The 69,796-nt window shown below is 42.6% G+C and overlaps 2 protein-coding genes across 2 annotated transcripts in view; one reads left to right on the top strand and one right to left on the bottom strand.

The window, feature by feature from the left end:
• The first annotated feature begins 13,029 nt into the window (after nucleotides 1-13,029).
• Nucleotides 13,030-38,305, top strand: LOC144057904 (zinc finger protein GLI2-like). Its single transcript, XM_077575916.1, has 16 exons — nucleotides 13,030-13,106; nucleotides 13,250-13,347; nucleotides 14,958-15,010; nucleotides 19,178-19,373; nucleotides 23,880-23,982; nucleotides 25,896-26,113; nucleotides 26,465-26,653; nucleotides 27,614-27,800; nucleotides 27,934-28,105; nucleotides 29,265-29,360; nucleotides 30,677-30,844; nucleotides 32,175-32,324; nucleotides 32,449-32,613; nucleotides 32,817-33,086; nucleotides 36,893-37,140; nucleotides 37,281-38,305. Exons 1-16 carry the CDS (start codon nucleotides 13,030-13,032, stop codon nucleotides 37,285-37,287), a joined length of 2,397 nt encoding a protein of 798 aa, XP_077432042.1. The 3' UTR covers nucleotides 37,288-38,305.
• A 12,662-nt stretch (nucleotides 38,306-50,967) lies between these two features.
• The window catches only part of LOC144053212 (CLIP-associating protein 1-B-like), a 28,412-nt gene continuing 9,583 nt past the window's right edge, over nucleotides 50,968-69,796 (bottom strand). Inside the window, exons 12-39 of the mRNA XM_077567384.1 lie at nucleotides 69,018-69,163; nucleotides 68,773-68,908; nucleotides 68,624-68,694; nucleotides 68,393-68,452; nucleotides 67,003-67,080; nucleotides 66,756-66,923; nucleotides 66,625-66,671; nucleotides 64,815-65,012; nucleotides 64,660-64,686; nucleotides 64,246-64,341; nucleotides 64,001-64,180; nucleotides 62,167-62,264; nucleotides 62,046-62,069; nucleotides 61,528-61,760; nucleotides 60,166-60,229; nucleotides 60,032-60,034; nucleotides 59,767-59,930; nucleotides 59,462-59,684; nucleotides 57,421-57,564; nucleotides 57,234-57,340; nucleotides 56,031-56,178; nucleotides 55,768-55,951; nucleotides 55,430-55,483; nucleotides 55,159-55,367; nucleotides 53,719-53,847; nucleotides 53,443-53,649; nucleotides 53,247-53,363; nucleotides 50,968-52,356 (exon numbers count right to left, since the gene is read on the bottom strand). Coding sequence (XP_077423510.1) covers nucleotides 52,273-52,356; nucleotides 53,247-53,363; nucleotides 53,443-53,649; nucleotides 53,719-53,847; nucleotides 55,159-55,367; nucleotides 55,430-55,483; nucleotides 55,768-55,951; nucleotides 56,031-56,178; nucleotides 57,234-57,340; nucleotides 57,421-57,564; nucleotides 59,462-59,684; nucleotides 59,767-59,930; nucleotides 60,032-60,034; nucleotides 60,166-60,229; nucleotides 61,528-61,760; nucleotides 62,046-62,069; nucleotides 62,167-62,264; nucleotides 64,001-64,180; nucleotides 64,246-64,341; nucleotides 64,660-64,686; nucleotides 64,815-65,012; nucleotides 66,625-66,671; nucleotides 66,756-66,923; nucleotides 67,003-67,080; nucleotides 68,393-68,452; nucleotides 68,624-68,694; nucleotides 68,773-68,908; nucleotides 69,018-69,163 — 3,399 coding nt within the window. The 3' untranslated portion in view covers nucleotides 50,968-52,272. The remainder of the gene's footprint in view (nucleotides 52,357-53,246; nucleotides 53,364-53,442; nucleotides 53,650-53,718; nucleotides 53,848-55,158; nucleotides 55,368-55,429; nucleotides 55,484-55,767; nucleotides 55,952-56,030; nucleotides 56,179-57,233; nucleotides 57,341-57,420; nucleotides 57,565-59,461; nucleotides 59,685-59,766; nucleotides 59,931-60,031; nucleotides 60,035-60,165; nucleotides 60,230-61,527; nucleotides 61,761-62,045; nucleotides 62,070-62,166; nucleotides 62,265-64,000; nucleotides 64,181-64,245; nucleotides 64,342-64,659; nucleotides 64,687-64,814; nucleotides 65,013-66,624; nucleotides 66,672-66,755; nucleotides 66,924-67,002; nucleotides 67,081-68,392; nucleotides 68,453-68,623; nucleotides 68,695-68,772; nucleotides 68,909-69,017; nucleotides 69,164-69,796) is intronic.

Raw genomic sequence — 69,796 nt, 5'->3', positions numbered from 1 at the left:
ACGTCCTTAGACAGCTCTTTGGTCTTGCCCATTGTGGAGAGGTTGGAATCTGATGCATTGATTGATTCTGTGAACAGGTGTGTTTTTATACAGGTAACGGGAACTTAATTAGGAATACCAATTAAGTAAGAGGACTAATGTGTGTGCCTCCTGGTCACATGACCGGTCTGTGGGAGCCAGAATTCTTGCTGGTTGGTAGGGGGTGAAATACTTATTTTCCTCAATAAAAGACAAATAAATGTTTAGAATTAATATAATGTGATTTCCTGGGATTTTTTTTAATATTCTGTCACTCACTGTTAAGATGAACCTACCATGAAAATTATAGACCGTTCCTTTCTTTGTAAAGGGTCAAACTCACAAAATCACCAGGGGGTGAAATACTTATTTTCCTCACTGTACATATACACATATATATATACATATACACATATATATATACATATACACATATATATATATATATATATACACATATATACATATATGTATACACATATATACATATATATATATACATATATATATATATATATACACGTACAGTATATATATATATGTATATATATATATATATAATTATTTTTTATTTCTATTCATTTTTAATTAGAATTTTTATATCCGTTTTTAATTTCACTTTTACTTATTTATTCATTTATGTATTTTGAATTTTGGCAGTTTTGGTCCAAGTCAAGCAGCATAATGTTCGTATTTGGGTGAAGAAAATCTGGACGATAGAATTGCCATGTACTGTTTTGCAGTCAGAGTACACTTTAAGCAATTGTGAAATCAGCTATGAAATCCACATATCTTTGAATTTTGATTCAAGTTTGGAGGAATAAATCTACAATTGTTCAGCATTAAGCCTGTTTATTTTTTATTAACATTGACCGTGTACTTTCTGTCAGATCATCTGAAATGATATCAAATCTTAGGAGACACCCTGCATTATGCTTCCCTGAACTGTCATTAATGTGCCGTGGCTCACGCTTTTTCCGCCATGTCTTTTTTTCTACTTTGTGTTAAAAAAGAAGAAGTAACCAGCCTATTTTACAACCTAATGAGTACAGCTGTTTTCAAACATCTGGGTGAGGTAAAAGTAAAAAAGTGGTCTGAATAAATATCCCCCTTCAACCTGAAAACTTGACTCAAGTACAAGAAGGAAGTATTTGTGCCAGCACTGTTGACATGTGAGAGTGTCACGCGGCAGATGCAGCAGACCGTTGCTTGTCATCGAGTTGAACGTGAGCCCGCGTGATCAACATCCATCACTGCTCCAGTGCGGGAGAACGAGCGGAGGGGGGGGGGCTGAGAACAAAGGAAAACCTGCTGACCTTTTCCTCCGGCTCATTCAGACACACAGACCAACGCAGACGCTCACGGCCACAACGTGAACGTCCGGAATGTTCTCGCATCTCTCGGCGTGTGAGTACAGTCCGTTGTGTCTCATTTCCTCCATCTCATGTGGCCAACAAGTTCCCGTCTGCCCCGCAGCCACAGACGCACACACATCTCACACATGACATTGAAAGTGGCGTGGAGCAGCCCGGATAGAGGGGGCGGGTGGAGTGGGGGCGGTGTAAAGGAAAGGCCTGCTCTGAATTATGTGGCGTTGCACGCACGCATCTGGAGCCTGCAACGCGTTTCCTCTGCGGCCACGACGACCCCGTTCGGGTGACCGGACCCGTCTCCGCTTTCACAAACGTGTGCTCGCCGCACTTGGATTATCTATTAATCCTCCAAACGATGCCCAGAGCTGCCATTAATCTTTCGCCCACCACCTAAAATATCATGTGAAGTCAGCGGCCTCTTGACCTCGGCACGCCGCTCGCCATTCATCACCCATCGCGTCATCGGCGGAGATCCTCCGTGACAGACCGAGGGCCACTCCCGGCCTCCGAGGGCCACTCCCGATTCGCCGCCGTCACGCGGAGGGGCAAAAGACGATTCTCACGTTCCCCCAGAAGAGAAAGAGAGAAGCTGACTGATCTGAGAAGCCACCTGAACAAAAGGTGAACTTGAAACGCGGCACAATGGCAAGCAACGGCAAACGGCAGCCGGCGCCGAGCAGTCACAGCGCTGCGGGCAAAAGTGTCTGACGAGGCCTGTGGGAGGTGACGACGCTGCATGTTGAACCTCACAAACCTCAGGTCACATGATCCAGACAACTAAGGTAGAGGCACGCCCAAATCACGATGGGTATTCTAGAGAACTGGTCCCCAACCTTTTTTTCATAACTTTCACGGACCCGCAACCCAGTGAGTTGAAAAAAAAAAGGGGGGGGGGGGGGTTTGTTTGGCGACTGATTAATTAATACAAGGCTACAACAACAAACGCAAATCCACTATGTATTTTAATGTACCTGCACCAGCAGCACAAAGGGTCACAACAACGCTTTCATATGGTGAGGTCACGATGGTAATGCTTATGAATGATACCAGCAACACAAAAACTGGGCTATTTTGTACATATGACAATCAATGTGAAGCCATCATTTTAGAGATGGGACGTTTGACACTGAGACTCCGGAGCATGTGTCAGCCGAGTGAGACAGACTGCTCGAAACAATGTATCAAAAGCCCCGATCAAACCTCCGTGATCACGTGCTGATGACGTATCCGGCTTTATGCGCGCTAATGAGATGCCGCAAATTGCGTAACTGATTCAAACCTTTTGGCGCGGTGTCAGCTGTCAAAAGGAGACACCAAACAAACACAGAGCAAATATTGTTCTTGAATAAGAACTTGTGAAACAAAAAAATATAAAAAGTTGGGCACAAGCACAATTCCCTCATGTAGATATTTGCTTCACTTTATGTTCACCTGGAAAAGTTAGTTATTTGGTATGTTTCCAACAAAAGTACTCCCACAATGATGCAATTAAAGTTTCCAATTATGCATTATTTTTAAATCGTGTGCAGAAGATACAGGCTTGACCCAAGCATTTTCCACCGAGTTGCTATACGCGCTTCTCCAAGACCCTCAGTCACATCTCCCAAAGACTGATGTTGAAATACTTGTCATCTGGCTTCACAGCGCACTTGTGTCATATCCAAATCATGTTTATAAAAATCGAATGAGTAACAGGACATCACATTGAACCATAGTCCTGGTACAGTGTCAAAAATATTGCAACACTTCCATGTGTACCTGATGATCATTCGACAGACACAAATGTAAGACTGAATGTACTGGTGTTATGTTGGAATAGAAATCAATCAGGCGAATCACTTTGAAGATTAGAGCTGCTATGACTCCAGCTGACCACCAGATGTCACCGGTACGATCTATCTTATGGGGCTTTGAAACTTCGACTCTTTTTTCCAAATCAATCAGCCGAAAGCCTCAAAAGCTTCACAAGGCTTCATTGTCCCATCTCTACATCAATTTACGTAACTATATTTGGAGCGCCAAGTTTGCGCGTTTAAGAGATGGATAGATTTAAGGAGGGCATGAAATGTTGGCGCCGCACACATAACAAGGCACCGCAAAACAAATCTAAAGTAAGTAAAGTAACTCACTCACCATAACGCTAAATGAATGTCATGCGTGGGAATCACCTGTCGCTGTGAGTCCATGCATTTTTCATTTTCTTCTTGTGTTGTCGCATCACTGGGCCTTTTCTCCGTTGCAAAGAAACGTTCAAAATGTCTATTTTTTACTCATTTTGCTAACTTGTCGATTAGCATCAGCGCTATGCGACTGAGATAATTAGCATCTTGACATGGGTTAAGAGTCCGCCGTAAACAGAGAGAATCCCGTCACTTTTCAAAATAAAATAATTATATATATATATATATATATATATATAAAATCATTGTTAACTCGACCTTTAAGCCTATTTGTCAATGACCAACAACCCCCCCCCCCCCAAAAAAAAAAAAAAAACAAGAGCAAGAAAGGACAATATGTTTCTACACAGTACAATACTGTTCTCAATAAAAAAAATATTTTTTGTGGTTGTTGGGGGACTGCCTGGAACAGATTCATTGCACTTCCATTCATTTCAGTTTGGAAAGACGATTTGAGATCAAAAGGTGGTCACGGACTGGTTGAAGCTCGCATCCCAACAGGACAAACAGTCAAACACATAAATACAAAATGAAAACACTCACAAGGAGCATGAAGTCGACGCCAACTGAACAGGGGTGCTTTGCGGGAGGCTGGAACAAATTAATAGCATTTTAATTCATTTCAGTGGGGAAAATTGATTTGATATATAAGTTGGTCATAATCACTGTATCAAGTACCTTCTTGGGACTTGGTTCCAGATGGCTCCCACGTAACTCGAACCTTGATCACGGTGAATATCCACTTCCCCAAGTCACAATGGCTGAGTAACCTTCACGCTGGCAGGGGTCCGGTTTTGGCAGGTGCAAGCTTGGGTGTTGAGGGCCAACCTGCGGAGCGACGGCAAACGATTCCTGACTAAACGTGTGCACATGCTCGCTCGCAGGGTGCTTCGTCTTCATATCTTTGACACACTGTAATAAAGTGGAGAGTGAATTATCACCAAAACGTTGAAAGGCATACATCTTGTTTGGATCAGCCCAACCGGTGTCGTTGGAGCCTTTAAGGGGCGGAGCGTGCTCTGGATCCTGATGAATGGGTGTCAGCAGCGAGTGTGACAGCGCCGTTGTGGGAGTCAGCATCCTGCCGCTCGCTGTTTGATGGTGCTGACAGATCTCCGTTGGCTGGCGGCCCAAAGGCCAAACATTCACAAACGCTGACAGGCGCGCGGCACCCTGCCTGCCCCGTATGGGAAACTCCCAGATGATGGCGCTTTCAGTTATCATGTCACAATCTCGCCTTGCCGCTCGCAATCATCCAACATGCTCAGGGAATCCATTCAGTTACTCTGAAAAGAAATTGTTATTATTTTTAACCGGCTATGTATACATCACCAGACACAAAAAGGTTTCCTAAAGGTTTGCGCATGCAGAAACAGGTGCGAACTGATCCACAAAGCGGGCAGACCCAGGATTGCGTCAAACGGGCAAAATTGCAATACATATCCTTTATGGATAAATATTAGGGGTGTCAGGCAATTAGATTTTGTAATCGTAATTAGTCGCATGACTTCAATAGTTAACTCATGATCAATCACACACTGCACATTTTATATCTGTTCTAAATATACCAGTACAATAAAGGTTTCGTACTCTTAACATAAAAGTGTAAAACTAATGTTTAACTAATAGAAATATGGCTGCATCTTTTAGTCATTGATACAGTAATTTCATAATAATTCATAAAATATAGTTAAAATTAAAAAGGTGTACTGTACTTTAGGGAAAAAAAGAGTTTAATATTGATTTGTGTTGCTGTTGGTGACAGCTCAGTGCATTTTTCTTTTCATATTAAGAGCTATCTAATATTTAACATGAAGTAACTGGTGAAATTGTGCACATTTTTAAAATACAACTTGACCCCAGTCTCCACCAATATATGCATTATTTTTACATTTATTGCTGCAAAATGTTTATGTGTCTACCGCGTTGCGGCTGGAATTCCCATTTTAAATCCATCAATGTTGCTAGCCTCATTTTAGCTAGATTTGATCAATCAATTGGAAAATCCATGTGATCAATATTTGTTCAAAACTAAAAATCAATGAAAATATGAAAGTCTTCCCCAGTTTTGCAACAGTTGTCAATTGTGCTGCAATCGAAGAAGATCACGCCAAACTACAGAGAATCTGTTCAAGTAAACACAATGTCTCAGTCATTGTTTAAGGATCTTCGTAAATCAGGCTCAACAGCCCAAACACACAAAAGGAACAGGATGACAAGCGCCCTCCAGTGGTTGGTGACAGAACAACACCAAGCTGAGGCTGAAGAACGGACCCAATTCGTGAGCCACACGAGATGGGGAGCAGGCGCGGCCGCAGTCAAAGCAAACACCGACGAGACTCAATCCACTGAGGAAAATACCAGCACGCGGGGTTAAATGTCCCTGAATCCGACATATCTGATTTAATACGCATTGCAGCAGAAGAGGTGGGAGCGAGGGGGGCGTCGACCAAATAAACTTTGCGGATATTAAAGGTCAAAGGGTTGTCGAACATATGTTTTCTGACGACCAAAACAGACCACATGAGATGGAGGAGGCACATGTGTTAAAGGTAGAATAGTCAGCCACAATGTGGAACTAACATGAATGAGCCAAGATCATGTGACATTCACAGTGGGTAGAAAAAGTCCACACACCCTTGGTCAAAAAAAAGAGACATTTTTCAAACTTTGTCCACTATTAATGTGGCCTATAACTTTTATAACCAAGTCAATTAAAAAATAAACCTTTTGGAGAGGTTAAGTAAACATAAACAAATAAGAAAATGTTTTACAATTCATAATTCCCTCCACCTTGACATTTGTTCAACCACATAATCCCACTCGTGTATTTTTACTTCCACCTCAAAAAGCCCCCGTTAATGAATTAAATAAATAAATAATACCTGCTTAGATTATAGACCACATTGATGGTGGAAAAAGTTGTGAAATTATTGATCTTGGTCTCATTTTTTTCTACATCAGAAAAACATTTGAAAAGGGGTGTGTAGACTTTTGATAGCCACTGTAGCTAACATGGGCCTAGAACATGACCTCGTAACATAACATAACCAACATTCATTCAGAACATGTAACCAACATTTGCCCCGAACATGCATCTAACCATGACCCCCCAGAACACATAACATGTGACCAACATTGGCCCACAATCCAAAACTATCATGTGACCGACATGTATCCAAGCATGAACCCAGGACATGTGACTAACATCATGAAAAGTCTAGAAAGCGCATTCAGCAACATGAACGGACCTAGAAAATGGACTCGTGTCGTATAAGGCGCTCCATATTGTGAGTTCACATAAAGCTTGTCTGGTGGCCGTCGTGTCTCTGGAGAAGTCATCAGTCTCAGATGGTGCTTGTGGGAATTAAAAAAAAAAAAAAAGGAAAAAAATTGCCTGCTATTACTGCCTGAAAGTCAAATTATTTCCACATGAGCTTCTTTTTTTTTTTTTATTATGATTGCGTCTAATTTTCATTTCATTTGACTGCTGGTTTCATCATCATGAACTTTGAGTTTGCCAGCTGCAGATCGCGTCATTGCCAAGCACCTTGTGCACAAAGTAGCATAAAATTCAAACACTTGCTCGATTTATGTTCATTCTTTTACTAAATAGGATTCATAAATTCACACTGTTGTAAATGTATTGCAGAGAGCAACGGGGGGACTGTAAACTTTATATGTATAAAATAAATAAACTAGGGGTAAATAGGAAAAGCTTCCACTGGACAACTGTTAGGTTGAATAAACTAATTGTGGTTGTGTGGTACTATAAATTTTCCACTAGAGGTCAGCGTTTCTGTGAACAAGCAGCTTTATTTATTATTTATTGTTCGTGGGTTGCAGTACACACTTTCAGCCGCTGAGCGTCAGTGTTTTATTAAGATGAACGCCATCCAACCTGAAGCCAATTCGACTTAATATTTGAACTCTCGCGTCCATAACCAGCAAAATATAGAAACAACGATTGACTGGGGGGAAATAATAATACAAAGACTCGACAGCTGATTCTCTATGACTGTATATTATCAATTCACAACTGATGCATTTCTAAACTGACGCTTTTTTTTTTTTTTTACATTTTCAATTAGTTAACTTAAATGAGTTCTTGTAGTTGCAGAATTGATTCAATTTAAAACACATTTTATGCACGTGATAATGATAATAATCGAAGCAACTAGCAATATGAACTAAAACATTACACTTTGGTCCTGTGAATCGACTTCAGTTCCTCTAAAACATTTTTGCTCATGCTTGAAAAACGTTGAATCAACATTTCCTTTTTCTCAAGAGCAGAAATTGTAATCGTTAATACAAAGATGAATGGTTGACTTAACTTAAAGAAAAGCAAACTTGAGAGTTTTTCTGCCACATCTCCTCCTTATGACGTCTGCACGGTGATTGGTTATTGATGACATCCAAACAGGAGGGACTGGGGGGGCTTGGAGGTTTTGGGGCGGGGGGCTGATGGGGTTTTCGTTTAGAAGCAGCGCGCAATTGAGTCTCGAGCTCGCCGCTTCACCACCCCAAAAAAAAAAAAAAAGTTTCGCGGATCTACTTGGAGTAGTTGCGTGCTCCGCAGCCCAAAAGTCCGATCCCGTTTGTACCGAAGTGCACCGAACTTCTGGATCCACTCGGAAGACTCCGTACGCTCGCCGTGAGCTTTTCTACTTGCGCTGAGCGGCAAAGTTTGACTTATACGCGGTTCGAACCGGAGATTTCATTGCGGGGGAGAAGAAAACCGGGAGGTGAGTCGTGTGCCTGCATGTCGAACTGACAACGCAAATTCAGCAGAAATGTAAGACAATTTTGTCATTGTTGAATCAATAATAATAATAATACATTTGCTATCATTTTGTATATGTGCATGTTTACTTTGCCATCTAATTAACATCAAACTGTTACTGGTTTGAGCTCAAATATACACTTGATGAATTGTTTAACGAACACGTTATTTGATTGTGAGGTGTGAATTGATTTTTAAATAAATACAGTATAATAAATAAAGTACAATTCAAAATTAGGGGATCTATGAGTTAGTGGTGAGCAATTAATTCTGCTTCACAGTTGAGAGGTTGGAGGTTCAAATTCTGAATCCCCGTGTGGTCTTTTTGCATGTTCCAAAAACAAACATGCTAGGTTAATTGAAGACTCTAAATTGTCTGTTTGTTCAGTGTGTAGCCTGACTCTCACCTGAAGACAGCCGGGATGGACTCCGGCACACCTAATGTAGATAAGCGCTGTAGGAAATGGGTGGATGGTTCGAAATGTTGTCTTAATGAAGATGTGGCTTGGGGTGCGAGAGCTGCAAACGAGATGCCGCCGACGAGTCCATTAAATTGAAAACATTCTTTGACCTTCCACAGGGGGTCAAAAGATGTGAACAAATGAAGAGGGCCGTCCACATGAGTTGAGAGTGACGTGTGGGGGACGAGGCGGGTGTTCCCAAATGTGTGATGGCCACCCCCGGGCGCCTTCACTTGCTTGTCGCACGCTTACATCCCGTGAGCCGTCACGCCAAACAATCTCATGTGATCCAAAGACGCATTTTAAACCTCCACATGCACTGATGTCAGGAGCAAAAGATTTGCCCGGGACTTCTGAAGACCTCCTGGGAAGTTTGTCTTTTTCTCCCGTTCTGCTCCTGCTGCCCTCTTAGAGGAGCTTTGATGCATTTGCCATATGAAGACAAAACATGCTGCACGTGTGCATATGCGTACCTGCAATTAGTTCAGGATATGGAAGGGAGAATCCGAAGAATGGTCCGCATCTCCATGTGGTCCAACTTCTGATTGCTGGTGAACATGCGCCAGAGAAATGGTGTCTGCGCTGTAAAAAAACAAACATGGAATCTAGTAAAGTGGTGGCAAAAGTACTCACAGTCTGTACTTGCACACAAGCACAGACTTTTAAAAGTAGAAGTACCAATTTAACTCCTTTAGTCAAGTTAAAAAATTAAATAAAAAAAGAAGTACAGACTGAGATTTACCTAAATACAAAAATGATTTTTTTATCGTCAATTGTACTTAATACTGTACCTGGTTCGACAAACTGGCCCAATTATTAACTGTATGCAAATTTTCTTATTTATTTATTTTTATCATGTTGCATAGTGCTGGTACTGTGCTGGAGAAGGGGGGGGGGTTGGGCTACCAAGGCAATATGTTATGAAATGATTACCCAAAAATTTAAATTGCAAAATAATCTAATAATAACAACGGAAACAATATAGAATATGTTTATCCTAAGAGAGAGTGCGGGTGTATATGTGCGCGTGTCTTTTAGATGATAGTATACTGAGAATTTTTGAACACCAGAAGCTGGCATTGTTAACACTTTCTGGTTTTCATTTTCCATGTCGCTGATGTCCCTGTTTTTTGTTGCTGTATTTATCTTATAAGACCTCCGAATCTTTATCAATCAGGATCCTAATTAATCAGTAAATCACGGAAAATCTGAAGCCCATTTTGGCAAAGTAAAAAAGTGCAGATAAATTGTGTTCTGTTTCTAGCATTAAAGTAGCTAGCACGCAAGCTAACATACTGCGGCTAACAATAGCGTATTAGTCTCCAATTCACACGTTTGTTTTCCCACAAGTGAAGTAAAAAAGCAGTAGCAACTTCACTGATGACACTTTTTACTTTATGACATGTAAAGTGTATTAAAACGCTCCTAACTTTTAATCTGAAAGAGTTGCTGGGTGGTAATAATAATAATGACAGATGCACTCCACATCACTTCTCAAACTTTCAACAATAAAATAAATATTTAGCTCTCCAAGCACTAGCGCAATGAGTAGGCCCAAGTGTTTTTATTGTTTTTATACATAAAAAGTATAGTTAATATTGTAAGCCACTGTGACATTATGAACAGTTTGAACATGAACAATGCCCTTAAAAATACAGCAAAATTGTACTCAAAAGTTAAATACAACTGAACCGTACTTTGATTTAAAAACGTTCGATTGTATTTATTGTTTTAAATGTTGCACATTTTATTTCTATTTAAAGGTGCAAAAAGGTCATATTAAAGCTATTTTATTTTTATTTTTTTACCTCATGCATGTTCCACCAATGCCCAGATGAGTACGAAGAGCCCTGACTGTTTTACTCTGACTGCATCTGTCAACTTTGATCTTCCCTTTATAGTTGAGTGTGCACACTCCACAGTTTCTTTTGGGGAGGGGGAGGAGATTTTCTTACCCCATTAGAAGTCATGTCTTCATTTGTCTACTGTGGTTGTCGCTTTAAGATCATGCACGTACTCGTACGCGTAACCTGAACGAGCCTGACACAGATGTAGCATTTACGCTTTGGGCCAGAGGTGGCAGTCACGAGCAAAAAAAGTGACAAACTGATACTTTCATTTAGTGATTTTTTTGTGCACCACTAGAGGGACCCTGCGTACCACTACTGGTACTCGTACCACACTGTGAGAATCGCTGTCATAATTAACGTTTAGATTACCAAATGAATTTGTCAAAAAGGAGCTACATAATCGACGTGTAACAGTTTTATGTAAAAAAACACGGATTGTTTGGAAAAATCCGTGCAAGGTTTTCTGCTTCCTGCTGGCTGTTCAGCTTTTTTCAGCATACGTCCGTCTCTCATCTGCATGTCTTAAGAGTCTTCCAAACATGTATTTATTGGGAATTGGGATGAGACCGGATCACCAAAGCATTTACCAAAATATTACAAATGGCTCGTTGCTAAACGGGCCAAGTAGCCATGTGGTTCTTAGCCTTTCTTTTTTTGGGGGGGCTCTGCCATTGATGCTCAACCTTTTCTAAAACACTAAACACTCAAATATGTTTTATACGATTCCATTGGCACTGTCAAGCTGAGGATGGCAAATTGATTAAAACGTTTTTTTTTTTTTTTTTTAAAGTACATTAAATATGAAAATTGCCCAAGTGAGCAGAACCACAAGCAGGTCTGAACAGGACGTCAGATGATGTTTGATTGTTCCAATAAATTTCAACGTCATCTGCTTGCCTTTATTTGCACACCAGCCGCACACGCAATAAACCACTCGCATCCTTCCGAGCCGCAGTCTATTTTAGACTCGGGCTTCTTTTACGGGACCGCTATTATTCAAAGGAGAATAGGTGGCGGGCCCGACCATAAATTCCAGCAAGTGGCCCTTGTGGAGGGGGGTGTGCGCCGGCGAGGAATTGACAGAGATTTTACTCTACTGCGCTGTGACCTTTTGGGCTGAGACGCACGCTCGTTTGTTAGGGCGACAAGAGCGCTGTTCATAATTCAACGTTGCAATTCATTATTATTTCCCCGGCCCGATCGCATCTGATTTGTAATCCGGATCTGCAATTGCGCGCTGGCGGAATCGTTGTTAATGTGGGCATGCATATTTGTGTGTGCGCGTGTGTGCGTGCCACTCACAGCTGGCGTTTTTTTGCGGGCCTCCACAGTACACGGTTGTGCAGGAGGCAGCTTGCAGTCATCTGGAGCTACAATCAGAACAAAATTCAATTAATAACATGATAATATCGGACATATTGTGATTCTATGTTGAAAAGTAGAGTTATTAGAAGTTTGCATTGTAATCAGTGACAACAATGAAAGACAAACCAAATCTGATGAGCTCAGCACTATATTAGTTAGACCAGCATGAAGCGTGTCGATGACAGCATTATGGTGACATCATCAGAATGCCAGGTCTTACATTTTAGGAATCCATTTGTAAATTACTCAACATGCTTTTTTTTTTTTTAATTCATTAGTCATGGATGTATTATTTTCTTTTTTTATATGACCTAAAAAGGTCAATTAAAAAAAAAAAGAATTGCTAACAATAATGCTAAAATTGGTCCTGCGACTGTTCTGGTATTCAGTTCAAGGTGAATCCATGGTTCAAAATGGAGATCCAATCCTGGGACTTTTCTGATATAGCTCATCCAGCCCAGGGCGGAAAAAAAGAGGAAGATAGAAGAAGAAAGATAAAGAAAGAATGACTAAAGGAGTTTGATGAAAGAAAGAAAGAAAGAATAAGAAATAAGAAGAAAGGAGGAGAGAAGAAAAAGAAGGAGAAGAAGAACGAAAGAGAGGAGATTTTGATTTGATTTTGAAAAGTGACATTTATTTGCCGCACTTATTTACATTCGTTTCATAACACACAGCTCGGCAAGAGCAATTAAAATAATACAGATTAAAAAAAAAAAAAAAATGCTTTTACATCAGAACATCACTAAAACATAAAGAAGTAGAAGAAGAAAGAGTAGAAGAGAAGAAGAGAAGTAGTAGAAGAAGAAGATAAGCTGTGATTGGTCACTGATGTCATCTTGTCGACGACAAGTGGCAAAATGGCCGCCCACTGACATGGATCAAAATGGCTGGCTTTTGCTTCATAACTCATATTCCACAAATTGTAATATTCATGCACACACCCCAACAAGTGTATTTCTGCTTGCGCAATGTGAAGCACTGTGTGTTTCCACGAGAATGAAGGGAGCCGCTTCGATCAGCTGGGAGTCGGCCGTGTTCCGTCTCAAAATGTTGCAGAACGCCCTATTCTATCTGTGCTAGTCAAGCAAAATAGCAAAAGAAAGAAAACTCCACCCATGCACACACTTAGAATTCGACTGGGAACAAAAATTGGGCCCTTCATGTGCTAGCCGCTCGCTGACTGCTAAAACGGTCCTCTCGCGTTTGTGTCTTCCAGATGCTGGGCCATGGAGGCAACCGGAGCTGACGAGAAGAAAGACAAAATGGACGGCAGCGGTTTTGGAGACCTCCTAAAGAAGCCACTCGAGACGAGAGGTAGCTTTCAACTTTGAGGGGAGTGCCGTCAACGTTGGCTTTGAGCGGCTTTGGTGGGCGGGATGATGAAATAATCAAATATGCATATCAAAGATGAATGAAACGCTTGTGGCCTCGCAGTCGGGAGTGGTGAAGAAGCTCCACCGTGAAAAGTGCATGACTAATGACCAATGCTGGCCTTAAAAGCGTGTAAGCGCTGATCAATAGGCAACGTGGCGAGAGAAGGCAGGTGAGTGTTTGGGTTGGAGAACTCAAGGACCGATGAGCGATCCAGTCACGATTTAAAGATTCACAAACGCGCGCCATGAAAGCCAAGCAAAGTCGAACGCAAAAACTAAAGCGTACCCTTAACGAGATGGTGACTATGTGACGATAAAGATTAACTCCCATGATGCATCAGGGTGTCTTTCAGGACGGGCATGTATAAATATCTATTTTTTAGAGGGGGAGTAATATTCCGAGAAAAAAAACTTGTAAATTTTCAATTTTATAAAGTGACAAATTTGTGAGGAAAAGAACGTGTATATTTGCGACTTTATAAAGTGACAAATTAGCGACGAAAAAGTGGCAAATTTGCGAGAAAAAAACTCAGAAACTTGCAAGAAATACACTTAGCTTAGCTAGAGTCTGGACGAGGTACCGGCTTTTGTCCACCAGGAGCTAACGTAAGGATTTGTTGGTGGTTAATGGAACACTCTATAAAATGAAAAGGCAGGATGGAGATGGATTTCCTCTTAAAACTTTGCTCGTCATATACGCATGGCAGCTAGGGCGACAACACTTCCTGATCAGCTGACCAAACACTAACCAATGAGACGCTAGCACACTTAAGGTAAATGCAGATGAATGGCGGAGAGCAGCAGATTCGACACATTAACTTAGCTACTTGTGCACACACAAAATGTGTGAATGTGAAAATAATAATTCTGGAAACATAAATGTACAAGTAAATATAAATTTTAACAAATTAACTTAGCTCTTTGACTGCCAGACGTTTTCAGAAAAGGGATGCCGTGGGTGCCAGCCGATTTAAGCATTTTGACTGATCTTTTGACTGATCTTTCAAGGTCCACAGAAAATGATGTGTTTGGACTATGGAAACACACATACTACCAAATGAAAGATTGGACTCTCATCTTTCATCAGAAAAAAAATGTTTGTTTCTACCTTATTCCGTTTTTGAGTAATCAACAATAGAAAATGGTTAGTTTCAGCTCTGTTTTGAAACAAACGTTTTTTAACGTCTTTGGCACTCCTCCATAGGATTTTACTAAACGTTATTTAACGTTTTTGGCAGTCAAAGAGTTTTAAATGCTTGATCCTAAGGGTGTAGACCTTCGCAAAGCAAAGTGTCTTTGTCGCTGGTAGTGCCCAACACTTCAAAGTGCAAATGCTTAACAATATGGTAAATTTGTGCTAAAGCAATTACTATCTCCTGATTTGAAAAAAAAGTATCGGCACAAACATTCGAGTAGCATGCTAAGTGATAAAGCTGCAAATTTGAAAGTTGTTTTCTCTGAATATTCCTCCTCTCTAAAAAATCTATTTCTACGTGGTCCTAATATGACGTGGTACTTCCATGATAGCATGGTGGCGATTTGTTGTGTCAGGAGGCGAGCAACGGTGGCCTGCAACAACACCGCGACATTATGAACACCACGACGTAAACGGTCACGCCATATTTGACGTGGAAACGAGTGGTTCTGTTCTGCGAGGAACCAAGTGGCGCTTTTACAAGCCAAGATGGACACGACCTTGTTGAATATTTCAACGAGGCCAGCGCCGGGGGGCGGCCATGTTGCCTGTGGTTTTCTGAAGGTCATGTGACACCCACGCAGAGACCGTGCGTTCGCTGGAATGATGAAACGTTTGAGAGGCAGGTGTTTCCAAGTGTTTAACGCGTTCTCTGACCGAGGTTCTCAAATCTTTGGTGGCCAGGGAACACTTGGAAGGGAGGACACTTTCACAATTGTTGTGGGAAGATCAATTCAAATATTGACGATATCGATAACAACAATACTGAACGAAAGGGAAGCGACGCGTGGCTTTATTTTCAGGACAATACAATTCATTCATGAAAACGTTAAAGAAATCACGTTAGAAAACGAGCCATAAAGCCACAAACCATGATTTCAAACCGTCATTTGAAAGCTGACTTTGCAAACTTGTGACCCTTGTTTGAAACCCTACTTGCAAACACAAACACTAGAGTTTAAAACCCCAATTTGGAACTCTTTCCCTAATTTAAAACCCCAATTTGGAACTCTTTCCCTAATTTAAAACCCCAACCATAGTTTCAAACCCTAATCAGAAACCTTAATTTGAAAACCTAACCATAGCATAAAATCCTACTTTTCGAACCTTCAACCATAGTTTATAACCCTAATTTGAAACCCTACTTTTAAAACACAGGTCACACATTGTGACAGTAGAATTTTTTTAACCTATAATTCACAGTCAGTTATAAATTGTGACCCTTCTCTGAACCTAACCCTACTTTGAAACACTAACCCTAGTTTAAAACCCTACTTTTAAACCCTAACCCTAAATAAAAACCCTACTTTGAAAATTGAAGTCAGACATTTTATAGTTATTGTTATACATTGTGACCCTGCTTTGAAACTTTACTCCGACTCTGAAACTTGTCATTCCAAATGTCATTCTGAATCCGCAAAAAAATTATTAGATGTACTCACGTTTTAGTATAAAAGCTGATGTAAGCCCAAGTAAACCATGTTTGCCATCTTGTGGTGAATGGTGGTATTACAACTTAAAACTAGAGTCGACCACTGCGCATCGCTGCCCTGTGAAAAATATGTATGTCCGTTTATTTTTTTGGTTTTACATTTTTGGGCTACCTGCATTCAGTGTTATCCCATAAATGTAAAAATGAAAAAAAAAAATAATGAAATTTAAAAAAAAATGAGAAAAAAGGATATAAATGTTTTTGAATCATTATCTGTGTTTTTTTTTTTTTTTAAATAATATTTTGGGTTTGTAACAAAAAAAAAATAGAATATGTTTTTTTTTTCTTCTGAAAATGAATCAAGGGGCCACTCGGAGTGTGTCGCAATTCCTTCGAGCGGCAGTTGCCCATCCCTGCTTTATTTATTCATTTATTCATGTCTAATAAACAGTAGGCACTCGCAAGCTAATTTTAAAGTGGAAGTCAACCACAAAAAAACGTTTTTTGACAATCATATGTTCTATACAGCCCCACTAGTCCAAACACTGATTAATATTACATTTGTGGAATACGAGTTATGAAGCAAAACTGAGCCATTCTTATCCATCTCAGGGGGCAGCCATTTTGCCACTAGCTGTCGACTGAAGATGACCTCAATGTTGCTCAGATCTCAGGTAACAACCAATCACAACGCAGCTTCAGAAAACGGGTGAGCTGTGATTGGTCGTTGCCTGAAGCCCTGAGCAGCTGTGATGTCATCTTCAGGCGACAGCAAGTGGCAAAATGGATGTGATGGATAAAAATGGCTGGATTTAGTTTCATAACTACACTAATGTAATATTAATCAGAATGTCATGTTTAGACTAGTGAGGTCATATTTGACATATTATTGTTTAAGCTTAACCTCCACTTTAAACCGGATCATACTAAGCATACTAAAGGTGTCTTAATATAGTCACATGGTTAACATTTTTAGTCGATGAAAGAAGGACGAGTTGTCTCTCACAACAGACTTTTTGTATTGTTCACTTTTAAACAAGTGCTGCCTGGCAACTCTTTGCATAGCGGAGGTCCTCCAAAATGTTTTCTTGCCAGGGATGGCGCTCCAATTGAGCCAGTGGCTCAATGTCAGCTGAAGACTAATATATTTCTCCTCATCAATCAAAATCTCACACATCAACCCCACATCTGGAAGAAGAAGAAGTATTTCGCCCGACCCCCCGTTTTGAGTACAGCGTCTTACTTCTTTGCAATCTTATACTTGACCAAGCAAGCTTGAGAAGAAGCACTTCACAATAAAAGCCCTCCGCTGAACGTCCTCCTTCGGTGCTTTAATTTGAAGCCAGCGACATCGCAACACCGGCCGCAGCCAATCAGATAGCAGCTGACAGAGTAATTACTTACGGCATTTCTCTGCATTATTGTAGGTCTCGCCAGGCGGCGCCTGATAAGTGAACACGCAGCCAGACAGGCCGAGGTCCTTGAGGCCCAAACTAATATACGGCAGCCGCTTTTATGGAGGAGGGGCGCTACCTCAGTCTTGCCCACCTCCAAGCCTCCGTGTCGGCTGTTTTATATTCGCGGGCCGGGTTATTTATTTGGAACAATTTCCTTTCCATCGCACAAGGCGACTAATGCCCACTTTTTATACCTTATTTACACATGGAAACGTGTGTAAGAGGGGAGGAAAATGAATGGACCCCCGCTTGCCGCTCCGATCTGTTATATCACAGTTTAACAATCTGGATTGCTAATAGAACCATTTATCATGGAGCGCTCATTTATTCCACGGGAGCGGCCCAGGTCTCGGTCCCAGAGGCCTATGGAAATGGGGTGCGTGTAATGAAGCTCAAGCGAGAGTCACTTTGTTTAAAAAGTGGAGATGCGGCGCTCTGAGTCAATTAGAATGGACCCGGGTGCTCGCGTTCGCTACACCAACACGGGCCCGCACCGCCAGCCTCCTGATTCCGTTGCACTTTCACCAGGCAGGAAAGCTGGAGTGACCTAAGTTCGCTGTCGTTTACCCACAATCCCCAGCGTTTGCTTCAAAGTGAAGACAGTGGATATGGACCGGGCCGGGGAGTAAATAACAAAACCTACAAAAAGGTCAAAATAAACGAAGAAAATGTTAGCAAACACCATTAAAAAGAAAGTCAACCTTAAACGTTTCTTGTTACATGTGACCTCACGTTCTGATTAATATTTATAAAATTTGCGAAATATGAGTTATGAAGCAAAATCTAGCTGTTTTGATCCATCTCAGGAGGCGGCCATTTTGCCACTTGCTGTCGACTGAAGATGACATCACAGTTGCTCAGGGCTCAGGCAACAACCAATCGGAGCTCACCTATTTTCTGAAGCTGAGCTGTGATTGGTTGTTACCCTGAGACCTAATTTTAATTGTCATTTTCACTCGACGGCAAGTAGCAAAATGGCCGCCTTCTGATAATGATAAAAACTGCTGGATTTTACTGCTAGACTAGTTGGGCTGCATAGACTATATTATTGTCAAGAATTTTTAGGGGGTTGATTTCCCCTTTAAAGGGCCTCCATTAATTACTGTCATAATTATCATGGTCCGCAAAAATCAGCATATCTGCACTTTGCTTCATATTTACATTTCTGGCAACTGTAAACGTTTAGTCCACTACATTTTGTAATTCAATGTATATTTTTACTTCCCCCAAGCATTTTTGTTACTACCAAATACGTTCTGAATAAATTATTTGTTGATGTAATTCCTCCACTTTGGCGCACAAAGTGAAAGAATAAATTATATAATATAGGTAATATAGAACAAATATAAAATCTTTGTTTTCTATTTTTATTTATTTTTTATTATTATTTATTTATATATTTTTTTTTATTCTATTTTTTGGTTTTCTAAATTCTAAAAATACAGAAACTAAAAATTACAGTGTTTCAACATACTCTTGAAAAAAAACGGATGCATTTTGTTTATAATGGACCTGCTGCAGCTGCTCATTAATGTTGGCTTTACTTTTCGAGTGTGTGTTTAAGAATGAGTCAGACTGAGACATCCCGGTGACCCCTGGACAGGGGCCATTATTCTCCGTCTTCTGCCGTCCCCGCCCGGAAGATAAGTGGTCGTCTCTTTTGACCATGCCCATTTTTCTCTGCCAGAGGCCCGATCGCCCCTCCCTCACCCCGAGTGCTTCCGGCAGCACCGGCCTCCACTTGCAGCTTGCCATCATCAATAACTGGCCAAATCTTATCCTCCTTATCGCCAACACGCCTCTCGACGCAGCCTGGCCCCGCCTCCACTCACCTTGCACGTGCAAGATGCGCGACAACCACAAATCAATTCCGAGAAATCTCGGTGTGATCGACTTGCACTTGGATTTTAGAAGCCAACTAAAAGCTGTGACCAAGTTTACTCATTAACACCGAAAGAACAACTCCAGAATCAAACTTTTTTTTTTTTTTTTAAACAAGATGTAAAAAAGCTAGTTTGTTCATTATTATTTAGTAGATTAGACTATTATGATTACAAATGGGGGCTTAGACAAGATGGAAGGAACCGTTTGAAGTAGTGGTAAAAGCACAAAACATAGTAATGGTAAGGAAAAGTATGAAAGAAGATTAGGGCCAGTGAAGAGAAAAAAAAAAAAGGGGTGGCAGGATTTTCTCTTTATTCTAAGAAATCTGACTTTAAAGTTAGAATTCAGAATTTAAAGTGAGAATTCTGACTTTGTGACGTGAGCTACGAATTGTGGGCGGAAGTCAGAAAGTCAGAATTCTGAGAATCAAGTCAGAATCCTGCCAACCTTTTGTTTCCTCTTCACTGACCCTAATCCTCTTCCATAGAAAAGCCTACAAGAATAGTCCAAAAATGTATTACATAATTAATGAATTAATTAAAGGCAAGACACACACGGACAAACTCAGGTTTCCACAGCTCAGCCAGGACGGCTATAAACAGCAGAGAGAGAAAAAAAAAAGGGATGAGGGTGACGTAAATAGTTTCATAGACGGTGGCCGATTGTGAAAGTTGTTGCGTGCGCTTGCACCTGCGCAGGAAGCCATTAGCGCCTTCAGACTAATTGTTGTGCTGATGTGCTTTGTCTTGTGGCTGTTGGTGGCGTTAGCTGGAGCTAATTAGCCACCAAACCAGGCCAAGCGAGGAGTGAAATAAATAAGGTGGTAAATAAATAAATAATAAAGTGTTGCTCTCATTTCAGTCTCAAGGCCAATCGATTTTGTTTTTGTGCAAGTCATTGTGGGCGTCGCCATGTTGAGTTCTGGTTTTGAAAGTTAAAAATGTCCTATTCCTGAAATGAAATGAATAAAAAGCCTTCGTTCTGTACTTGGATCATGTTCGGCTTTGAGTCCGATTGACAGGAGGGAAATAGATTTATCATTCCAGGTCAAAGGTCATCTGTCAACATCAGTCACGAGAGCGCCATTTTGCGGCAACCGCTCACAAAGAACCTTCAGGTGTTATTCTTAGCGCCGCTCGCCTCCCCGAGCATAAGAACTGGGTCTTTGTTTAATTTCAAGATGGCACATTGGAGTCATTTTCCATAATCCCAGGCGCCCTCCCGGCGAGGGTGCCAGTGGGCTAATATGGATGTTAGCTGGGGAGCAGCATGACAGGCCCACAAGCGCCATTTAATTGATGCGATTTTAATTATCGCTCTCGTTCCCCAGCACGCAGGCGTCTCTTTATCACGCCGCGTACGGGATGATGAGGTAATTACTTAATCTAGACAAACCTGTGTGTTAAGCAGCGCTATTAAGGCCGCCGGTCATCAATCTGCCGCGCTGGAGGTGATTACGCCGCGCCGCAATCACTCTTTCAACATATGCACGCTTCTAAGTAGCTAAATTACACAAACAACAACACACAGCGGCAGAGGAAGACATCAGCTGTGTGGCCTTGCTACTTTCAGCCAAGTCATGAGGGGGTTATCAGTGGCACGGTTTTCATTTTATGACCCATTAGGACCCTTTTGAGAATTTGGAACCGAAAGGGACTAGTGTTAATTACAGCCGCCATTTTGAAATGTAGTCTCACGTTTCAATCATGCATGTTAGATTCTAACATAGTCAACCTCAACCCATTTTTTCTCTCCATTTTTAGTAAAAATATAGCATTTCAGTCCAAGAAAACAATTTGATTTGTCTACTTTTAGTCAACAAAAACTGTTAATCTAGTTTTAGTCAGGACAATCATTTTACCCGTTTTTTTTTTTTTTTTTGTCAGCAGATTATGTTGAACATTTCGGATCCAAAACTATTTCACATCAAATTGTCTCTCATCTTTTTGATGAAAAACAACTTGACACACAATTACAGTATGTCAACAAGTGGCTAGTATGGCTCCATGCAACGAGCTAGTAAGTTAGCTAGTAAGTTAGCTAGCATTAGTTAGCGGCCGGATAATATTATTGTTGGAACGGCCATTGGATTAATGTTACATTACAAGTATAATTGACTTTTTTATCTAACCTTTCACCGTGAATCCACCTCCTGTCTGTCCCATGTGTTTGTGCATGTTGCACTTGCTAGCTGCAGATTTGAAAGGGGGGGGTGTCGTGTGTCACATGACAACAGTGTCACAGTGACAATAATATAATATGATATAATATAAAATATAATTTTCATCTCGCTTTTGTTCACGAACTAAAATGTTCATAGATTTTAGTCCAGTTTTTATTAACTCAATGACTCACAGCCATTTTCACTGAAGCAACCCCCTTCACTCCGGGCTGTTTTACTGGATTTTGACTAACTTTGCAAGGCCCACAGAATATTGTGTTCTATTGTTATAAAAACATGGACTAGAGTCTCTTCTTTCATCAGGAAAAAAAAAGTATGTTTCCGTTTTGCAGCAATTAGCGTAAGAATATAGTTAAGTTTCATCATTATTCACAAATCTGTTTAAAACAGTGGGGGGAAAAAAGAGCTTTTGCAACATAGCCCTAGTTGATCTCTTATACTCTGCTGCCCCCTACTGGTCGTTTTTGTAATAACTACCATTGCTTGGCTGCATCAAAGCCTTATGTATGCTCTAGCTTTAAAAAAAAAAAAAAACAACACACATATAAATACGTCTTTGGGAGCACGGTAATATTTAAAATAGAACGTATTTATACGTTTTTGAGAGCAAATGAGTTAACAAGCTTTTCAGTCTAGTCTAGTCTAGTTTTAATCCAGTGAAAAATGTGTGTTGATGAAATTATTTGTGTTTACTTTGCGTTGATGATATTAACACTCGGTCGTACTTTACTTTTTTTACACGAATCCAAGAAGTGGAGCTAGAATGTGGGCTGTGAGGATGAAAAACAAACGCTATCAAGCCAAGATTAATAGGTGGAGCCTAAGCGGGCCGGGCGGCTGGGTTGGGAGGGGGTTGGCGCGGGGTTCCGGTGGGGGGTTCATGAAGTAAGCCAGCCTCTCCAGCTCTCACGAGTGCTCACATTTTGTCCCTCCTGCGGCGGCACAACAATGGAAACGTCTCGGTGATGGAAGGAGGAGACCACGCCGCTCGAATGGGTGGTCCTTGGAGGAAAAGCTAAGCTAAGGTTACAAGTGTTTACCTTACATACTCCCCCCTCAACTACTCGCGCTATAGTGCAGTAACTTTTCAATGTGTTAGGTGGAAAAGGATGGAAAGACCTTCTTGTGTTTCGTGACAGTCTAAGAAGAACACGTCCAGGATGCTCCACGCTGCAAAAAGTGCAGGCGTGATCAACCAACACAGATGCCTCGTCTTAGCAGGCGGAGTAAAGAGGCTATTTGTGTGGCCGTTTGGGGAGTGGTCAGTCTGTCAACTTGTCACTGGTGCAGAGTGAGAGGGATGGACCGCGAATGCTGACTTGCGAAGATCTGGAGGTCCGTAAACACTTACACCAGAACAGATAATGATCCATGACCATGACCTCCACGCTGCAAAGTCCCAAGTCACCCTTCTAGTATATGCCCAACTGTATATTTAGCTCTGGGAAAAAAATGAGGAAAGCACTGCAAAATGACCATTTTATGCCAACAAATGCCATGCCAGCAAATCTTTCAGATGCGGCGCGCTTCGTGTAAATTGGCTCATTGAAAGACAAGATGAAAATAAATACACGGGATTAGCGCTTAGTCGATTTTAAGCTTTAAACACAGATACAGAATAGGGGAAGTCCCCAAAAAAATTTGGGATAGTAATATGTTCTACTCTATTTTGGTTAATATTTTGTTGGTGGAATATGAGTTAAGCAGCAAAAAAAAGCAGTTTTTATCAATATGAGAAGGCAGCCATTTTGCCATTTGCTGTCGCCTGAAGATGACATCACAGTTGCTCAGGGCTCAGGCAACAACCAATCACAGAGCAGCTTCAGAAAACAGGTGAGCTGTGATTGGTCATTGCCTGAGTCCTGAGCAACTGTGATGTCATCTTCAGGCGACAGCAAATGGCAAAATGGCCGCCCCCTGAGATGGATAAAAACGGCTCCATTTAGTTGCCTAACTGCTTTTCCACTCGTGTAATATTAATCAGAATGTGAGGTCACTAATCGTTCCCGAAAGATCACAGGACACGGTTCTATTAATCCAAGTTGCCGTTTTCAGCAAACAGCTTGCAGGCTGAAAGCAGTTTAGCGCTGCAGACCAGACGAGGAAAGCAAATCTATACACAAGTGGTCTGTTGCTCCCAATCCATCATCAGTCGGTAAAAACAAGCCAATGTTTTGGTAAAAAGCAAAAAACTTCACACCAATCAGCCCATCAGTTGCGAATCAAAATTCTGCTTCTGTTAAATCTTGGCCCCACTTTGATCATTCATTCATGATTGTGCCAACTTTTTCATATATTTCTTTACATTTGACATCTTTTACAGTTGCCCCACATCTCTTCTCATCTTTCCACAAGCCCATCGCCATGGAAACGCGGCATCATGAAGGATGCCACTCGTACCACTACGAGCCGCACGCCGTCCACAGGTGAGTGAACGCTCAAGGTATAAAAGCCTCTCGCCCGAAGTCCGCCATGTTGGGCTCCGGCTCGCCCGCGACCCAAGTGAGGATAAGCGCTGTATGAAATGGATGGATGGAGCGCTCCTCCATTGCAATGCTTTTGCGCCTGGCAACGGCGGGAGCCATTTATCACACGGTCTAGTTTCGTGTGGGGTGGGGGAGATGCTTGGGGGGGTGGTTGGAGGTTTTTACGCCTGTCCTCAGACTCGGCCACCTTGATTAATGTGATTTGATGTTGACAGTGGAGCCCTCATTCATCAAGACCTTGATCTCGCTGTCCCGCCCATTGCCGGTGCCAAATTCACCTAATTACGGCAACGTTGAGCACGAAATGAATTGTTGTGTCATTTGTGGCCCGGCGTGGCACTTTGTTAGCAGTTGTTGGCACTTTGTTGGTGCCCGTGGCAGCGTCAGGGGTCTTCTGCTCCTTGATTGTCGAACATGACACCCGAGCGCCAGCACACTCATCACTGCGAGCCGACACTGGAAGCAAACTGCTCTCAAACCTCACTCATCTCATTAAACGTCCCTTGCTTTGTCCCTTTTTGGCTAGTACGTGTCATTCTATTACCTTCATCGTATGAGAGGCAGGCCAGGACATAATTCATGATTGCCTCTCATATCATCTCATTGAAACACTCTCACATGGACTACTGAAATGCTCACGCACTACTAAAACACTCTCACACACAATTGAAATGCTCTCACATAGCTATTGAAACACTCTCACACAACTGCAGCCCTCACACAGTCTACTTAACACACTTTCACACACTACTGAAACACTGTCACACACACTACTGAAATGCTCTTATGCCCATGTTTAAACGCTCTCACACTATTGAAAAAATCTCACATGCACTACTGAAATGCTCACACCTACTAAAACGCTCACACATACACAATTGAAGTGCTCTCATATGGCTATTGAAACACACACATAACGGCAACACTCACACACTACTTAACACACTCTCACACACTATATTATAGTATATATATTGATTATGCTTGTGTTTAAACACTCTCACACTTATTGAAACACTTAGACACACACTACTAAAACACTTTCACGAACACTAAGCGCTCGCACATTCTCTAATGAAGCACTCTCACAGTCTCTTCTGAAAGACTCGCATGTACAAATGAAAAACTCACACCCTTTTGAAACGCTCACGCATCCTTTACTCAAGCTCGCACTCTATTGGGTAGTGAAATGCTTTCACATGTACTACTGAAACTCTCACACACTACGGCAACGGTCTCACATGTACTACTGAAACTCACAGCCTACTGAAATACTTCCATGCACACTGTTAAAATGGTCTCACACACTCAAACACTCATGCACAATACTGAAACTCACACACAGTCTTGAAATACTCTGACACAAATAACTCAAAGACTCACTGAAACACTTTAACCACACAATTAAAATGCTCTCACACACACTACTAAAACGTTTTCACACACATCACTGAAACACTCTTATATGCATTACAGTATTGTAACACTCTCTCACACACTATTGAAACACTGTAACGCGCAAGGAAAATGCTCGAGCACACGCGTGAAGTGCTCTCAGGGGGACTGGACACTATTGAGATCCTTTCTCACAAACTACTGAAACATACCAATACACGATTGAAATAAAAATAAAAGCAGTTCAGTGCATCATGCATAATTACCAAGACGCTACTGAAACGCTCTCACACAAATGCATCCATTTGGTCACAAAAGGAAGCCTCTATTAAAAATGATGCACAAGAAGTCCCTGTGTCATTTCTAGTTCAGGGTGCGAGGTGACGATGCTCCACCGGAGCACTTGTGATAGAGAACGATCAATTGATATGATGCTGATCGAACCCTTTCCATCCCAGGCCCATAAGTTTGCCAGGCAGCCCCGTCATCCCTGATATCTCCCTGATCCGACTCTCTGCTGCGTCCATGGCGAGCGGCGACTCCCCCTTCAGCCCGCCACACGTGTACATCAACCCTCACATGGAGCACTACCTGCGCCCCGTGCACGGCGGCCCCGCGCACGGCGGCCCCGCGCTGTCAATGATATCAGCAGCCAGAGGCCTGAGCCCAACTCACTGTAAGTCGGACCAACTTGAACTTTGACCTAGCACGAGTGTGTTTCAGCGCAGTGTGAAACGGGCTCCACATAAAACCTGCTGCAATTTGTTCACGGCTGCCTGGAATTACAATACAAGATTGGAAGGCAGCAGTGGACATCAATCTTCTTCTGCATTCTGTCATAGTTAATGTTGGACACATTTAAAGTAAAAATAAAGGAGCTAAAACCAGATGGAAGCATGCTAGGCTAGTTGAGGGAAAACAAACAGGAAGCACGTTATGAAGGTCAGCTTGGAGTACAGAAGTCCTCTAGGAGGGACCGTGCGATGGAATGTGGCTCATTGACGTAAATTTGTCTTTTCCTCCTCAGTGGCGCACGACCATTTCAAAGATGGCGGCCTGTTTGGGCTCCCTTCACCTTCTCCGACTGGGGTGAGTCTGACCAGGGAGTATTACCAGTTGATGGCGAGCCACCACAGCTCCTATGGGGAGCTGCTCATGCAGGGGGCGGGGTTAGCCGCAGGGGCCCACCTGCCAGACTACGTGACCCCCATTGATGGTGAGACTTGACATTTATTTCAAAACTCAGGCTTAGCATGCTCGCTAGTAGATCAGGTGTTTTTTAGCCTTCAAAATCAACCTCATCGCTCTCATTTCCTTGGAGTTGGAATCAATTCTTAGTAAATTGGCCTCATTAAACATGGCGCTGCGAGCCTGTCCTGCCTTATCTTATCTGAGGTAATTTATGTGGAATTAGCAATTAGCTACGTCTGAATGCTAATGAGGATATCGTCGGACTTTTGTTGCAGCGGCAATGCAAAGTTAGATGACGAGGTCCAACAGCAAGACTTCACAAAATCTCATTAACTCATTGGCTCCCAGCCATTTTCAATGATGCAACCGCCTTCGCTCCCAGCTGGTTTACTGGATTTTGATTGATTTTGCAAGGCCAACAGAATATTGTGTTCTATTGTTATAAAAACATGCAAGCTACCGAAAGAAAGAGTAGAGTCTCTTCTTTCATTCAGGAATTTGTATTTGTATCTGTTTCCGTTTTGCAGCAATTAGCATTAGAATATAGCTAAGTTTCATCAATATTCACATGGTGAAAACACTGGGGAAAAGAGCTTGTTGCAACATGGCCCTGGGTGATCTCTTATACTCTGTTGCCACCTGCTGGCCGTTTTTGGAATAACTACCATTGCTTTAAGCGAGCTCTTCAGGTCAGAGGCTGCATCAAAGCCTTCTGTATGTTCTAGCATAAAAAATAAACATTTAAAAAAAACGTATAAATACGTTTTGGGGACCAGGCAATATTTGAAATAAAACGTTTTTATACGTTTTTGTGAGCAAATGAGTTTAGTGGTCGACGTGACATGCTTTGCTTACCCAACTGTCCAATACAGAGACCTGGCCACAAAGTTAGTATTTCCCGTGCATGGCCAGAAAAGATGCATGAGCCAATCTAGAGGAAAGCCACACAGGTTGATATCAATGCTCTTGACCTTTGTCTCCACAGTGTCGCGACTGACTCCCAGGCTGAGCAGGAAGAGGACGCTGTCCATCTCAGCGCTGTCCGACGCCAGCTTAGACCTTCCGTCGATGATCCGCACATCGCCGAGCTCGCTGGTGGCGTACATCAACAACTCCCGGTCCGGCTCACTTGCCGGAGGCTCGTACGGACACCTGTCGGTCGGAGGACTCGGGTACTGGAATCATGCTTGGATACCTTTCGATAGATGGAAATTTGTGATGTGTTAAACACATTTCAAACACAATTAAACTGAGCTCGAACTGCGGATGAAGCGCTATGTGACTATGTTCCGTTTGCAACCACAGCCCGTCCTTGGCCTTTCCTCATCCCATCGGCCCCGTGGCCTACCAGCAGCTGCTAGCTTTGGGCCACACTCCGCCACTCATCCAGCCGGCGGCCGCTTACCCCAGTTGTCAGCCGGGCCTTGGCTTCTCCTCGCTGCCGGCACCCGCCCACAGCACTGACCCGCCATCCCACGTAAACTCTTTAGGTTAACTACTGTTCGGATGTTTTGTTTCAGCCCTGCGAAAGGGCGCGGCACGTCGTTATAACGCGTGTTAGTCTTTGTTTGTTTATTGAAAAAAGGACCACAGGTTATAAACCTGGAACAAAACAGACAAAAAAAAAAAACAATATCACAATGATATAATTTTCTATTCTAATTATGAAAATAAACGCACTGTACAAATTGCAGTTCATTGCGTCTGAATACAATAAACTACACAACCCACAATGCACCACAAGACTGGCGCAAAAAACGCCCTCCTTGCCCGTTAGTAAGTCAAACAAACGCACGGTGATCCATTCCAGTCTCACACGGAACACTTGTCAATGCAAGCACCGCACGCAACAGTCACAGCCAAACAAAATCCACCGTTACAATAATTGACTATGTTTGGCCGCGATATGTTACAAAAATTGACTATGTTTGGCCGCGATCGATCGCGTGGCAAATGCATGCGTCCTCGTACTGGAGCGTCCACGACGTGCGCATGAATTAAACTCCGCCGTTAATATCCATTAAAGTTAACTAGCATATAAACACAACATTAAATGCTAACGCTACGAAAAGTGCATATGCAAAACAAAATAGCATGGCATCCGCGTTCATGAACAATTACATACCGGCGGGCTCCTGATTGACAGTTCGGGGATGATAATGACAGATGACGATCAGCTGTGCTAAGTCACCTTTGCGCATGCGCGTACCTTTCCACCCAGAAAATACAGTTGGAATTTGTAAACGCATGAAACATAGAAAAGCATCATTTCTATTTAGCTCTATTGAATTAATAAACAATAAAATGAGCAATTGTTGTGGGAATTAATTCATCCATTAATAAAAAGTCTTAACAACCAACTTAGGATGTATCATTTGGTTATGGAGGCGGGTTCCATCATGCATTACAATCAGCAGTAGTGTTTGGGTTGATCCAAAGTGCCTCCGCATGGGAATTGGACTACCAAATATATTCTATTAAAAAGTCTATTTAATTTTTTTTTAAATAATGTGTGTTTAAAAACTTGCCAACTTATTTCAACCTGATTGAGCGTTGACTTTGAAAGGTCTTTCGCACAGTGATTTTTGCACACACCGCGTCTTTGAAAGCATCCTAAATGCGGTTGTTCTCTTCAGAACCACTGCGGAGAATCAGCCATCCACCGCACAGTTCAGCCCGTCATCACCAAGAGGTCAAAGGTTAAGCCCGAACCCCAGGCACCAAGTTCACTGGTGAGTACATATCCAACACCAATGATGACCTCCTTGTGAAACACATTTCAGATTTGGAAAAAGTCCACATGCGCCATAAGAGCTTTGCGTCGCCCCGCACCCTCATTACACCCCTACAACAGCCCCGCTCTCCCGGGATGGTGTAAACTGTGCCAGTGTACTTTATTTCCATGAAATATTGGCCAGTGGCTTCGCCGTCATGTGAGGATTTTTTTTTTTCTGGTTCCGTGACAAATTCCCGCCTGCTCGTGGACGGCGAGGCAAGTTGGTGCGTGATGCATGAGCGCGGCGCCGCGCGCAGGCGTCTTGGGGCCGCCACAATTGATGAAGATCGGGCGCCCGTGCCAGACACAAACACGCTGCAGTCAGCATGTTCACATGCACGACCGCACGCGCATGTGCGGTGGCTCATCATTTCAATGAAGAGCCAGACTGACCAAAATGTTCAGGAGGTTTGACAAAACTTCAGATATTTGGAGAAAGGAGGACAATTTTTTTTCATCTATTTGAGGTACCATATTTTTCAGACGGTCGCATTTTTGGGGAAATTAATTTTACAAAAGACAAGACAAACCAAGACCACTCAAAATCAGCGTTCCCTAATTGTGGGTGCGTTCAGAAATACGCTCTGATCGCGCACGGCTTCACTCAGACCGTTCGAAAACTCTGATTTTTGTTGAAATGTGCCGTTGGGTTATTCAGAGTGCCCCAAAAAAGGAGTGTCGGAGCCCAGTATGTCCCGTCAAGAGGTACAGATGGAAACAGTTCAAGCATGAGCTGCTGATTGGTTTATAACAAAGGCTTCAATGATTGGGGGGGGGGGGGGGGCGGCGTGCTCTGCATCACCCAACACAGGACGTCACAACAAATTTCTCAACGTATCCCGTGTTGACGGCAGCAAATTTAGGTTGGACGAAACTTCTGCTTCTTACTACATAAAGGTTTTTCCTTTTACTTAGTTTAAAATAGCTTGCCTTAACTAGAATCCCGCATCACACTGTGGCCAAAGTTATTCCTGATCGTTTATGGTAAATCCTTTTTGTGGCATAAGAAAGCCTTAAAACTTACTACACAATGTTATAGTGCTGCTAAAGACATGTAAAATGAAGACAAAAGCGTTGGAAATAAATTCATACAATTGATTGTGAATTACAAACGTAGGCCTTGATAGTGTTTTGGCACAGAAGGCTTTGAGAACTTCAGTGACTGCTTCTCGGTCACCGTAAAGCAAAAAAAGCCGTCACATGCACGCATGCCGTCGCACGAAACACAACCAAATCTGCTCGGCATTCAATATCATCGTTGTTGGCCCACAGATGAACAAAATGAGCGCGCCGTCGCAGAATCATCAAAGCGGCGCATTGGAGCTTAAGGTAGACGTGGACCGTGACGAGTGCAAAGCAGAGCCGGAAGTGGCGGACGAGTCCAACTGCCGCTGGGAGGGCTGCAGCTCGGAGTACGACACGCAAGACCAACTTGTGCACGTAAGCGCTGCCGGTGGCGGCATCCGGCAGAGGGTTTGTTGTGCTCGTCAAAACTTAAGACTGAGGATTGGGCACCTTTCCGATTGCAGAGGCGACACTCTGTACTTAACCCCGGAGAACCCACTGGTTCAAATTTGGCCCCTATAAATTCTGCTACTCAAATAACAAAGAGCTATTTTTTTTCTCTCCAGCAGTGACTTTGTCCCTGTGTTCTTGTTTCCATTTGCCAAAGTGTGTTTGTACATTCAAAATCCAGTTCTAAAATGCAACAAATAAAACAAAAAATATATATTGTTCAATGTAGCTGTGTATTTGATTGATTATTTTCTTAAATTCTAAATAGTTTACTGGCAGTTTTTGTCATTCTGATTTTTCGAAATCATACCCCTAAATCCCAAAAGGGTCAAATTTCGCCCTAATCCTAAATTAGGGAATACAGGGTTAAAATTTAAAAAAACATATATTTTGGTGTTCAGTGAATTTATAGCAGTCATTTAATGTATAATTCATAATTTTCCAAAGAAGAAAAGGGTTCTTGGGTTCTCCAGGGTTAAAAGTACAGATACGAGAGTAAAAAAAAACGAACAAAAAATTGGCGAAATAAAATTACTGATTGAACAGTCTGTACTTATATCAAATATAACTACAAACTTAGAAATGCAAGTACAAAAGTTTTTAAAATTTGGGAGTACAAGTAAAAATTGGTCAGAAAAAATTCTCAAGTACAGATACTGTACCTGAAAAATCGAACTAAGTTTCTTTTTTCTTATTATATTATCTTTTACAGTATATTTTCCCCCAATGCATTTGTAATGGCAGTCGTCAATCATGTGTGGATTTTCGCTATTCGCGGGCCGGCCTGGTCGTCATCGCCCATGAATAGCAGGGCCGCACCGCATATGGGAGCATTTCAGTAGTAATGTGCACGAGTGTGTCTCAATAGTAAAGACGTAATCGCAATTATTTCTAGAACGGCCCCTCACAGTTGCTTCTCTTCTCCACACGTGACAATACAGGAAACACTTAGCTTGCGTTACCCATCAATCATTACTTCTCAAAAGTGAGACAATGCGAGGATAAATACGCACGCGCACAAAAAAACAACAGGATTCTAATTGCTGTGATTGATTGCGACCAGTCCAGGGACTAGTCAAAGTCCGCTGGGATAGGCTGCAGCACCCCCGTGACCACGTAAAGAATGCACTATATAGAAATGAGATCAATTGATGATTTTAATCTTCAAATTGCATGAGAAACTAAATTTCTACTGAGATGATAACGATGCGCTTCGTCCCGGTGGTAAAGCGTTGATTGTGTGTGCGTCCCACAGCACATCAATAACGACCACATCCACGGGGAGAAGAAAGAGTTTGTGTGCCGCTGGGACGAGTGTTCTCGGGCCCAGAAGCCCTTCAAGGCGCAGTACATGTTGGTGGTTCACATGCGCCGACACACGGGGGAGAAACCGCACAAGTGCACGGTGGGTAACAGATGGGCCGAGGAATGTGCCCGCGCCCCCCCCAGGGGAGGACGGACACACTAACGCCGCCTTTCCCAAGGCAGCACACCTGACATTTTGTTTCCGTCTCATCTGCCGGCCGCAGTTTGAGGGCTGCTCCAAGGCCTACTCTCGTCTGGAAAATCTCAAAACTCATCTGCGCTCTCACACCGGCGAGAAACCTTACGTGTGCGAGCACGAGGGATGCAACAAGGCTTTTTCCAACGCCTCGGACCGAGCCAAACACCAAAACCGCACGCACTCTAACGAGGTAAAAGTCGTTTAGGCCTTAATCCAATTACATGCGTTCACAGACACATGGACTGACATTTCTTCTTCTGCAATGCAATGATTTGGGAAACTCACTCCTCCTTCTTGCTCAGCAAAAGCTGTCTGGAAGATCTCAGGTTCTGATGACAACATGTCTTGTGTCTGATTTCTAAATTTGCGACACCGCCTGTCCTTCCTTGACAGAAGCCGTACGTGTGCAAGATCCCGGGCTGCACCAAGCGCTACACGGACCCCAGCTCGTTGAGGAAGCATGTGAAAACGGTCCACGGTCCAGAAGCCCACGTCACCAAGAGGCAGCGCAGCGATCTGCTGCCCAGGCTAGCACCCAGGGACAACAGCGAGAACCGGACTCTTAGCAGAGAGACGATCCATGAGAAAATTGCGGACGGCTGCTCTCCCACGGGTGTAGACGACTGCGTGCATGTCAAATCCATCAAGACAGAAAAATCTGTGGTAAGACGCTCATCCTTTCCCAGAGCATGATGGAACATAGAAAGAATATTTGCCAGGAAATATGAGACTGTTACGGGAGTAGTAGGACTAAAAGGTACCCGACTGTACAGCAGGACTGTAGTCAACACAAAGGTCCAGAGATGGGCACAATCTAAGTCTCTCAGGCCAAGTCAAGTCTCAAGTGTTTGACCCACAAGCCCAAGTCCATCCCAAATCTTTAGGTTCCATCCATCATTTTTCGTGACTGCTTATTCTTCACAAGGGTCACGGTGGGCACTGGAGCCCATCCCGGCTGGCTTCAGGCAGTAGGTGGAGTCCACCCTGAACTGGTTCATCCAAAGATGGACAACCATTCACACTCACAATAACAGCAGGGACAATTTAAGAGAGAGAAAGAGGGACAAGTTACGAGCCGGCACCAACGCCGCACGCACAAAACACCGACATTTGGAGTAAGGAGAGAAAATGACAGCAAACCAGTGCCACACCATCCATCCATCCATTTTCGGAACCATTTATCCTCGTTTGAGACTCGAAATGTTCACGAGTCCCAAAAGAAGAGTCCGAATCAAGTCTTGAGTCTTTAGTGGACGAGTCTAAGTCAAGTTGCAAGTCTAAAAAAATAGTGACTCGAGTCTCTCACGAGTCTGAGTCAGAGTTGCGAGTCCCCATCTCTGCAAAGGTTCCCAGTCGAAGTCAAGTCTGAGTCACAAAGGCCTTAGTCCAAGTCAAGTCCGAGTCCACAAGGTCCAAGTCCAAGTTAAAGTTAAAGAGAGAGATGAGATTAAGAGTAAACCTTAGGACAGAAGCATTCTATTGTCACGACCAAGTCAATTGTGAGTCCCCATCACAAATGTCCTAGTCAAAGTCACAAAAGCCCGACCAAGTCCAAATCAAGTCCGAGTCCAAAAAGTCCAAGTCAAGTCCGAGTCCACAAGGTCCAAGTCCAAGTTAAAGTTAAAGAGAGAGATGAGATTAAGAGTAAACCTTAGGACAGAAGCATTCTATTGTCACGACCAAGTCAATTGTGAGTCCCCATCACAAATGTCCTAGTCAAAGTCACAAAAGCCCGACCAAGTCCAAATCAAGTCCGAGTCCAAAAAGTCCAAGTCAAGTCCGAGTCCGCAAGGTCCAAGTCCAAGTTAAAGTTAAAGAGAGAGATGAGATTAAGAGTAAACCTTAGGACAGAAGCATTCTATTGTCACGACCAAGTCAATTGTGAGTCCCCATCACAAATGTCCTAGTCAAAGTCACAAAAGCCCGACCAAGTCCAAATCAAGTCCGAGTCCAAAAAGTCCAAGTCAAGTCTGATTCCACAAGGTCCAAGTCCAAGTTAAAGTTAAAGAGAGAGATGAGATTAAGAGTAAACCTTAGGACAGAAGCATTCTATTGTCACAACCAAGTCAATTGTGAGACCCCATCACAAATGTCCTAGTCAAAGTCACAAAAGCCCGACCAAGTCCAAATCAAGTCCGAGTCCAAAAAGTCCAAGTCAAGTCTGATTCCACAAGGTCCAAGTCCAAGTTAAAGTTAAAGAGAGAGATGAGATTAAGAGTAAACTTTAGGACAGAAGCATTCTATTGTCACAACCAAGTCAATTGTGAGTCCCCATCACAAATGTCCTAGTCAAAGTCACAAAAGCCCGACCAAGTCCAAATCAAGTCCGAGTCCAAAAAGTCCAAGTCAAGTCTGATTCCACAAGGTCCAAGTCCAAGTTAAAGTTAAAGAGAGAGATGAGATTAAGAGTAAACCTTAGGACAGAAGCATTCTATTGTCACAACCAAGTCAATTGTGAGTCCCCATCACAAATGTCCTAGTCAAAGTCACAAAAGCCCGACCAAGTCCAAATCAAGTCCGAGTCCAAAAAGTCCAAGTCAAGTCTGATTCCACAAGGTCCAAGTCCAAGTTAAAGTTAAAGAGAGAGATGAGATTAAGAGTAAACCTTAGGACAGAAGCATTCTATTGTCACAACCAAGTCAATTGTGAGTCCCCATCACAAATGTCCTAGTCAAAGTCACAAAAGCCCGACCAAGTCCAAATCAAGTCCGAGTCCAAAAAGTCCAAGTCAAGTCTGATTCCACAAGGTCCAAGTCCAAATTCAAGTTCAAGTTCAGATGAGATTAAGAGTAAACCTTACAACAGAAACATTCTATTTTCACTACCACAGAATTTTGGGAAATTACACGACGCTCAACACTCTTCTTGGATGTCAGGGATGGAAGACTTTGCTTTAGTCAGCGTGTGTGCAGAAAAAAAAAAATCAAAAACAATGTTGCTTTATTAATGATGGTCGACCTCAGGGAAGACACACGGAGGAGATTGTGCACCGGGGAGCCGCTAACGGCACCGAGCATGAGCGGCAACTACAACTCCAAAGCTCATGAACACGTTGCGGCGGCAACGGTTTGCAGTCCCTCGATAATCTGGAAAACTTTTATTTCAAATTTCTTTTGAAGGAGGATGTTCATTTCCAAGAATAAAAACATACGTGGACTCGGTTGAGTCGACAAAAACAACTTGCGAGTCCAATGGCCGAGTCAGAGACAATTGCAAGTTAAATGCTAAAGGAGTCCAAGTCGAGTCAGGGTCAGGTCCGAGACGACAAAAAAACCGTATCACGTACTCCAGCCCTGCTGTACAGCCGGTTATCATTTCTCACACGAACCATCTTTGTAAGTCGTGCATGATAATTTGTGTAATTTTTGCTTGGTTCTGCCACAGCTTGCTACCTTATTCTAACCTTCTCCATGCATCTCTCTTTCCTTACGGGCAGACTTTGTTAAGGTGAGCTGGCTTTTGGCTTTTACCATTTCAAACCATCATTTGCCATTTGACATCATCTTGTTGACTGCGCTGCTTTCATATTTTACCATCAAGCGAGATTTTAAAGTAGACCCCGCACAGTTTGCCGGCCTGCTTTAAATCCGTGTTGAAGGGAGACGAGCCTCTTTGTGGCTTGCCTCTAATTAATATTGAAGGAACATGTAATCATTAGCTGTATTAGAACACTACACATCCACGGCAGCCGGCATGTCAGGCTGCGGTTGAAACCTACAGTGGAGAAGCCGTCACACGGTCTGAACATGATAAAAGCCACTGTAGGATTAATATTCACACGCTGGGAATTGGTTTTGCTGCTCTCTGCAAACAGAGTCAACCATCAAGCTGTGATCAAGACAGCTTTTTAGCACTGAATATATTAGAGCCCGAGAGGCAACGGAGGGTTCACAGGGATGCCGGTCTTGGCCTCTGGAAACGCCAACAACACTGACGAGGTTTCATTCGAAAGGACAAACACTTCAATTGTAAGGTGAAGTATCAGAGGACCCTTTCAAGTCCATAAAATACATTTTGCATAACATATCCCAGCTGGCTGCCGTAACGTTCCTTAAGGTTGAATAGAAGCAGAGCTTAGATTGGGCAGAAGAAAACACGGTCGCCTCTTGTGATGATTGGCCCGTTGCGCTGGCTCGGGCTCAAGCCTCCTTTCATCCTGCCCATTTCCTATTCACAGACAGACTAAGATAGGCTGTAATCTGCGAAGCGCCCCCACCTCTTCAGCCCCTTCCTAAGAAAACACTCATTATTTACAATTAAGCTGGGCCAAGATAAAAGACGGGCCGCTTTTTGTGCCATCTTTTAGCCGCTGATGGCGCCTAGCGTCGGACCGGCTGATTGGCCTTCGCTGTAGCCTGTCATCATTGAGCATGACAATGACTCATCACCACCCCGGATCACTGTGACCTCCTCTGGGTTTGCAACTGGGACAAATGCTGATCAGCTCGTCTCAATTTGCTCATTTGCAGATGCAGCAGTCCAGCCTCGGCGGTCGGTCACTGCGTAGCAGCGAACCGTCATCACTTGGTGGGGCCACCAACGACGACGGTGGAGTAGAAACGGTAGGCTTGAGCGGCGGAAGCCTGGGGGAGCTCAGCACGCTGCGGAGTCTTTGGGTGATGATGGTTCCGATGGCGGAGAAGCGTCAGAAGCAGCTTGTTTCGGTATCCGGTTGCAGCTCGGCTCTCATCCGCATCTGGAGTATCTCAAGAAGAAGGTGAGGGACTTCTGTCAATAGACCGCCAACCCGGTATTTCCCGCTGCCACCCGTCAGCAGGCGGTGAGTGGACACAAGTTGACGCTAGCGCTCCTCCGGCAACTTACGACGTCTTCACCCGATGTGGTTGTCGTTTGCAGAGTGTAGGGCGGTGATCCTGGGTCTGCTGGGAAGTCTCTTCCAGAACTCACTTGACACCTTCAGCCTTCGCTCCTCAGACGACTCTTCTCCTTGCTACTCCAATCACACTTGAACCGCGACTCCCACAAGCCCATCTCGGATGATGTCACGCCGGCACACACTACTGCCTCTGAGCAACTATTATACAGCCCACTGAAGGGTTTACAACCTGCACTTCTGCGAAACATCGGGGAAATATGATCTTCAAGCTTCGGACGGGTGCTTGTGAATTCTCTTTACCTGCCACAATTGTACCTTTACAAAAGCTGCAATTTCTCAGTGGCGAGAACACGCTTCCAGAGGCAGAGTGGGAAAATTAGCCAGCAAGGCCGGATGCAATCAGGCGGCCTCCACCACACTCACAGCTTAAGGGACATTCCAACAAGTCCTCAGACACTATCGTGACAAGGGCAACGCAAGTCCACTGTTTCTTAGGCCGCACGTGAAGTCTCCGACAAAGACGCGACCGCCACCTCGACATGTGCAAGTTCAACTTGAAGGACGGAACTGGACAATCTCCTGACTTGAAACTTTGCAGAAACCAAAATAAGCCAGCACCACCAAAAGAAACCATCATTCGGCGGCCAGCATTCAAGCCTGCCAGGTTACGCAACCAATGAGTTTGAAACGATACACGATGAGCCACATCCTTTTTCCTGATGTCTTCGGTACTGCCAGGAAGACGAAAATGTCTCTTTTTGGAGTCCTTTCTATGCGACATTCCTGAAACTGATGTGGTTACAAAAGTGTTTCCTGGTGTCCAATAAAGTCACTAAGTGGCGCAAAGTAGCCGATGTTACTGTTGCAACCTGCTGTCCTCTTGTACAATGTTTTCTTTCTGACAAGCCATATTTGTAAGTAGCACGTAAACAACAGAACATTTTCAGCAGTCGTGCAAGTGCCTGCCTTATACGCAGGTGATAGCGTCATTTTATTTATTTTTTCCTGGTGATCACATGATTTATCACTTACACTCAAATGCACCTGAGCTTTCTCCAACCCTCACCATCATCCATGTTTATTTCCTGTGACAACATGAACACGAACAGTGATCCAACCTGCTTATATGCAAGTATCATTTTTAAATTTCTAAGAAATGCAGTTGGTAACAAACTCTTCCGGTGTCATCCTTTATGGAGGAGACGCTCTGACAACAGAATACAACATTTGAAACACAATTTGTAATCAATCTCCCTTGTCCTTCAATTCCCTTAAATCTTTCTTCGGAATTCTTTATGGGAAGCGTTTGCTTCTTTTACAGCCTACGCGGCCCCCGTGCATAAAGCAAGGTCCATAAACACATGATTGGATGAGTTTGCTGTGGAATAACTTGGGAGCCCTGACCGCAACACCATTGAACCCCTTTTGGATGAAATTGAAGTGAGATTGTGAGCCAACATCAGTGATCTCTGACGTTGCAAATGTTCTTAGGGATGAACGGACTAAAATCCCAAAGACGCACATGACATGTTTTAGAAAGGCAGCAAAAGAATACAAGGAGGGTGGAAGTTCAAGCTAGAGTTCCAACACGCGCGCCCCTAATGGCTAATGTTCGCGTTCCGAGTCCACTCCAGCGCTGAACATGCTTTGTTGAATCCACTGTCTTCAGTTTGCAACAGCAATGTGTGCTGCTGTCAGTCTTGTTTCAAATAAAATGTTTCTTCACTATGCACGACAGACAACATTTTTTATACTAGTTAAAGTATAGACGTTAATAACCACTAGATAGTCTCTAGTGTTTGAAATGCATGACACACGCCGCCTTCAATTTGAGTTGGTTTCTAATCCATACTGAAAATGATTACCAGTTCTTATTTGAATAAGTAGCAGTCAATTATTTTTGCTTTCCATCTATAAAAAAAACGACGCCCAAATTTCACCCCCAAAAAAGTGAAGAAGTAGCCTGGAAACCAGATTCCTCCGCCGGTCACTTACCAAAAACAGATCCAATCGGTGACGCGCGTACGTGTCGTCATAAAAGTGGGATGGATGTGTGGAAGAGCAGAAGGCATACGGACGTACACATAAAAAAATGGAATATTCACATGTTGTGTTTATTCAACTGTGAATAAACAAAGTCAATTCAACATGGATTCTCGAAGAGAGATCGTAGTGAAAGACTTACCGGTAAGTCGTCGTGATAGACTTCCAGTGCCGACGAAGAATACGTCAGAGCAAATAAACCAATTGGATTTGCCCGGCCATTTCCTGCCGGGCCGAGTCGCAGTCAACGGCAGCCTTTACAGACCCACTTCCTGTCTTTGAAGAAAGTGGGTGTGGCTTGCTAGGCCGGCAAAGAAGAAGAAGAATCAAAGTTTCAAGTCTACTGCAGTGACATAGTCTGGCAAGGTTGATTTTCAATCAATAAAAATGAGATCAGAGATTGTAATAGTGCCTTCATCTTTTAAACCAGTGCTTCTCAACCTTTTTTGAGCCACGGCATACTTTTTTCATTGACAAAATCTCGAGGCACACCACCCATAAAAAAAAAAAAAAAAAAAAACCTGACTAAACTAAAATGGCTATAGCGTTTCATTTTTTAACACTTATATTACATCTATTGTATATCATTGAGCAACAAGTTCACATAACTTGGAAAAGCGCAGATAAGATCTTAAAATCAAATATTCTTACAGGTGCATTATGCGCATTATAAAAGTGACTATATAAAAGATATTGCCAATGCTAAGAAATATGCAGTGCTTAATTCTATCATGGCCAACATTGCCATAACGACTACTCCATTTCCTCCTCAAAATCCTTAGCTTCCCCTTGATCTGTCTGAAAAAAAAAAGATTTGTGTACACTTTCAACAAAGAGAGTATGGCGATATATCTTGCCGCCCATCGGCTCGCACTTGGAACTCCCGACAGACCTCGACTCCATCTCCTCCGTCAGTGGGATTTGCCGAGACTGCGTATTTCTTTCGACTCTTTTCACGTGTTTAGCGCTCGTGAAAACAGAGAAATACAAATGTTGGCGGCGCGATTAACTCTTTGACTACCAAAAACGTCAAATAACGTTTCGTAAAATCCTATGGAGGAGTGCCAAAGACGTTAAAAGACGTTTGTTTCAAAACAGAGGTGAAACTAACCATTTTCTATTGTTGATTACTGAAAAACGGAATAAGGTAGAAACAAACTTTTTTTTTCTGATGAAAGATGAGAGTCCAATCCTTCATTTGGTAGTATGTGTGTTTCCATAGTCCAAACACATAATTTTCTGTGGACCTTGAAAGATCAGTCAAAAATGGTTAAATCGGCTGGCACCCACGGCATCCCTTTTCTGAAAACGTCTGGCAGTCAAAGAGTTAATTAGGCGTAGTAGGAGAGTGTGTCGCTAAGACTTACCGGCGGTATCTTTTCTTTATCGCTGTTATGGTGCTTGTGGAGTCACGATGTTAATGTTTCTTTGGTGGGACAGAATTGTCAACAAATCGCTCCTCATGGCGGCCGTTTTTCAGCAAATCGCTACTGTTACTTTGATTTCACGCTTGTCAAAGTTGAAGACGAGGGACGTGGGTGAACTCTTTGCTAAAAATGCTAAACAGAAACAATTTCCGCAGCATCTCCAAAATAAAAGTCACTACACGGTTCAGCTGTCAAGACACTTTTATTGTGACGAGGTCCGACATTTGACCGACATTTTTCAGAGCCAGTCACCGCGCACGTCTTGTAAGCTTACTTCGAGCTTTGAAACTAATAAATGAATCGCAACGCAACACATTTCACATACAATAACGGCGTTTCAAATATGAAGAGAATAATCAGATTAGTCCGTTTATGAAAAAAGAACGGAGCTAGTTTAACCGCCGTTATTCCCAAAACTGGTTGTCACCAATTAACCTTAACGTAAACCACGCCCACATGACCTAGTAAGCCAATCAAGACGCAAGAGGTCATGTCTGCGTCGGCACGTGCATTTTGCTGCGGACAAACAAAGCAATCAGGCTCCCGGTGGTGCATTAACCCGTGGGCAGTATTTTATTTTGAAATGGCTTGGTCAGAACCAACAAAAAGCCAAAAACGGGTCATAATAACGCCTAGGGGTTAAACGCTGTAGTCACGGCTTGTGTAGGAGTGTTAACCGTTATCCCGATCGACTGGAAGGAGGTGTCCGCCAGACATTGTCTGTTTTTTCCCTTCCCTAAACCCTCAAACAACTACGGAAAATGTCTGTGCTGGATCGAACTTTGTTGAAGAACACACGACCAGTTGAATCCCTCCAAAATTACGTCTGCTCTGCACTAAGGTAATGTTCTCTATTGTTGTTTTTAGCCAACGGTTAACGATAGCTCTGGGTAGCTAACCTTCCATGCTAACGTTTGATTACTTTATTATTTACTATTCATGCCAACAAAACTTTGAAACTATGAGGTAATATGAATTCATTCTCACCCTGCGTGACAGGAACAATTTCCCAAAACTTCGGTTTCGCTGACAATCGGTCGAAGTGAGTGAAGCGACGCCGTCGTTCTCGGACTTCTGTGGCAGCAGGCGGCGACGTGCATTTCCTTTGTTTTGAGGCAAAAGCGCATGATGAGGGAGTGAAGATACCCTTCACTAAAATTTGAATACTTCTTTGCTTTGCTTCGAAGAGAAATATCGACGTCCTGGAAACACCCGACCGAGAAATCACAAGGAACTTTGCCATTACTGTGGATGCACTTGACCGGTAAATGTCGGAGGGTCCTGCTCGTCGCATTTTGTGGGGCGTGCCACGGTAAGGTCAATTAGGTCGAATTGGACAATTTCCCACGGCGCACAGTGGTCGCCAAACAGTTTTGAACCATAAGTTTATGTTTACAAAATGCCGCTAAGCATGAAAAAGCCTTCATTCCCTCCAATGTCGTTTCTTTTTATAATGTCCCTCCAACACAATTGTGTTTTTACGCATATTTAAACTCATGAAGTCAGAGCCGTTTCCGAGGACCAAGTGGTGTGGAAAAGTCAATCACCCAAACCAGTCAGAACAAAGTCTAGCTGCGGTAAACTAAGTAGGCAGAGTAGCCTGGAAAAGGGGCAAAAACACAGGACTATCTCCGTGCCATGATCCGGAATGAGGAGGTTCTGCCGAGGGCCCCAAAATAACGTTGGCTCGCTTGCCGAGTGCGTTCCTTTGACCTCATCCTACCTCCCCAAAAAAAGAGGCGGACATGGTGTCAATTGTGGCTGGGAAAAGTGATGAAAAAGGACGCTAAGAGGGGGGGGGGAGCGGTTAGCCGGGCTGTACTCGAATATGAGCTGTGACAGCGCGGCCCAGAGGACGGCGTGCTCAAACGCACACAACAAAGCGGCTCGAGCGCTTGCGGGGGGGTGGGCGGCGCTCAGCGCTCGCAGCAGGAACAAATGATTGGAGTCTGTCAGGGAAGTCAGCCGCAAACACCTTTGATCTCAACTTCCTTCTTCTCTTGGAGATGGGAAGTGGGAGGGAAAATAGCCGCGGGCTCGAGTCCAAGCAGAGGTGGCGATGCAGTAAGATCTCACTAACGGCGCTCTCGTTTATTGATGACTGAACTCGTTAAGAACAACTCGTCACCGCCTGATATAAACGCTTCATCAACACTTTCCCGTCTCTGGGAACGTTCCGAAAATTCGAATTATTATTGTTGTAATATTCAACCTGCTCCTGGAGGCCCGTGCCGCGACTCATCCGACCCGAATAATTCATTAGCTGACAAAAGTGCGTTTTGACTTCATGGGTTGTATTAAAGGAATTTCAATCAGAATCTTTGGCAAGCGCAAACTCATGGTGGGCAGAGAGACGGCCTGCTGCAATTCTCTGCCGCCTCTCGGGACTCCGACGGGCCTTTTCGTGAACAGCACACACAAAAGGATTTCCACAAGATATTTCTTATTTGGTTGTTACTAACATAATTATGGGATTCACTTTTCAAAAATCTTTTCCAGTTGAATCCATTTTGTAGACACTTCATTTGGACGTACCCCTTGACTAAGTGGTGTGGAAAACGTGTAGTGACGTCGAATGGTGCCTGAGCAATGTGAAACGTCTATAAAAAAAAAAAAGCAAGGTAAGCCTCTGTAGCGTTCCTAAAGCGACGATCAAAACTCTTGTGGTGAATGACGAGAGCACGGCGTGGGCACTCGCCTGCTGTTTCTTTAGGAACGCTACGAGGCTTACCTTGCTTTCTTTATAGACGTTTGACATTCGATACGTCCAAATAAAGTTTCTACAAAACGTATTCAACTGGAAATCATTTTTGAAAAATCCATCTCATAATTATGTTAGTAACAACCAAATAAATAATAGAGAGCAAACTTGTCATTGCACTCGGAATTCAGTGGAAGTACAAGTAGGCTACACTGTTGCAATTTGTAAAGAGAATCGCGTTCTTAGGAAGAACGTTCTTGCGTACGTTGTTAGGAAGTTGACGAGATCGCACTCTGCGTTCGTCCTATTGCGAAACAGTTGCTGCCTTATGATGGAAATAATGAGCTCTAAAGTGCACAGGCAGCCTAGTGGGGGAGATGAAAATAGAAGTCATGCGCTAACTCTTATGTGTTCTAGTTAAGCGGCGAGCGACAACACCTTGAAACAAAGAGTAAACTGTGCAGATTTGAATGCAACCCCCCCCCCCCCCCACCTCTAAATGAGGATTGTTCATCTTTGGCAGGGTCTGTGCTCTACTGAGGTTCTTTCTAGAACAACCTAGAGGTGGCATCTTCAAGAATTTTGTCAAAGTTTTCCCATCTTCCATCGGTCTCACATTGGCAGCGCCGATCAAGTGGAGTCACTCGGAGATCTCTGACCACCTCAGGATAACGCCATCACGCATCACCCGGCTCGCCATCACGAGCGCATTACAAAACGTGTTGGGCTAACGAGTTCTGGATGGCGGCACCGCGCTCCAGCCGCCCGTGTCAGCGCGGATGATGGATCGTTCTCGGCACGCGCAGACGCCTCATTCATTTCTATTAGAGGAATATGGAAATGACCTCACGGGTTGGGTTACTGATCCATTTCACTTGCACAGTTGATGAGTGCATCAGAAAGCAGTTCTGGATCTTACGTGTCCGGCAGCGAAGTGTTGATCAGACAGCAAAATGTAAGGCAGATGGCTCGCATGCAGGTCAGTGTCTGATCAAATCGGAGCGAGCGGCTAAATGACGTCTGTCAGAGATTATCTAAATCACCTTGCACTCTTTGCATGGTGGCCCCTGAGGGACACATGCATTATTGAAGACGCTCTCATTGCACGAGGGCCGACCTCCCCATGTCAGCGCCTACTCAATATTAACGAAGGACCTCGGAATAATGTTCATCCTCGAAAACTGGGGGTCAGCGCCGATAAATCTGAAGGGAGAAAAACACCCGCTTGGCTCTTCAACCCAGAATTATTGGGGTTTTTTTTTTGACAATAATATGTTCTACACTCTAAAAACAGTTGGGTCAAAAGTAACCCAATTATGGATCAAAAATGGACCGATTCATTTTATGGGTTAATTTGACCCAACTTTGAGTCAAGAAATGGGTATTTAGTGTAAAACCGCCCCCTGAGATGGTAAAAACAGCTGGATTTTGCTTCATAACTCATATTCCACAAATTGTAATATTCATCAGAATGTCATGTTTAGACTAGTGAGGTCACATATAACACATCAATATTATTGTCAAGAAATGTTTTCGGTTGACTTCCACTTGAAGTGCCTGCAGCCTCTCTGGTGTTTGTAACATGTTTAACTTGGAGCATCACAACGTGACAACGAAGACATCTTAACAAACAGCCGCACTCCTGAACTCGGATGTGGAGGAAAAGAGCGCCGCATGGCGAGTGCTGGCACTTTGGTGTCATGCGCTAAGACCGCATGCATATTCATGATGTGTTGCTATGCAAAAGAACATCTGCTTTACAAAAGCGCGCCATATGTTTGGCCAACTTTGTCGTATTAGCGGCTCATCACAGAGAAAACAACACAACGGCGAAGGTTTCGACTCCTAAAGACACACAAATGCAAAAAAATTAAACCGGTGACTTTAACAGCCTTTTCCCAATCTGCTGTTTAACATGAGTACAAATGAGAATGCTAACAAGCTAAAGAAAGACGCTTGCTAAGAATCAACAGGCAAGATGTGAGGCTAAGGTCAAGCATGGTGGCACTGGGGTCGTCCACCAAATTGCGTCTGCATCCAAAATACGTCATCATGGATGGGCACCGAATTTGTGTCTCTCCACATTTTCAGTGCGGGTCAGATTGAGAGCCGCATGTTTTCTGGGGACAAGTTGTGTGAATTTCCGGCTGCAGCTGAGGGAGGTCAGCGTCGCCGCCCCCCCCCGCTTACCACCTTCCCGCTTACCACCTTCAGGTCTCGCCTCTCGGGGCTCAGAGGATGGAGGTCCTCATTAAAGCCTCCCACGGCGGTGAACTCTCATCCTTATCAGCCAGTCCACCTTCTGGAGGTTTCAAACCTGCAAAAGGTGCGCTGGGAGTGACGGCTGTTGTATTCTGATGAGAACGACTGCCAAACTACACTTTCACACAATTTAAGATGTTTGACGACTGCTAGAATGTGCATATCAGGGAAGGGGGGGTTCTCAACCTTTTTCAGTTCAGGACCAAGGTTATTTTAGTTAATGAAAAAAGAAAAAAATATATGTTTCATTAACAAAATAAAATAAAAAAGGAAAAGGCTTTTTTTTTCTTTTTTAACTAGCTAACAAACCACATTTTATGTTTACAAAACTAACTAAAAATTCTAGCGAAAATTTTCTTTAGTCTTTGGTACCATTATTAATTTAATGCATGAGCCTTTGGGGAAGATTTTAAATGTGATTTTAAGTACTGTAGATTTATTTAACCAGAATAAAGACCTTTGAAAGTGTGTCACACAAAAGTGATGTCATCTAGCAGTAGCCAATAGAAAAGCAATTTCAGACGACATCGCTCCTGCTTGACATTCGGTTCGCCTGCTTTTCCATTTAACTCAGCCGAAATAGTGTAACGATAAAAAAAATATATAATTATTAATAGATCTATTGAACATTCCACAAACAAGAAAGCAAGTACAACTTTATATTCGTGTGAGCTTTATAATATAGTTTTGTAGGAGTTTCTTTTCCTGTCATAATGTTTGTTGAATTAAAAAAAAAAAAAAAAGCGATAAGCGTACACATCCACGGCATCAAAAACATTGATGGCCAAAACGAAAAAGTGCTGCATATGCACAACAGAAACAAGGTGGCGCCACCCTGTGGCGTGGTGCCACACTGCAGATTGTTAAATTAGGTAAGAAATGCGTTACTTTTTTCATTTTACCATGTTGTTTATTCAATATTACGCACAATACACTAAAAAAAAGAAAAAAGAAAAAAGAAAACTATTACTAAAACTAACTAAAACTAAACTAAAATCAAGCACTTTTTAAATAACTTAACTAACAGAACCACCCTGAAAACTAATTAAGACCAACTTAATTTAAAACTAAAATGAAAATTCCCAAAACTATAATAACCCTGTTCAGGACCCAAACCTAATAAAATATATCAAGTACTGCTATAACATTAATATATACATTATTGATAAAACATAATGGGCTTGAATTGATTTACAACAAACCCATTGCCAAGACATGATGTGCTTGTTTGACGATCAATAAAATAGCGTACAGCATTTTACTCAATTGGCAACCCAATAAAAAGTGACCTGGCCCCATTCTGGGTACTGAAAGAGCAGACAAGCCCGGTTCACCACCAGGAAGTCCTAAAATTGTCTTGTTGAGCATCGTGACAAGAACAGCGAGATCACAGCAGCATCAAACATTCAGCACCTGATGCAAGGCTGATGTTTGTCCAAGTTGGAGGATTCTTCCTCCGCTTCAGCTTTCGCAGACATTCTGTTCTCTTGGTGGAGCAGAGTTTTTTCCCTGCAATTAGGAGAAGTGGGAATGTGGGTGGGAGAGGGGGCGCTTCAGACCCCTTCCAGGCTTCTTGTGTTTGGACTTAACAGTCAGTCAATGCCGCGTCGTCCTCTGATGTAAGACTTCAACCGACGTTTCTCTTGGCTGGTCCAACAAAGTGAGCAGAAGCATGCGAGGCGCCCCGGCTACACATTACAGAATATTTATGCTCAGCACAGCTCGGCCTGTCAGCGGCTAATCATGACAAGGATGATGGATGGTGTTTATTTTCTGATGATGGAACGCAACCCTCGCCTGATGAAAATTGGAAGAAAAAGGACAGATCACGCCGACTCGGTTATTAAATTATCAAACCATCATTTGCATCGATGGCAGCCGAGACATGGCTTGTGGGGGGGGGGGGGGGGGCTTGACAGGGGCCAGTCCACCTTGGACATCTCCCACTGTCCTTGGCCCCCCACAATCTCCTCGACAATCTGACCGACGGCTAAGGAGGGAGTAAGGTTTTGTAAATGTGAAGGCGTAGTGAGTAGAGGTTGCACAGATTAGTCCATTTTCTTACACCACAATGTTTAGAGCGTGTCGCTAATCATGTGTTTTTGTTTGAGGAGGGGGCGGAGCCACTTGCAGCATCAGATGAGCACCACGAATGAAGTTAGTCCGTCACCTCAACTGATAGAAATTGTCTGCCGTTTGTGAATGCGCAATAAAAAAAGTCGGTCAAGCAGGATTTTGCTAAAATGTTCGTACTGCCATGCTTTTATTTTGAAAGCCGAACTTTAACGGCTACTGGATGTTTACATTGATACTGTCAAAGTATTGCTGAGAGAGAGAGAAAAAAAATCTTCTGAAATGGAAAAGAATGTTCAAGATGAATTTGGGGTTGTTTACGTAAACAAGCAGGAGCGATGAAGTCAAGTCAGACAAGACGGATCCGAGGGGATGTTGGAACAGAACTTAACTCCGTGTGAAACAGCATCAGAATGATGAATAATGAAGACAGACGTCCTCCCAGGTGGACGCAGCGTGTCAAGCGGACAGGTGTCAGCGCAGCTCGGGGACGACAGTCAATGAAGTTGTCTCCATATTAAGCAGACAGTTGAGGCCTCTTAAACGGGCACGGCGCGAGAACCTGCGGGGTCTGCATCTCATCAGCCGGGTCCGGGGCCGAGGAAGCGTTTGGGCCTCTCCGCTTCACGCCTTCCGCTCCGCAAACTGCAAGTGACCCCCGCGCCTCTGCCAGCCTCGCCAGCACTTCTCCCATCATGCAGCGGGGCCGCGCGCCGCTCCCATGAGCCTTGCCGCGCTCCCTGCCATCTGCCGTGATTTATAGAAAAGGGCCGATGATTTATGGGCCAGTCATCTCACAATGAAGTTGTTCTCTTTCATTTGTGTGACCTGCCGACCTAGCCGCCACTCGCCGCCAGGTTGGGGAACGGCACGCTAATCATGCACTATGAGGGCTTTTAAACAAGCTGGGGAGGGAGGGGGGTTGCAAATAGACTCCTTAATGGAATTAATTTTCAACAGCGTGCTGATGAAAGACAGACAGAGGATGTTTCCAACACGCAAACCAAGAAAAGGCCTCGTTAGCCAGCAGCGATGCACCTGGATCACAACAACCGCCACGTCCTCTATAAGAAAATTGTCAGACACTCTCTCCTCTCCTAAGGAACATGAACAGAAACCACACACCTGACAATGAAACATCCCTTAAAAGTCTTGGTCATCTTTAACCAAATATGTCAGTATCAAAGCAGCAGAGCGTGCTCATGACCGCAGCCATTTTCGACTCAACTCATCCTCACTGGGATCGCAGGTGAGGGGAAACCAGGTGAACGTGGGCGAGAGACAGGGTACACACCTGAACGAAACACCAGCCACATATAGACAAACAAGTGTTCACGCTCAAATTCACATCTACGGCCAATTTGGAGTCATCAAAGGACATTTTTGGAATGTGAGAGGAAGCCGGTGCTCGTGTGCATAAAGAGAACGCAAACAAGTACGGGTAGAACATCCGAAGGAGGCCAAGACAAGATTTAAGCCCCGAACTTCAGAACTGTGAGGCAGGTGTGCTAACCACATGGGCCGTGCTGCTCCCATCAGCAAAGTATCACATTAACTCCCAAAAAACGTATAAATACGTTCTATTTTAAATGTTTTAAGTGTCCCGAAAACGCATTTGCACGTCTTTTTATGCTAGAGCATACAGAAGGTTCTGATGCAGCCGCTCAACTGCAAAGAACGGTTGAAGAAATGGTAGTTACACAAATAGCCAGTAGGTGGCAGCAAAGCATAGGAAATGAACCAGAGCCATGTTAAAAAAAAAACTCAGTTACTCAGAATTCTAAATACATTTGCGAATAATGATGAAACTTAGCTATATTCTAATGCTAATTGCTGCAAAGCAATATATAAATATACTTTTTTTTCCTGATGAAAGAAGAGACTTTACTTTCTTTTGGTAGGTTTCATGTTTTTATAGCAATACAACACAATATTCTGTGGGCCTTGCGAAATCAGTCAAAATCCAGCCAAACAGCCGGGAATGAAGGGGGTGGTTCTGTGAACATGGCTGCCAGTGAATGAGTTAATATCATTTGTGGCGTTGTGCCTATATAACTTATTTTGTCCACCCATGCTCTACATTAATCACGAGAAATACTTTATATAAATTAAATATTGCACTTATACCTGTTATTTAGTAACTGCATGACTTACCGGTTAAGTGAGCGTGTGAACTGAAACAATCGGCAGTGTGACACCGCGCCACGGGGTGGCGCCTCTTTGTTTTTGTGTGCATATGTAGCACTTTGTGCTTGGCGGTGAATGTTTTTTAGATGCCGTGGAAACTACGGTTATTGTAACGCGTGGTGGCGCCGAGCTTATAGTTTTTCTTTCTTCTTAATAAAGTGAATCCGTGGACTGGCAATCCTTTCGTTGCTCTCACATTTTTTATTTTCTGCTGTCCCGCTGCGCCATCCATGGCCGATCAGAGCGCGCGCGTTAACAGAACACCAACAGCCCGGCTGAGTAACAACCAGCTGCATTCTGGGACTTGTAGTAGTTTCGGGTGGTTATGGTGGCCTTTTTATTATAATTTTTTTATTTAACCATTATTTAAACAGGAAAATCCCATTGAGATCCGCAGATCTCTTTTTCAAGGGAGTCCTGGCCAAGAGGCGCAACACAACTTACGTACAGTTAAAACTGCAACAGGTAAATAACTTCATTTCCAGGTCCTTTACAATGGCATCAAAATGAGACAGTTATGAGATCTGAAAGTTGAATTGTCCCTTCCAGATCTTATAACTATGCCTCATTTTGATGCCATTTTAAAGCCTCGACCTGTTTCATATTGGACTATTGAAACATTTGTAATATACTAAATAAAAATGCATTATTTGTACCTTACCTACTTCCCATTGTTAGAAAACGACAATACGCAGAACATTTTGTCTACAAACTCACCCAACAAGCTCGAACTTTTCTACCTTCAAGTCACGATAAGCAGCATCAGGAGTCCTAGAGCAAACAAGACAGAAGCGACTAAAAATAGTAAATGTTTAAACGATGTTAATTTACGTGTCACTGATCTGCTCGAATTAAGATCAACCAAAAAGAGGACCCACCAGTTTAAGTTCGTTCGTTCTTTTGTTGCGCCACTGAGCTGAGAGCGCCATCTGCCGACGAAACGTAGTCAATCGTTGGGCCTAAAACATGGACGACTCATTCCAAAATAACAATTAAATGCACAACAATGACAAGTATGATATTTAAGTTTTATTTAAGTCTCACTTGTGATGTAACATAAATACTTGCAGTCATAGTCTGCGGAATATAAATATATTGCGTGATGGGTAGATGCATGCGGGTAGGAGCTTTTAGGAGGATTTATAGGCAAAATAATAACTTCTCTTCACTTTCAAGTCCACTTGCTCCAAGACGGGCTTAGGTCTACTGAAGGAAAAGAGTTGTCTAACTAAAGGCACGTGCACAAATGACAGTGAAAATGTAACATTCAACGTCAACAGCCCCGCTTTTTTCAACAAGGCCATGTAAATGTGGAGGCCCGACCGACTCTTTAAAGGGTGTCATGACAGGATGTGCATCTCAGAGGCATATAGGAGGCACATTTGTACAAAACGATTGCCGTATGATTATTTCTAAGCACAATGTCTAAAATGTTATTCTAAAATATTTCAGTCTTTGTTTTAAGATGAGTGCTTCAATTTCACATTTCTTTTCAGCCAAACACACAAATACAGTCTTGGAGAAGACTTACAGGAAGTGAGCAGTCATGAGGACCATAATGACCTTCACAGGCTGGCTCAAGGTCAATGTCACTATCAGCGAGCTTTTTCCACCGCAGCCGCTGATTGTCTATATTGCATTTTTTTCAAAGTCAAACCCAAAGTTCATTTCACAACATGTTTTAAAGCATCTAAAGAATGTTTGCAACAATTTTAGCTATTAGTGGCATTTGCAGCATTGACCTTATATTTAGTGGAACATAGAAAACATTGACAGTAGTCTTAACTTAGTGGTTTAACTGTAACTAGGCTGTTTTGTTAAAGACCAAGCACAAGATGGAGTGCGAGAAGATCATCTAATTTTAAGTTTTTTAAGTGTAATACAACAACTTCATTTATGATATACACAAACGCATTTTTAGGTGTGTCGCCTAATTTTCTCTTATTGAAAGAGAAATTATAAGGACATGTTATGTGCGTATAGATTTCTCTCTGGAGAATCTAGAAGACACTCAAGTTAGTTACATGCAGAAGAAGGGAATGTAGTTTCTTGAAAATATTGTGTTTCATTTCATTTCAACAAAGAAACCAAGAAGTATTGTTGGGCTCCAAAGTTAAGCTTCAAATCATTGGCCAGCCAAGTGATCCTCTGCAGCTACGTGACAAATCATCTTTGAGAAGACGCGCTCTTCCTCTCAGTTGTGGATTCAGCTCTTCGAAAATTTGTTTCGGCACGACGCTGATAATTTTAGCAGGACGTATAAAATGGCAGAAAGAATATCAAAACGGTGCTGACAGAGTGTTAAACGTTAAAAGCATGTTAGTAGGAAGAGATGTCGGAAGAGCTGCTGCTATTGCTGGTGGTGGTTTGGGCCCTCTTGATGTACAGGTTGAGCAGTTTCATCTGTCAATGGAAATATCAGTAGAGTTAGGACATGACTGCGACCAGTTGATTTGCCGCCATCAGCCTTCTTAAAGTGGAAGTCATATCCATCTCAGAGGGCGGCCATTTTGCCACTTGCCGTCGACTGAAGATGATATCAACAGTTTCTCAGCGTTCAGGCAACAACCAATCAGAGCTAACCTGTTTTCTGAAAGGGAAACTTGACTCATTGAGGCATTTTCAACAATAAAAACTTATTATTTTGTCCATAATTAATTTGATAGCTGCATTATTTTTGGGGATATAATTAATACCTTTAAAAAATAATGTTTCTACTTGCTGTCGACTGAAAAAGACATCACCTGTGCTGAGGAAATAGGTAATGACGAATCATGGCTCAGTTTATTGACCAAACCCAGAAAACAGGTGAGCCATGATTGGTCGTTGCCTACTGCCTCCGCACAGGTGATGTCATCTTCAATTGACAGCAAGTGGTAAAAATGTTATTTAAAGGTATTAATTCTACATGAAAAATAATGAAGTTATTCTGGACAAAATGAAAATGGCTCAATGAGTCAAGTATCTCTGAAAGCTGCGCTGTGATTGGTTGCTACCTGAGACCTGAGCAACACTGATGTCATCTTCACTCGACAGCAAGTGGCAAAATGGCCGCCCCCTGAGATGGATAAAAACGGCTGCTTAACTCATATTCCACTAACGCAATATTAACCAGAATTCCATATTTAGTCTAGTGGGGCTGCACAAAACAAAATCAATTATTATTATTATTATTTATTTTTTTGGGTGGGGGGGTTGACTTCCCCTTTAATTATGACATTACTGTATGTTTTTCATTCAGGATAATATATAATATAATAAACAAATGAAACTTGAATCTCTGGCGGAGGTACCTTGCTACCAGTGAGCTGAGACAGGTAGGGCTTGAGCTCCTCGCCAATCACAGCGTAGATGGCCACGAGGCAGAAGACGCTGGCCTTCCTCACGCTGCTTTCTGTGTCGTCGTAGCCCTGCGCCGGCAAAACACAATAAACTCACAGAAGCGGCATGGCTGAAAACTTTGATGCTGAATGCAAATTTCTGCTTCACCTGCAGTAAGCCCGGAATGATGTCATGCAGCAGCTGATGCAGCGGCTCCTTTGTGATGCGTTCGATGGCCCTCGTCTGCATCTTGATGGCGGCCAAGTTGATTGGATAGTCGGCCGTCTGCACGATGGGGCAAAGCACCTTGATGCACTGCTCCGGGTGGATTGAGCCCGCTAGTGTGGATGCCGCCTCTTCTGCCGCACGCACCACCTTCAACGGATGTTCGTCCAAATCAAATATGGCGCCATTTCTGAGTATCCGCCTGCACAAGCTGCTCACCTCCTTGTGTGAGTCTTTATGAGCTTCCAGTGTCTTCATTATGGTGAGTTCGGCATAGTTCTTAAAGCGGCTCGGTTGGTTTTTCAGGATCTCCCTCAGGACTCTCAAGGCCAGCGCTCGGATCATGTACTGACGAGAGTCCAAAAACAAATGTTATGTAACTAACGCTCAGGTGCATGTGGCCGTGTTTCGGCATTATGACTAGCTTTAGAAAGAGGGCGAATGGTCAATTTAATAGAAAAGTATCATATTCAAGCATAAATGCACATATTTTTATTTTCAACCCAGCGACAGCTTGTAAAAATTTAACTGGAAGAACTTTAAAGGGGGAAAGCAACACAAAAAAAGCTCTTTACAATACAATTGTATATGCAGCCCCACTAGTCTAAGGACAGTATTATTGCAATATTGCAATTGTGAAGTATGAGTTAAGCAGCAAAACTCACCCGTTTTTATCCATCTTTGGGGGCGGCCATTTTGCCACTTGCTGTTGGCTGAAAATGACATCACAGTTGCTCAAGGTTCACGTAACGACCAATCACCAATCTGAGCAAGCCCAGAAAAAAGTGAGCTGTGATTGTTCGTTACCTGAGAAAATGTGATGTCATTTCACTGATCTGTATTTATTACTGGATAGCCAATAGGCCAAGACTTTTTGAGGCCATGAGGCCGCCATAGTGCTCCTCCCAAGAAATGTTTCTCAGCATACGATCCTATACATTTACAGTATCGAAATTTGAGAACATTTGAGACAGTACTTAATAGAAACAGCAGATTTATGATGTTTTAAATGTGTTAAACATAAACATGAGGACTTCAGACATTTTACAACTTACCTTATGCCTACTTATATGCTTAATGATGTTTACAGGAGGAAACTTGTTATATTATACCTGTAATTCAACAAAATGCCAAATCTAATATTGGGGTCTAAGGAACTGAGCAATACAAGAAAAAGGGGGTCTTCAAAGCAGCACATACCGTCCACTTGTTAAAAAAATAGTAACCACCCCGCCAAATGACCCCCCACACACACACACAGCCCCTGGACCTATACTAAGAGCCTACGAGCTGAGCTGTAAATGTCTAATTTCTACGTATACGTACAGTTTATATAGTAGTCTGCTTGCGAGATGGGAGTGGTAAGATGGCCGCCCTGTGGCTTCAACGGCGTACATAGGCATGTATGGGCTATCCAGTAATATATACAGATCAGGGATAAAAATGGGTGGATTTTGCTGCTTGATTCATATTCCAACAACTCAAATATTAATCAGAATGTTGTGTTTAGACTAGTGAGGGGTGCATTTACATTTAAATTCACTATTAAGAGACAACTTTATTAATTGATCTTGTAAATTCCTGCTGTAACCCCACAAATCCCCATGCAAAGTTTCCAACAATTCCCATCAATTTGTAACCCTAATCACTGCTCCTTACGTCTTTGTCTCCCAGCATCTCCAAAAGAAGCAGCAACGTGGTCTTGAAGTGCTCGTCCCAAACCACCTGCGCGTCTTCCCGTGCCACCTTGAGAAGCTCTAGCAGGGTGGTGCGGCGCTCCTCGGCGCTACGCTCCTCGGTGCCGCGCTCGCCTGCTGGGCCCTGAGACAGCTCCTTCAGCAGCTCCCCCACCAGGTGCTCGCTCACTCCTGCAACAAACGGCGCCGTTCAGCTCAATTCTGCATGTGATGAGTTTACAATGTGTGTTTACCTGGAACATTCCTGGAGTTCTGGATCTTGTTTTCGGCACAGTCTTGCTGGCGTCCTGCAGATGACAACATGAAAGGAATGAATCATGGAGTGATGGAGGAGATCATCAGTTGGTCCAAAAATGTATATTTCTTTATTAACAATTGCTGAATCTTTGTGCATTTATCTAAGTCAGTAACACAGAGCAATTAAATGAGCAGAAGGGCCAATTAATCTGTCTATCCACCTGTTACTATTACAGGTCCACATTAAACACTGAGTAAGTGTATTATTTATGAGTATATCGAGCTGACTCATCATTTCGGCGTTTCTCACTTATAACACTCAAGTGTGACGCACCATTTTGCCTCAGCTCCACGACGTCATAGTTGTGCGGGTTGTAGTCCCTGAAACGCTGCAGAGTGAACGAACGTGGCGAAGGAGTGTTCAACAATGAAGTCTTGTTGTCCAGAGCTGTTCGCCCGGCCTCCACTCCATCACCGTAAAGCCTCAGGTCAGAGTATGAGGGAGCACCACCTTCAAGCTGTAGGAAACAGATTAGTAGTATGGAAAGCCGTCAGCGCAGACGAACAACATGAACGGTGTGCTCCATTCACCCTCACCATGGTGTCCCGTGTTCCGTCTCGCTTGTAAGGCTCCATCGGCTCTTCTTGGCTGCGGTAGCTGAAGTTCTGGATCGCTTCAGTGACGCCACGCAGGGAGCTGTAGATCTCCTCCGAGTTCAGGTTCTCACTGTCGCACTCGAGCATGCTGCAGAGGGTACATTTCATTGAATGACAACCACTTTTGTTCATTCTTAAAAAGTGCAAAACAGGTGAGTTCAGCTAAGACAATCAACCATTGGACCTGAAAAACAGCATGCAAACAATTTGACGTAACCATCGCACCAAAAGCTTGTGTAAAGAACATGCGGATGTATTGTCTTTTTCACACGGCTACAAAATTATTGGTACCTCTCTGTTAAGAAAGAAGTGGTAACAGAAATAACTTTAATCTGACAAAAGAAATAATAATAAAAAAAAATTAAAATTAACCAATGAAAATCAGGAATTGCTTTTGAATTGTGGTTCAACAGAATTATTTAAAAACAACTCCTGAATTTCTGAAGCACACGTGCAAATGTAGTCACAGGAACATCAAGCTGTTTGGAGAGCCTTGACCCTTAACCCTTTAACACAGAGCGTTTTTTTCTAATCTGAGACAACTCTTCCTCTGGTCCATGTTTCATGTCATACACACCATGTCACTAAACAGCACAGTGTCACCCTTTAAACAAAGGCCCAATGGCTGATTACAGGTTTGAAGACAACTGTGCAATTAGAGGACACACCTTGGTTGGACATGTCTTGTCCCTATGGTCAAATCATTTTCAATCTTTCTGTGATTTTTGTCCAAGCCTGTTTCATGAGCTTGTTTATAAAAAATAACTCTGTTGAACCACAATGCAAAAGCAATCTCTAAGTAGTCTTCATTGGTTAATTTTCATTCAAATACTTTTGTCAGATTCAAGTTTCTGTGACCACTGTGGGTTTTTCTTTCATTAAAGGGGAAGTCAAGTCAAACATTTTCTTTACAATATGGCCTATCAAAAAATTTCTTCACAATATATTCTATGCATGGCATTCTAATTAATACTATGTGTTTGTGGAATATGAATTAAGCAGAGCATTGTTGACCTAACTTCCCCGTTAACAGAGAGGCACCAACAATTTGGTCCACGTGTCGAGCTCACACCCACGTCCCAAACAGAATTTTAGGAGAGGTTCTAAAAGTCCCAAGAGTGACACAGATTTGGCAAAATGTACCTGGGAGAAAGGCCCCCATGCGAGTAGGAGGTGGGAGATGTCAGTGGGCTGCTGCGGCTGCTAGACTGGCGCGGAGTTGTTCGACCTGTCGAGCTACTGGGAGATGCCTGTACAATACATACATGTCAAAAAAGCTCAAAGGTGTATTTGTGTGTGGGGTTAGCGTGTGCACTCTGATTTGCGTTACCATGCTGATGCCACTCGTGCTCCTCAGGTGGTTGTGCAGCAACTTGGTGGTCCCATCTTGGAAGGTTTTGGGCAAAGCGCCAAGTAGCATGGTGAACTCTGGTGTGTTGAGCTCAAACAGGGCGATGAGCACCACCTGGGCTGCCTGCACGCAAGCACGGATGCACGCATATTTGCTGACAAGACTCGGTGCTCACTGTTTTATGCCACTTTTAGGGGTCTCAGTGATGCATAATTACACAAACGTCAAACGTTGGTGTTAAAAATATTTGATGAAACTGAACTGGGAGATAGCTTGCAACAGTTCTGGGAATTTTTAAAGTTGGGAACTTTCTATGGGAATTGATAGATATTTGTGGTAATAAATAGGAATTGAGAAAGAATTTACAAAATTGAAAGTTTGCTCTTAACTCTTTCACTGCCAGACGTTTTCAGAAACGGGTTGTCACCAGTGCCAGCCGATTTAAGCATTTTGACTGATCTTTCAAGGTCCACAGAAAATGTTGTGTTTGGACTATGGAAACACACATACTACCAAATGAAAGATTGGACTCATCTTTCATCAGAAAAAAAAAGTTTGTTTCTACCTTATTCCGTTCTTCAGTAATCAACAATAGAAAATGGTTACTTTCACCGAAATTCTCTGTTTTGAAACAAAAAGCGGAAAAAAAGAGCTTTTTGTGAAACGATGTTATTTCATGCACTTTAGTGAATTGTACACTTCTTTTTGTCCATGAATGATGCCACAAACACCTAAATAGTGCTTTACTTCTGTAAAACGCTTTCACCATCAATGAAAAAGTGTTTTTAGTTTGCAAAATACGTTTATTTCCATTCAACAGTGTAACAATTTGACAAAACAATTTCGCAAATTATTTACAAATGTGTGCAACTGTGGTACTACTTACAATTATGTGGATGTTTCAAATACAGTTTTTCTTTTTATAACGCCCTCCTGCGTGCAAGGAGAGGGACCAGGATTCGCACAACAGATTAGTTTCACTTTCGCTTTGTCCGTTTCGCGTGCAGACGTTACACTTTCTTGACGGCCTTTTTTCCCGGGGAATAAATAGCAAGTAGCAGACTGTACACACTCCTCCGATGAATATGCATTGGACTCGGGGCACTCTTCGTCCCGCCTCACGTCTTCTACTGACGCCCACCCAATCTTGTCAAAAGAGAGTCATCGCTGCCCTCTAGGGGCCAAAAATTGTCATTAGGCTCAATAGACCTGCTTGAAACTTTCTCCACAGCTGCGGAAGGCTTGCCTGCACCCGTTTAAAAAAAAATAAAAATAAAAATTGGATGACGTCTTTTAACGTCATTGGCGGCCCTCAATAGGTTTTTACTTGACGTCTTTTAACGTCAGTGGCAGTGAAAGAGTTAATAGGAAACTTAAATATATTTGAGCTGACTAAAACAAAAAGATTTTATGTAAGAAAGGTTGATAATTTAAGTAAGGTTGCTTACTTCAGGGCTAATATGAGACTACACCCCCTACATGCACTTTGCATTCCTCCATCATATGCACAGATGATTTCTACAATCTCGACAAGGGGTCACCAACATGGCAGCCCCCAAGGACCACGTGAGTAGCCCCCGCGGGCCTGTTCTAAATAGGTCACCAGTGACGGGACTTTGTGATTTCCAGGAATGTTGTAGAAGTGATCATTTGGAAAATGTCAACACTGGCAGAGATGAATAGAAATTAAATGTTGCATATTTACGTGTTTACTAATTATTGTGAGAAATGAACATGATCAGCTACAGTTGATGATTCTACCTGCTTGCACCTCTCCTCCAGGTTGCCTTCTCCAGGCAGAGAGGCCACGATGCCGGCTCGAACTGACAAATCCTCCCAGTTATGAAGGGTCTGGGAGTTTGGTGAATGAAAAAAATGCTGATTGTGGAAACAAATCAAGATGTGAAAACAAAAAGAAACGGCATGGAACCAGACCAGAACTAAATAAATATGGAGAATGAAGATGTGACAACTGAAAAATGTTGCAAAAGAGAAAGATGCCACTGAAAAAAAAGTCTACCTTCCGGACATCAGAGCTTTTGGGTTCAGTTGTCCACGTGATGATACGTGAGACAGCCAAACGTGTCTCGCTGGTGTTGACAAAGTCAGCCGGGTCCATCCGCCGGGCAAGTGCCTCGATGTAGCGCAGAATGGCCACCTTCACCTTCAGGTTGGGCGTCTGCGTCTGATCCACGATGAAGCGCATCAGGATGTTGAACTGCTGCTCGTATGGGAAGGATTCACTGCAGACAACAGATGCATTTCAGCCGCATGCACCAACTAATCACATTCTGACATTCCAGACCAAAGTGTCTGTCCACACACCAGGTGACGTCCAGCGCCTTTTGAACTTTGGCCTGGACGGAGCCCAAGAGGTCAGCACCCATTTTCTTCAGCAGCTGGGTGAGTAGGATGAAAAGCCAGTCGAGCAGGTCTTCCCGGTGGAGAACAATGAAGTCCACCAGAGTCTCCAGGAACATGCTGAAGACCTGAGAGCAACACGTTACAGGACAAGATCAACATCTCACATCTGGGGTGCGGTGATTGACGTGACGGGAACTGTGAGTGGTCAAGAAGAGCAAACACTTACTCTCTGGTGTGTGTTAGAATCCACACAAGTGAGGAGCCATGCAACAAAAAAATGACAGTTAGTTGTGTTTCTGTTAAACATGATCAGATGATGCTACCACTATTAGCATGGAAGCTGCATTTAACGGGTGTCACCTTGCTGTGAGGATCTGCAAACATCCTGGTGAAGATCTCGCAAAGTCTCTTCAGCTCCACACGACTGAGACACAGACACACACACGGGTTTGGGTTGCATCATATCAAGATATGAAACACTGACTCCTAACCACATTAACGGCCCAAGAATGATTATTTATTGAATTGAATATTGAATTTATTTATTTATCATCTATACCAGCAATGTATAGTGGCAACAAGCATAATAGCGTTATGCTCAACAGGTCCAGAGTATTTGTGAGTAAATTGAGACGAGATCATCATTATTTCAGTATACAGTGTCCGTCGCTATAACTCGGTTCTCTTTTGGCGGCCTCGCTGTTTCTCAATTTTTTAGAGCAATTTTGCATCCTTTTTTTTTTTTACAGTAGTATCCCTATTTTTATTTTATTTTATGAAAGTTTGAGTGTGTTTAAACAAGAGAGAAATGTGAGAAAATGTAAAAACTTCTACGAGAAAAGTGTATAAAGTAGGGGTGTCGGGCGATTCAATTTTTTTAATCGTAATTAATTGCATGACTTCAATAGTTAACTCACGATTGATCACAAATTTTATATCTGTTCTAAATGTACAATATTTCATACCCTTGTTAACACAAAAGTGGGAAAAAAGTTAAACTAATAAAATTATGGCTGCATCTTTTAGTCAGTGATAAAGTAATTTCATAATAAATAATAAAATTGAGTTCAAATTAAAAACTGTATTGTATTGTAAAAAAAAACGAGTGTGATATGGATTTGTGTTACTATAGTAGTATTTTGAGTAGCTCATTTTTCTGCCACTAGATGGCATAATTGCATTTGTAAGGCGTTGGTGACAGCTCAGTGCATTTTTCTTTTCATATTAAGAGCTATCTAATCTTTGACATGAAGTAACTTGTGAAATTCTGCACATTTTTAAAATTGTAAAATGCAACTTGACACCAGTCTCCACAAATATATGCATTATTGTTACATTTATTGCAGCTAAATTTTGATGTGGACATTAAAGGAACTTTAAATTAACACACTAATTTTGACACCATTATTATAAAAGTGTGTGGTGAGGGGTTTTACAGCCTTAGAACATTTATAATAAATGTAAAACAAAAATAATAATAATGCCGACTACTTTGTGGATTTCACTTTTTGCAGGTATTTTTTCGAAAGTAGCACAAGCGATAAATGAGGAAAGACTGTATAGGACATTTTATTCGATGGTGTGCTGGGAGAATTTTCTAAAGCAAACAAACAAAAAAAGTACAAATTAAGACTTGGGACACTAAAGGCTGGAAAACACTGGCATAAAGTGTCTCGCATTTAAGATGTGCTCAAGAGAAAGGTCGGGTTTGATGTTACCAACCTGAGCATTCTGTGGCTCCTCAGCACATTCTGCAGACCGAGCAGGCCTTCCTTTCTCTCTGACCAGTTGGAGCTGGCGCAGTGGTTGAGAATTTCAGCCACATCCTCCGTGTGACGCATGCCGCCATTGCGCGAGCTGTACGAGCGTTCCGAACAGGCGCTCGAGGCATCGCTGTTTGCGTCGTCATCAGAGAACATTCCCGGTGACTCAAAGTGGCGCCGCACTGAGCGCTGCTGGAGAAAGAAAAGTCAGAGAGTTTGGTACTGACATCTGCTAAAAGCTTAATCTTAGGGCTCTCGTATTAACATGCAGTTAATTGAGACATATTGGCAGCTAAAGTGTTAGGACCGGACGGGCGTGTTTAGCAAGGGACGCATACATAATCATCATACATCATCGTATGACAACTATGTAAAAACACAAAGTCAGTCACACATACTGTATATGACTATGAATAATAAATGTTACATGACAGTGCTTCATGCTCATGCTGACACACAACACATCAGCATCAGTACCTTACTCCTCGAGTCTCCTAAGAGCTGAAATGTGCAAAGTCCAAGAGGGTCCATATCAATTTTAGGCTGTACAACATTCCAATTCCAAGATTGAGCACATTTTTTGCAAAATGCTTCTCACCAGAGCATCAGCAACAGCCGCCTCCACCTCAGTGCCCGTGTTAAGAATCCTCATGGCATTGACGGAGGCCGAGATCCGAGCCTGGTGAGACAGACGGTCTGACACCGAGAGACAAATTGGCACGTCAGCGGGTGCAAGCAGTGCATGCCGACACACGATTCAGACCCAAACTAGTCTTTCAGACTTCCATAGCATTCAACATCTTTTCCGTTGGACTCATGTTCATTCAATTAAATATGCTGTTTGATCAAATGTATAAAAGCAAAGCTTTCCATTGCATTTTTTAATAAGAAAAAGTGAAAATCAATACACCATCAAACGATGTCATGTATGGCATCAAGGGTCATGTTGCTATTACATCAGCAGACCAAATGATATTCTGTTAGAAGCGTATCAGCCAGATGGAATCAATTAAAGGAGATGTACAGGAAGTGCATCTGGCTGGCAGAGATGACATTCTGCGGGCACCTGCCAGCGAAGTGAAATCACCACCACCCTTTTACGACAATAATCTTACGCTTTTGTTTTGATTTTGAGTCTGACCAATTTATCGTAGCTTCATTGTGCACACATTGAAGCAGAAGATGAGATCAGAACCAGAGCATGCAGGAAATAAATCAACCAGGGAGAACATTCAGAAGAAGAGATGTAAGGAACATTGATATTTGATTTCTTGATGACTTCAGTAAACCTGAAGGCCCGGGTCACCAACATGAGGGTTTTGGTACCGTACTCACCCAGGGGGGAGAGACCCCTGGAGGGGCTGGTGTCACGGCTGCTCTCGCGACTGGTTTCGCGGCTGCAGCCCTGACTCATACTGGGTCGAGGGATTCGGCTCCGTGCTGGAGTGGTGAGAAACAGACAGACAGACGGACAGACGGACAGACAGAAGCGCAGGGCAAGAGTTTAGCTGTTAGCTTCAGCTTTTAGCGCATTCAGCTATGCAGGAGCATTAGTCATGCAAGACAAGAAAGAGAGGATTAATTGGAGGGAAAGGAGCAACGAGAAGGTTTTCAAGTCTCTGCATGTCTATTGCCCTCAACAAGAAACAATGGAATTGACAATTTTCACGATTTGTGCGTTTATAAGTCATATCGACGACAACTTAACTCATTCACTCCCAGCAACCCCCCTTCGCTCCCGGCTGTTTTACTGGATTTTGACTGACTTTGCAAGGCCCACAGAATATTATGCTCTATTGCTATAAAAATATAACTAAAGATGACTTGACTAAAAACATGGAACCTACCAAAAGAAAGATTAGAGTATCTTCTTATATCAAGAAAAGAAAGTATATATGCTTCCGTTTTGCAACAATTAGCATTAGAATATAGCTAAGTTTAATCAATATTCACAAATCAGTTTAAAACACTGAGGAAGAGAGCCTTTCTGCAACGTGGCCCTGGTTGATCTCTTATACTCTGCTGCCACCTGCTGGCCGTTTTTGTAATAACTACCATTGCTTTAAGCGTTCTTTTCAGTTCAGAGGCTGCGTCAACGCCTTATGTATACTCTAGCATAATAAAACGTCCATACGTGTATATATATATATATATATATATATATACATACACATGTTTTTTGGACCATGGCAATATTTAAAATAGAACGTTATTGTACGTTTTTGGGAGCAAATGAGTTAAAATAATTGCCCAAGTCATTTTTCACACACACCAAAAAATTTAACCATTTGCATGCATCATTAGGAGATGATTTAGACAAAAAAATGACTTAGGTGATCATTTTAAGAGGCTGACGATATGCAACTGGATTCCAGATTTGGGACTGATAAAATAGATTATTTCCAGGCAGTCTTTTGGTCAGCAGTCCTTACCGGAGCCTGATCTGGTGGGACTGGTCTCGCGGCTACAGCCTTGGCTGCGGTGGCCTCGCGGGCGCCGACTGTTGCTCAGACTGCTGTTAGTGGCAGCGGTAGCACTGGCAACAGGCACCCTGATCAACCTGCCGTGGGGGGAGCCGAGCAATCGGCCTGGGGAACCGGACCTGCTGCCGGCTGAAACACAAATTCACATTCACTAACCAGTCAACAGCGTGGATGTCTTATTCAATCTTCCTTACGTTGAGACTGTGAGGCCACCTTCCCTTTATTGCGACCCCGACTGTCAGGCAGTGATGGACGCTTTCCTGTGCTCGTCCTCTGTGTTCGGACGCGACCTAGAAAACCAGAAGACAAAAAAATACAGAGATCTGGATAAGAATATTTCTTTCTTGTCACACTACATCATTTCCCACCTGGAGGACAAACATTGTACAGACTGGAGGTCCATCGTGCAATATACAGCATATGTTGGCCCCAGAATGAATATAAACATCGTTCCCATGCAAAAACAATATTAAAAATCCCCATCTTGAAGTGTGTGTATGCAGCACGCACGGGTGACAACTGACACCTTCACTGGACTGATGCGGGGAAAAAGACACTGCGAGGGAGACAGATGGACAAGCATCACCCTGCAGACGCACATAGCTTACCATCTGCTTTAACACACCACAAGCCGTCTGACCGGCAAGAGAGCCCAGGAGAGACACAAGGGGTTAAAGGTCAGGACTTGGCAGGGTGACTTGGAAGCGCAGTTGGGATTTAATTGTGTCACCTGATTAGATCATAAACACGTGGTGCCACTCACCAAGTGAAGCATAAGATCCAGGAGGCAGAGCTGAGGCGGAGCTAAAAGGTGAAGTGGAAGTTTGCACTGCGGAGGTCACAGTGGGCATCCGGGTGCGAGCGCTGGTTGCCGCATTGACGTCCACGTCGCTGCAAGAACGCTGTAGGGTGCCGGGGGAGGAGGTACCAGTTGGGGGTTTTGAGGCTTGGGTTGCTTTGGCTAAGGAAAGGTTATCAGAAAAAAAATGACTAATTAATTAAAATAATGTTTTTTTTGCCCGAAATCTTAGTTCATCTTTCTATGCCAGAGACATATAATGTCAGGCAGAACAATAAGATGTTCTTCCATTAGATGGTATAAGGTACAAAAAAGCTTGTCCGTCCACCTGCAGTCATTCATACAAATGAATAAATCATGGCTTCCTGTATCGCATTGCAGCTTTGTGTTCTGTAAGCGGGCCCGGATTTCACAATATGTGAGTAAATTGAGACAAAATCATCATTACTTCAGTACTGATTTGTTTAATAGATAGAGTTTTTTTCTTATGTAAAGCGGGTGCAATGGCTCAATAAAGGTTTGGGAAAACTGCCGTAATGCATTTTGAGTTTGAAATTGATGGCGCAATCCAGCCACTAGGGGTCATGTTTTAACAACCATTTATGAGTGGGTTTCAGACACGATTGTATTTATTTTGGAACTATCCATTTAGGTTAAAACATTTCTGCAACTGACGTGAGATTGATATCATCATATTAGATTGTGTTTAAAGGAGGATTTGTAAACAAAATGTCAGTAAAGAGATGCTGAATTTAATCTATGCCAGTACCGTACTACAAAAACAAACGTGAAGCATTAACATTAACTGTAATGCCAAAATAAAAAGTTTGCTAACAGCAGCTAACAAAAAACGGCCATTAGCTATTTTGATGGATTTATAAAATAGATTTTTTAATGTGAAAAATTCCTTTACTATTACAAAAAAATGTAAGGGTGGATACCTGGATTACAATCTGTTCAAAAGCAAGTTTTGGCTACCAAACTAAACCTTAGTGACTTTTTTTTTATTTTTTTTATTTTTTTACAATTTATCAACAAATTACTTTCTCCAAACTTGTTTCTTTCATTAATATGTATAACTAAAATCAACAACAAGTTGATACACAGGAAATACAGTTGACACTAAGAGGGCTAACATAAGGCTGCCCCCAAAGATGAAGATGTGCAGCATGTGTGTGTAACCCTTTCACTCTGACATCTCTCTTTGTGTGTGCGTGTGTGTGTGTGTGTGTGTGTGTGTGTTCTGTGTGCGCGTGCGATGTGCAACACAACATGAAAATGCAACTTAAGGACTTTTGCAACGCTCCATCGCTTTAAGTCGAAGTCAACCTTAAACATTTCTTGACAATAGGTTATATGTGACCTCTCTCGTCTTAACATGACATTCTGATTAATATAAATTTTTGGGAATATGAGCTATGAAGCAAAATCCATCTGTTTTGATCAATCTCAGGGGCCGGCCATTTCGCCGACTGACGATGACATCACTGTTGCTCAGAGCTCACCTGTTTTCTGAAGCTGTGCTGTGATTGGTTGTTACCTGACACCTGAGCAACATTGATGTCCCCTGAGATGGATAAAAACGGCTGGATTTTGCTGCTTAACTCATATTCCACTAACGCAATATTAACCAAAATACAGTATTTAGACTCGTAAGGCTGCATAGGACATAGTATTGTCCCCAAAAATTATTTGGGATGACTTTCCCTTTAAACACTATAGCCAGCCATGAGAACTAAACATTTAGTAAAACAACAAATGCATGTGTTCTTACATCTGGTCACGCTTCTTCCAGTGGTGTTTCTTGTAGACAAATTTCGGCTATAAACAGCAACGAAAAAGGAAAACGGCAATTTTGAAAAGGCACAAAATGGAAGAGTTGAATTTCACTTCCAAGCGTCTCACTTCAGGCTCTCTTGGGAGGAGGACGAGGAATGATCAGATGGCGGAAGGGACATCAAAGTATCACCACTTCGCAGGTGAGCCTGAAGAGCTTTTTGATAGGACGACTCCAAGCACTGGAACAGCTGCTCCGCCTCCCGACTGAAGTGGCTGTGGAAGTTCCAGTAACACCTGCATGGACACCATCCATCATCATATTGGGACTCCCATTCAACATTGTTGAAGACAACAAGCGGTTCTCCATACTTACTTCCTGGCCACAGACCGCACCTCAGCATCTGCATCATGAATGCCTTTCTTTATAGTTTCCATTAAAACAGCGACATGCCTGCCAGGGCACACATGAAGACATAACTGTGTGAATATCTCACACACAGACACACACACACACAGACTTGATAACAACTCGAGAGCTCCCCTGGTATCAAGGTTTAGCTCATGTTTCCCCCAAGCGACAGTGATGGCAGCAGCCATGCAGAAACACAATGTGTCTTTTGCACAGGCAGCCCTTCCCCCTTCCCCACCACCATCATCATCATCATCATCATCATCATCACCATGTAGCCTGCCAAGTTCGTGTCAGGTTACCTTGATAGAATAATCCCCAGCCAACGGCACCACTTTCACTCAGTAGAATTGTCACTCCTACTGCTAGTTCCAAAGCCGATATATTACAGTAGGGCTGCAACTAATGTTTATATTAATAAATGAAAAATCTGCAATTATTTTTTGTAATTAATCAATAAAGTAAGCAAGTGGATGTGTCGTAAATGTCACAATATGATTTAAAAACTAAGACAACAATAATGCTTTCATTTAGGACTATAAAATCACAATAGTTACTATTGTGCAGTGTTAATTTTGACCCCCCCCCCCAAAAAAAAACCTTGATTTAGTAGTTATAGTCTTTTGACTAAAATTAATAAAAGATTTTGTCATAATTTAGTCATTTGATTGCATTTTTGTTTTAATCCAATTTTATTTGACAAAAATAAAGACAATTTTAGTTGACTAAATTGTTTTATACAGAATATTATAACACACCTATTTGTGACTAAGTTTAACACACAGGACATTTCACACAACGTTGTCTTTTTTAAACTTTGTTTCAATGAAACATGTTGAACTGACAATAATATGCCGTCTTAATAAAAAAAAAAAGTGCATAATTGCCTGGGATTAATCGTAAAGCTGCACAATGAATGAAAACATATTTGAACATTAAATAAGGTGCAGTGAACAGTTTCTGAGTGGTTCTTTTCTCCCACCCGCGTTTCATTCCTTCTTCTGATTGGATTTTGTGAATTTTCGTCTGTGTGTTTTCGTTTTCATTTTAGTCATTGACAAAATTGTCCGTCAATTTTAGTTATCGTCTCAATGAATGGCTTACATTTTAGTTTTTGTTTCATTTTCGTTTAGAAAAAAAAATTGTGATTAAAAATATGACGAAATTATCACTGCTCTTGAGATTTTGACAATTTTAAGATACAGGACTCTAAACATACATTATCAAAATAGTAATCAATTAATTTGATAATTGATTGATTAATTGTTAATTAATTAATTGTTGCAGCTTTATATTGCTGCAACTGATCAAGCTTCATGCATTTTTTCTGCATTTTTTTTTCATGTTTCCCGACCTCTCCAGAGAGTTGGTGTGCCACTCCTTCAGTTGCAGGTCCAAGAAATCGTAGCATCGTCTGTAGGTCAGAGCAACCAAAATTTAACCACAACCGCTTTTATGTCTGATTGATTCTATTCTATCATTTGAAAATAAAACTTCTAGACTGACATAGCCAGCCTTCGTGACTTTAAGAGGTCCCTAAAACAAAAACAAAAAGTCAGGTTTTCAAATCATTTGTATTGCTAACCTTCTGACAGCCACAGACTTGGAGATGCAGTTGCTGGTGATGATAGGGATGAGACGAGGGTAGTGTGTGTGCTGCAAAACACACACAAACTATACATTAGCGCACTCATTTCGAGAAAATGATGAAATGTGCAGGAAGCTGTGACGTACTCTTAGGATGAGACGGATGGCGGCCAAACCGGAGGTGGCTATGATTTTGGCACTATTGGGGACCAGGTTCAGGAGCGTGGGCATGATAGCCTCGGCGGCATGATCAAAGCGGGTGCCGAGCACTGACGACAGATGTCTGCAGATGACAGAGACAGTCAACAACAATACAAACAACTTTGACTTGACTGAACTTTTTTTGTTAAGTACGTGACCAACACAAAGACTTGAGAGGAGGACGGTCTTACCCCAGAGTGATACAAGCTTCCCGAACCACCTGAGAACGCAGGTCTTTGGCTGACAGTCTGAATGCCGACTCCAGGAGCCGCAGCTGCTGCGGGAAGCCGTCAAAGTCTGCTGCTCCGGCCAACAGCAGCGAGCGCACCTTCTTCAACTGAAATGGCAACATAGGCAAGCACAAGGCAATGAAGCACCGAAAAGAGAACGGTCAGTGATATCAACAGGGATGTGATTTGACCAAAGTGAAATTATCTGAAAATTTAGCCGGGGGTCTGGGGGCCGCTGGCACCCAGCTAGGTCCAGGGCAGTGCCCTGGTGGGGGGACACGGGCCCGGAGCTCATGGGTTTTCCGTGTTTTTAAGTACTTTCAATGCACTCACATGACAAAGAAATAGACAAAACAACAGCATAAATTTTCAATGTATATTGAGCTATCCCATATAAAATGGCAACATTTTTTAGTTTAGTTTTTATTTTTAACATTTAGTCAACTCAAAATCAGTCACATTCAAAAACATTGGACTGTCTTTGCTTTTAAAAACTATCACTGAGAATATCATCATATCTAACTAATGTGATTACTAAGTTAACACATAAATAATGTTGAAGAGTTCAAATTTCATGAACAAATAATTGTATCATGACCAAATGAAAAGTAACTCATATTAGAGCATACCACAAATGTCTTTGTTATAGCAGAAGATGTTATCTGTCGGAGTCATGTGCATACACAATGAACTACAAAAAAAAAACAAAAAAAAAAATTTTTTTTTTTTGGGGGGGGAGA

The sequence above is a fragment of the Vanacampus margaritifer genome, chromosome 1 (genome assembly GCF_051991255.1).
Source record: "Vanacampus margaritifer isolate UIUO_Vmar chromosome 1, RoL_Vmar_1.0, whole genome shotgun sequence".
Taxonomy (NCBI): domain Eukaryota; kingdom Metazoa; phylum Chordata; class Actinopteri; order Syngnathiformes; family Syngnathidae; genus Vanacampus; species Vanacampus margaritifer.
Note: the sequence above shows the minus strand (reverse complement) of the source record. Positions and strands in the feature narration are given on the sequence as shown.

Bases quoted from the DNA above. Each gene is read 5' to 3' on its own strand.
- LOC144057904 (XM_077575916.1), top strand. From the start codon at position 13,030: ATGAAGGGAGCCGCTTCGATCAGCTGGGAGTCGGCCGTGTTCCGTCTC. The intron at 28,106-29,264 runs GTAAACTCTTTA...TGTTCTCTTCAG, and splicing joins GCACTGACCCGCCATCCCAC to AACCACTGCGGAGAATCAGC. The intron at 32,614-32,816 runs GTAAAAGTCGTT...CTTCCTTGACAG, and splicing joins ACCGCACGCACTCTAACGAG to AAGCCGTACGTGTGCAAGAT.